The 72089-nt window shown below is 49.7% G+C and overlaps 1 long non-coding RNA gene across 1 annotated transcript; it reads right to left on the reverse strand.

Annotated features, from left to right (window-relative positions):
* Nucleotides 1–32038: 32038 nt before the first annotated feature.
* On the reverse strand, nucleotides 32039–44846 carry LOC127691016 (uncharacterized). The gene is made up of 4 exons (XR_007979205.1): nucleotides 44644–44846; nucleotides 41920–42042; nucleotides 41119–41181; nucleotides 32039–32305 (listed from the first exon to the last, which is right to left on the reverse strand). It is a non-coding gene; the product is annotated as an uncharacterized LOC127691016 (long non-coding RNA).
* Nucleotides 44847–72089: the final 27243 nt, after the last annotated feature.

Here is a 72089-nt window from a genome sequence, read left to right on the forward strand (position 1 = left end):
GTGCAATCATTTTTCTTCAGTGACAGAGCTGCTGGTAGGTTGTCCAGACTCATGGATACAGCAATATTTGGACTCAATTAACTGAGTAGGAGGTAGGGGGAAAGGAGAAAGAGGAGAAGATGTGGGATTTGAAAGTATTGGGGGGGAGAATTAGGGGGGAGAAGTTGGATATAACCAAGCTATATCATATAAATGTATGAAACTGTATAGATCCAAATAAAAAAATATTTTCAAAGAAAGTAGAATGTGAGCTGATCATCCTACCCCATCACAACTAAGAAAGGGCTGAACACTAAGCACTGGTAAGCACGAAACATTATTTGCTCTCTTTTGAAAGTGCATGTCATATAACCTGCTGCTATGATTTTCTCACCATGATGGTCTGTGAGCTGAAACAAACCCTTCCTCCGTTGAGTTGCTTTTTTCAGAAAGTCTTATCACAGCAGTAGGAAAAGAAACTAAGACATTCAAATATCTTTTTATAGGACATTAAGGGAAGGGAAACAACAGGATATATAGGACAACATGTTAAAAGGTAAAACAACAGGATGTTGGTGGTGTGGAAACCTTCAGAGAAGTTCCTTAAGACAGGAAGCAAACAACTCAAATAGCTCCAGGAAGTCCCTGAAACTGACCAGATTCATTAGGCTCCTTCCTCCTCAAGAGTATATAAACATTAAGAACTGCTGAAGGTCACTCTAAAACAAGCTAAGCTTCTTAGAAGAGGCTCAGACGCAACAGCCTGAAAGGCCTGAGATCAGCCAAACTGCCTAGAAGAAACAAAGACAAACCAAGCTGTCTAGAAAGCTAGACCAATTAAGCCAAAAGGAGAGGACACTGTTTAACCTATTGAGTTTCTTGTAGGCTGTGTACTATGTGTGCTCCAGGTTCCCAGCTTTGTGAGCTATTATCTTTGCTGGAATAGGCTTTGGTGATGCATCTGTCTTTGAATTATTTCTGGTCCTGTAAGTAAACCCTCACCCATACTCTTCTAAGTACTTACAATAACATATTGGTTCACCAGGTTGGACTTTGGCAGTATCCATACCTGGTATGTTATGGGTTCCCTATCTGGGGTGAGTAGACATGCATTCACATCTCCTTAGGAAGAGGGTAACACAACAAAGCAGTGTGGCAAGCTGAGGAGAATCAGAACCCCAACTGAGGAACCTATCTAATTCAACACCTTCTGGGCAGCACAGAGTCACAGGATCAGGGGAGGAGGAGTTGGGGAAGGGCTTCAAGTTCTCACAGAGGCTGTGTCCAGTATCCTGAGAGACAATCTACAAGCATAGCCCTCCACTATATCTTTAGAGATCTGAAAGCAGCCCCTCTAGGACATTGGCTTATCTCAAGAAAAACTTGTCTTCACAGAGCCAGTAAACAAGACAACACAAGAAGCATTCTCTACTTTGGAGGCCAATGGTCTGAGGTTGAAACATCTTTAGTGTCATCCTAGGTTGGTGAGTGTAGGTTAGGAGGAGCTTGGTGCAAAGTACCATGTCAAATCTAATAAAATGCTTGTCTGAGATGGGTATTATAAATGACCATGGAGTGTAAGGTCTCCTCTATCTGAGCCTTGGTTCCTCTCCTATAAATTTGTCACTTCAGGGATATTTGTAAAAGATGGTGGGAACACAACCAATGACTTCAGGATTAATTATCCTTTGTGGGTAAAAGAAAGCAGTAGAAACCAAACAGTGCAAGAAAGTTAGCAAGTGATCAAAACATCTAGACCTGTATTTTCCAGTTTCTAGCCCATTACTTTCAAAGGCAACCCATGTCAATCATTTCTTCTGTTGGGTCCAGAACATCTGGGGTCAGTATTGCAGTCATCCCCAGGAGAAGGGGATCATAGAACATCGTAGAAGTGGGCCTGACAAAGGATATATCCCTGCCTCCCTGTCCAAGACCTACCACTCCAAGACATAGAACCTGAAGGCTGTGTTCTCTGGGACCACTCCTCTGGAGAGGACGGAAGTTGGGAGGATAGTGAACAGGTGTGTTCCAGGGGACAGGACAGGATAAAAACATGTGCCAGGTCTCTTCCTATCTCCGAAGATAATGGAGTGGCCTTTGGTGACTCCAGGCCCCTGTGGGTAATGACAGTGCACTATAGGAGTTGGGGGACAGGACCCTCCTATAAAATAAGGAGAGAGTGGCACAAGTCTGCAAGGCAGGTTAGGCCTAAAAGCCAGTTTCTGGCTTCAGCAGGACCTGAAGTAACAAGAAAGGAAACAGAAGATCCATCATGTGGCTCAAATCAAGGCAGCTCAGCCCAGCCAATAACTGCTCAAACTTGTGTTTGTAGGGCTGGTGTTCCTGAGGTGTCCCTGCCCCATTCAATCTAGAAAGGACTGTGCAGTCTGGGTCCAGTCAGGACTTCAGAAAAAAAGAAGCCATCACTTGTGTGTCCAAGCCCAGCCCAAGCTCTCCAGGCAGGGTCCTCTGTGTGAGCACAAAGAACATTGTTCCCTTTTGATACTGAACTCTGATTTCTCAAGCTGTGACTGCTGGGATGTCTTGAGTGAGGGCACCTGGCTTTCCTTATCTCTGCATGTTCCAAAGAAGCTAAAACAATTTAGAATGAAAAAAACCCGCAGGAAAAAACACCAGTGTCAAAATTAACCCAGCAACTAATGTCACCCAACTTAGGGATCCTGTCCCCATTTGTGACAAGGACCCTGACTAATATGTGACACACGTTGGCTGAGCTTCCCCTAAATGGAGCACTATGGGAATTTACACCAGGCTGACATATACTTGGCCTCTTCTGGGTGTCTGGCCCATTGGAAGTGTTGGATGGATAGTACTGGAATGTATTTGTTGCTGGGAAGACTCATTCCTTACTGAAGAGAATCAACATCTGAGTCCCTGAAGAACTGTATGGTTGTTTTTGAAAAGCAGGAATGGAAATTACTGACCTTCAAAGCAAATTTGAGCTGAGGGTGTGACTGAAACAAAACACACACACACACACACATACACACACAGAGAGAGAGAGAGATGGGGGCTGTAAAGAGAAATAAAGGCTTTCCAACTTTGGGGTTGCACCCAGGAGAACCTCTCCCAGAGCCAGGAGGAGGTGGAGTCAAAGCAGGCTTGGAAGCTCTTCCCCCTCAGGCCTCTTGGGGTGCTGCTAGGCGGTCAATCATCTTCTGACTGAAGCTGCCTTCCCCCAAGATGATTTCTCTGCTTGGGGAGCCTTGGAGTCCCACAGGGACAGAATATGAACTGGGCTCCAACCAGCCAGGCCAGCAAAATGGTACATGGTAGGTGGCTGGACAGCCACATTGATCCACAGGGGAAGAGGAGGAGAAGGCGGCCAGCCCGCTGCGCTCAGCAGGTACCTCATTCTCCCAAGGCCTTCAGGCCAAGCTGCCTATGCAGTCTTCAGAGGGTCTGTTTGCAATTACAGTTTGTTTTGATTATTAGATCAGAATTTCATCTCCATGGGCTTGTGATAAAAGGCCAGAGCATGAGGGGGTTTGTCATCCCAGACTTAACTCTCCCTCTCCGTGTGTGTGTGTGTGTGTGTGTGTGTGTGTGTGTGTGTGTGTGTTTATAGGAGGGAGGTAGCTATGAAGGGCAGCCCAGAATCTGTGAATGCAGTGACCTTGTAACACTAAGTGATTTGGAGGCCCTGGAGTCTCCTAGGAACCCCACCTAGGAGGTCACAGTAGGCTGTCTTTTGACTCATCTCTAAGCGAGCTTGCTGCCAAAGCAGAAGACAGATGAAGAAGGGGCAGGAATGGGGACAATCCTGCAAGCCTAAGCCTAGGCCTAGGAAGAAGCTTGGAAGTCAACTTCAGCAGCCTCAACCAGTACTCGGGCAAGTAATGCTCATTCCTCTGAGGATGGTGAGCTCACTATCTTTGCACGCCACTTGGCTCATCAGAAATCAATTGATTCTAGAAGGGAACACATCTTCTCTCAAATGGCAGTAAGCCTTGGGCCCCTAAGCCTTCTCCAGCAAACATCCCTGCTTCCTGAACACAGTGACTGGACTAAGGACTTTGTCTCTTATTCTCCTGAGTCACTATGGTGATCCCTGTGCAGTCCCCAGAGCAAACAGGATTCCTCCCTTCCCTCCCTGTTCACATACACCTCTCTTCATGAAGGCTTTGCTACTTCTAGAACTTTCTTTGAGTCCTGAAAAAGAAATGCTGTCACAAGTCATGTGTCCCCTTGAGCCACCTTCCCTTGCTCTCTCTCTCCAAAAAAGCTCCACTGACATTCCTAGGAACCCAAGACTCTCAACTGAAAGAAGAAGGGAGAGGAGGGAAGAAAGAGACTCATTGTAGTCCCTGTGTCTGATGACGGCTGCGGAACGGAAACAGACAAAGACGAAAGGACAGACAGTGAGAAGATGACAAGTGAGAGAGATGGACTCCAAGAAGGATAGTAAGAGAAAGTGAGAGAAGGAAAGGAGCCACAGAGACAGATGTTGATGGTAAGAGAAACAAGGAGACAGAGATAGAGTTTGAGAAAAGAGAGAGGAAGAGACAGACAGACAGACACTGGACAAGATGGAGGTTTCCTGTAGACCCCCCTCAAGGGTTCACCCATACAGATGTTCCTTGCCCACATCTGTATCACGCTGCTGGAAGACCCGTTCTGTTCTTATTGGTGATGGATGATCCCTTTGCAACACCACGAGACCACCAAGCCAATTAGAGTTAATGGCAGCTTGTTGGATGCCCAGCCTGGAAGTGGGCCAGCCCAGGGAACATGGAGGTGCAGATAATATCAGTGTTCGACCTACCGGGTCATTGTGATGGGAAGGAGCTATTTTTGTTCATACCAGCCACAGGTTCGAGGAACATCACTGACAATGGGGTATACGTTCTTCCTTCTACCCAGACTCCCAAGCTCCTGGGTGGCCTCAGGGAAACCCAGATTCACTGCTGACACTGAGCAGCTCTAAGGATGACATGAAGGTTATGCCCCTATTTGCACAGCCAACCCTTTTTTTTTCCTAGAGGAAGGCTGCTTTGTTCCTTCCCTGTTGACCTCACCGGGCCTGCATGTGCACGAGGAGCTGCGATTGGGGACAACTCTTGGAGACACAAACAGGGTCTCTCCCTGATGGTCTCCCTGTAGTCTCTGATGATGGCTCCATCCTCTCCGGCTGCTCCCATCTTATGTGCCAGGGCCTTGAGTCTGTCCTTCAGCTGAAGACCTGGTTTTCTTCTCCCCTTCATTTTGGCTCAGAGCTAAGGTCTCAGTTCTGCATCCCTAAAATCTCTAAGTAGCCGAACTGCTCATCTCTGGCTAACCAGAGCCTTGTGCCAGTCCCCATTCTACACTGGGCTATACGGGATCCTCATACCAGCAGTGCATAACCATCACACAGTATCCAGCAGGTACCTATCCACACAGTATCCAGCAGGTACCCAATGCACACAATATCCAGCAGGTACCCATCCACACAGTATCCAGCAGGTACCTATCACACAGTATCCAGCAGGTACCTATCCACACAGTATCCAGCAGGTACCCATCCACACAGTATCCAGCAGGTACCTATGTACACAGTATCCAGCAGGTATCTACCCACACAGTATCCAGCAGGTACCCATCCACACAGTATCCAGCAGGTACCTATGTACACAGTATCCAGCAGGTACCTACCCACACAGTATCCAGCAGGTACTTATCACACAGTATCCAGCAGGTACCCATCCATACAGTATCCAGCAGGTACCCATCCACACAGTATCCAGAAGGTACCTATCCACACAGTATCCAGCAGGTACCCATCCACACAGTATCCAGCAGGTACCCATGCACACAGTATCCAGCAGGTACCCATGCACACAGTATCCAGCAGGTACCCATCCACACAGTATCCAGCAGGTACCCATCCACACAGTATCCAGCAGGTACCCATCCACACAGTATCCAGCAGGTACCTACCCACACAGTATCCAGCAGGTACCTATCACACAGTATCCAGCAGGTACCTATCACACAGTATCCAGCAGGTACCCATCCACACAGTATCCAGCAGGTACCTATCCACACAGTATCCAGCAGGCGCCTATCCACACAGTATCCAGCAGGTACCTATCTACACAGTGTGATTTGAATGTTCAGAACCACAGTTGCATCCTGGCAAGAAACACGCCTGTCCCCTGCTCTTTATGACAAGGCCACAGCTAGGCTCACTCAGGTAATTCCTGGCCATTTTTACCCACCACAGGCCCAGCGTGGAGCTGGCTTCTGTCTGCTCAGAGCCTGGAGCAAGAAACAGCTCTCCAGAAGCTAGCCGAGGCTCAGCCTGGAAATTTGGCTTCCTTCTCTCCCAGTTGTTCTGAAAGATTGGATTGATTTAATAGGAATGCTTCCTAACGCGTGAACAATTATTATTGTTTTAAATTAGGAAGAATAAAATTCCACCATCTTTCTCCCTAAAGCTACTTCAAGAGAGGCCACACTGTAAATTCACAGTGCCCATGAGGAGCTAGACAAACAGCCAAAGCCACAGTAAGAGGGGTGGGGGTGGGGGTGGGGGACTCTCCTTTCCATATTTTTTTCCTTAAGGAGAGAGGAGAGAATTAAGAACAGGGAGAGATTTTTTTCTTTCTTTTTCTTTTAAAACAGAATCTCATAATCCTTTCCTGTCCCTCCTTCTAGCTGCACAAGAGACGCTTGAGGTGGAACATGTTAAGCTGTGAGAAGGAAAGAGGAGGTAAATCAGGCTACGCACGCTGCTGCAGTGGAGAGAGCAAGATTAGGAGCGGTGTGTGGTTCTGCAGCCTGGATCCCACTCCCTCCCTGGCCTCCCCTCACCGTGGCAGGCTCCCCCTGCTGTTTCTAGCTATGGTGGGGGGATAGCCAGTAAATTCCAGCCATAGCCCACCTACTCAGTGAGCACAGTCACTGCTGTGGCCCTATCTCTTTCTCTACCTGAGTCCTAGACATGGGGTTCTCAGGGGATTGTTCTCTCTCTCTCTCTCTCTCTCTCTCTCTCTCTCTCTCTCTCCTCCCTTCTTCCCTCCCTCCCTCCCTTCTTCCCTCCCTCTTTCCCTCCCTCTCTCTCCCTTTCTTCCTCCCCCCTCTTTCCCTCCCTCTGCAATGTCATGACATTAAGATGACCCCTTCAGATTCCCAGAGTTAACTGGGACAGAGCAAGGCCAGAGAGAGACCCCAAGCCAACTAATGTCATTGTCACCAGAGGCCTTGTTTGCTTACATACCCCTGGGCCATGTGTCCGCACAGCAAGTGGATAGGGCCGATGGACAGCTGCACCGGAGCCCTGATGTGTGCTGGGATGGGGTGCTACAGTGCTTACTATCTGGTTACCATGGCAGGTCCCCTCCTCAGAGGATACTTCTCCCACTCCCAGGTGACCAGACTCCATCTGTCACATATATGTACATTAGATTCTACAGGATACTTTCCAAGGTGGAGTCAGAGTGTCACATGCAACGAAGTCTACCCCATGCTATGTGATAAGCAAGTGGCAGGCATGGGAATGTGACCTAGCTCCTAGACGACATGGTGACAGATGCTAGTGTGGAGGTAGCTTCAAGGTATGAGCAAGGAGAGGTAGCTCCTATCTGAGTCTGGACCTCATCTCAGAAGGGGTCTGCAAGGACTCAGGGGAGTCTGTCAGTTTGGTGCTGGAAGATCAATCACTTGGTTTGTTTTTTTGTCTGTCTGTCTGTTTTTATTTTTGTTTGTTTGGAGCTGTTTCAAGACAAGGTTTCTCTGTATAGCCCTGGCTGTCCTGAAACTCACTCTGTAGACTAGGTTGGTCTCAAACTCCAAGATCTGCCTGCTTCTGCTTCCCGAGGACTGGGAGTAAAGATGTGCATTACTGTCTGGCTCCTTGTTCTTGACAGAGGGAACTGGAGTCAGGCATTGTGAGGATTTCCTTTCATGAGAAAAGGCTGGAACCACAGAAGGGTGGTGAGTAGAGGTATTACCTAGGTGACTCTGGGAAAGGCTTTTAACTGAGGCCTTTACTACTTGCATGTTAAGGAGGACTAGACAGAGCTTGTACCTTGAAGAGGGACTGAGGCAAAGGGATGTTGGTCACTGACTGTCAATGTTTATTGAATCTAAATTACTCCCTGACTTCCTGCCTCTAGGAGGCATCAAGTGCACACATGCACGTGTGAGTGTGTATGTGTGTTTGTGTGCACTGTATATATGTGTGTGTACTATATGTGTGTGTGTGTGTGTGTGTGTGTGTGTGTGTATGCATATGTACACAGACACATGTGGCTGCAGTCCCATATCTTCTCAGCTTCAGCCAGGCCACTCCTGGTAATGTTTTCCTAGCTTAGGGAAGGGTCTCAGTGCTGTGACTACTCCATTGCAGCCTGGCCACACCCTTTCTTCCTGGCCAGGGCACTGAGAACTCTGACCTGGGTTGACAAGGTGGTCTGCTTGGATACATGTTGGGCTAAATAGACAGTGCAGCTGTGGTTTCTTCACTGGGCATCCTCAGGAATAGGAAGTGGGCGCTGAGTATCTGAAGCCATTGGGCTAGACAGGGTGAGAAAGAAAGTGCTTTGGAATAATACACATCCTGTGTACGACCCAGTCCTCTGTTTGGAATGAGGATGGCGTTAGGAAAGATTCCTCAAATCAAGGAGGAGTTTAGGAAAGAAACTACCAGGGACTAAAGAGCCCTTCTGCAGGGGAAGAGAGGCAAACTCCTGCCAAGCCTTGGCCCCTGCTCTGTACACTGTACCCAAGGTCAGGAGGAAATCTGCAAACAAAGCCCATCAGGTCAGCATGTTCCTAGGGGTGCTGGGATTGCAAGGATGAGGGAGGGTTGAGAGGCTTCTGCTTCTAACTAACTTCTTACAGAATCAACCCTCAGTACTTCAGACCAGTACCTTTCAGAGCCCAGAGGCAGGAGGCAGACACTATGTGTTGTTGCAAATGCGGAGGGAAACAGTGGGTGGGGATGACAGCACAGAGTGGGATGGGAAACAAAGGAAAACTGGTCCCCAACTGGTCTCTGAGAAATATGGGAAGTAAATCTTATCTCTGCTGCATGAGGGAGGGGCTTGGAGCCCAGAGACAGGCAATGAAGGGCTCAAAGATTTAGGAAGCAGTGGGCTTAGCTCTTTTCCCTTCCATCCTCTCATTAATTTTTCAGACCCAGGAGGTCCTATCCAGAAGACAGAAGGGCTCCTTAGCACAGAAAAGCCCCTGAAGAGAGCCAGCCAGTGGAATCCTGGGCCCTGGATGTCTATCTTCACAGCTGGCCCCTGCTAGCCAAGACATGGTCACAGTGAACCCGGGAGCTTTGTTTATAAAACCTTTCCATATGCAGTTAATGATCCTGATTAGGACCTGAGAAAGCGGTCATTTGTGTCCCGTCCACAGCTTTAAGGAGCGTTTTATTATTACACACCATTCCACAAGTTAATGAGAGAAGCTGTAGTCCATTTGTCGGCAGGACTAATGCTCGCCTGGGAAGCAAGCAGTGGGGCCTTTGTCCTGTGCCTTGGAATCTAATTTCCTTGCTCCACCTGTCTGCCCTGCTGCCTCCATCTTCCCACCACCAGATGCCACCATGAAAGATGTCACCTTGAGGGTATCATGACCCCAGATCACTGTGCCTGGGGACTTACTCAGACCAGACTGGGCTGTCTGCTCTCCAGAGGCTGTGTATGTATGTGTGTGTGTGGGGGGGGGGTGTCCCGTGCCTGGGAAGCTTTGAGAGATGGATGCCTGGGCCCCACTTGTGACTCTGGATTCTTCAGCAAGGCCCAGTCCATCTGCAGAAGCATCTATGGAAGAACCTGAAACATTAGCCTGCATGCCAATCTTGTCTCTGCCCCAGCCATGTGACCTTGGGCATGTGGCATTAGTTTTATTCAGCATCACCATTTATGCGATACGTGTATCACTTCTCCCTCGGGGTGAGGGACTGATTGTGAGCAAATGTGTGTCAGGACACACACAAAACACTTCCCCTGGGGAACGTCGAGTTTAGACGAGGAAACTTCAGCTTCTCGTGGGAAACAGGCAATGAGGCTGGACAGAGCACAGTCCCACAACTGCTCATCCATCGGTGTGCCTGGATGGCTTGTTTCATTTTATGTGAACTTAACCTAGATTTTAAAATATCAGGGAGATGATTTCATGGATAAAGCATTTTCTGTGTAAGTTTAAGGACCTGCGTTTGATTCCTCAGCACCCACATAAAAGTCTGGCATGCATAGTGACCAACCTATGATCCCCAGGGCTCTAAACACAGAACAGGCTATCAGGAAGAGACAGGCCCAGGTTCGGCGAACATGCACACTCCATACCTGCACAGAGGTGCGCCCACACGTGCATGCACACCCTATACCTGCACACAAGTGCACCCACACGTGCATGCACACCACATACCTGCACACAGGTACACCCACACATGCATGCACACCCTATACCTGCACACAAGTGCACCTACATGTACATGCAGACAGGAAACATGTACACACACAAAAATTTAAAATTTAACTAAATCTTTTTTTAAAAAAAGAAATCAAGTTCTTTACCACCATGGATGTGACTGCCTTCCTCCCTCTGAGCCTGTGACAAGGCCATCCCCCTGCCTGCTAACCACTAGCCCCATTTCAGGGTCCATCTTAAAAAGCATGTCTCCTCAATGGCAACTCTAACATACCTCCAGGGAAAGCCTAAGTTTGCTGTTTCCTCTCTCCAGGAAGAGACAATAGACAGACTGTTCGGTGTTTGTTCGCCTGCACCGTCACTGAATAATAAACTGACTGGTGGCAGGTCCGAGCTACAGCAGAACACACAGTAGGTACTTGATATTTACTCACTGGAGAGTTAATTCTAACCAAGAATTAGTTTATGAGTCATTAGCTAACCTGCCCCAGGCACACAGTCAGTCTACAGTCAGCAGAAGACCCAGTACCAAGCTCTTCCCTGGAAGAGCTCCCCCACCATTGCCTCTCCTATGAGCAGCTCCCCCAGGGCAGAAGCCTAACATAGCCAAAGAGTCTCTCCTTCCCAACCATCAGCTAATCTGTCCTCAGCTAGTGTGTCAGGGCCTCTGTCCACACTTCTGCTTCCCCAGAACACTGTTGTTCGTATTGTCAAAGGCTTGTCACAAACAGATGACAACAATCTGGTCCTAAGGAACCTTGGCCCCAGAAACACCTAACAGAGCTTTGGCTCCTTGGATCTTTGGACTCTAAACTCTTCAGCTAGAAGCTGCTCACATGCAAGGCCTTGGTTTCCCTCTCCCTGAATAAGCAAGTGAGCAACTATTTACTGACTGAACACAATTGTAGAAGGAAGTAGCTAAGTATTCAACTTACTTGTCTGAATCCAGTTTTGGCATCCTGTACCTCAATTCCTCTCTATAAAGTGAGGGGCCTCCACTCCTACTTTATAGGCAGGCCCGTGGGTACTTGCAATGCTTAGTACTAAGCACTGTGAGTACTTAGGAAGATGAACTCAACTTTTCTCACAATCAGTGGCTTGGAGCCATGCCCTCCCTCCCTTGACACAGTGGAGGACAGAAACATGTCATGTTCATGATGGATGACGTCAGCCCCTGGCTGGCACTGGCCTCCAGAATGTCATGACACCACAGACCACACACGGGGAAGGCCTTGGACTCTGGCTGTGACATCTTCGGGCTGCAATGACCTTGGGCTACATCATGAAAACAGAAAAGACCCAGATCAAGCTGGCATTGACCCTGCTTCTACCCTTCCAGCAATATAATCTGCAAATAGAGAAGAGAAAACAGGCTGAAGAAAGGTGGGCTCCAGGCTCTGCCTGAGGGGTCTGAACCAGTCACTATCCAGCTGGTCATGTTAAACCTAACCCTCAGGAGAAAGGCAGAGAACCAGCTGTGTGCTATACTAACCTATTCAACAGTGGCCAGTAGTCCTGGGACACATGCCCAGAGTGGTGCTGTCACAATCTCCCTGAGACAACTACGTAATTCACCTGATTAGTAGCTCCACTTGGCTGTCTCATAGCTGGTTCAAAATCAGTGGGGTCAGGGTCAACTCACCCTTCCCACCCAGTCCCAAGTCAGTCCTTTCCTGATGTCTACCACTCTCCGCTAGACCAGAGTCTCACTTTATATGCCTGTTCCTCTCCCCTCCTTCCTTGCTTGACCACCTCCATCTCTTCTTCTAGCAGATCCATCAACTCCACCTTAGAGACATATCCCAGGCCCCCTCTCTCCATCACTGCTGCCCATAACCAGGGCCAAGCTGCAGCCACCTGGAATTGAACTGTACCGAGCCACCTGGCTCCCCTCCAACTTCAACTCAGGATCTCCTACTTTCAATTAATTTGGAAAGTAATTGGAGCCCATCAATTGTCTGTTTAAAACCCTCTGAAGTCTCCTCATCTGGTTGGAATAAAACTTGAGCCCCTTTCCTGCCTCGCAAAGCCATATGCAATCCGACTGCTGGCCCAGGGCCACCACTCTCCCTCCACAGCGAGCAAAAAAGCAGCCTTGAACAAGCTAAGGTCCTTCACTTCTACAAGGTCCAGTGTCCCCTCCTGCAATGGTTTAAGTGTGGTTTATATGGTAAAACTCTGGTCCTTGAGATGTGCTGTTTTGAAGGGTGGTAGGCCTTTGAGAGGTGACATCTAGCAGGAGGGAGGGAGGTCACTGGGACACTGCCTTGTAGTGGTATTAAGGTAACTCTCCTGGGACCTCACTTCATTCCTGTAGAGTCAGTTCTCTTTAAAGAACCAGTCCCACTAAAAATAGCTGGCTTCCTGATTTGTCTTGTCACTCACACCCCCACTACGATGCCATCTGTGCTGTGATATGGTAAGGGCTTTCACCAGAGACATCACCAGATTCAGAATGTCAGCCTCGGAAACTAAGCTAAATAAATCTATTACTCAGCCTCTGGTGTTTTGTTACAGGAACCGAAAGCTGACTAGTCTACCTTGGAGATACTCTCTGACCACCTTACTTATGAGTCAACAGCCCATCCAGCTCCCTACACAGCCTTCTGATGCTCTTTCTCACATCCCTTAATGCTAAGAGCAAGAAGTGTCTCTTGGTGACTCAGCTTTGTTCAGCACAAGTGCAGAGTCCAGCACATGGTAGGTGTCAGGGAAATATCTGCTGGCTTTATGGAGGAAGAAGGCATGGATGAATGAGACAGAGTTTCAAGGGCCTGCAATGAGTGTAAAGGGTCACCTATCGAAGGAAACGGGATGCCTTTGACGGGTACTTTCTGAGCAAGGGAGTAGGGACAAAGGGCTTCCCACCAGCAGCCTCCATTGTGCTGTTCTTCTGCCAAGAATGACCTGCTCCCATTTCCCCTCCCGCCACTCTTTTCCTTCCATGTATATACACAGAACCTCATTCTTACCACCAGGCCAAACCTTCATCTGTCTGTTAATGCACTGCTCTTTAAGAGCTAGGACCAAGTCTCCATCACTCCCAGGTACCCACCACAGAGCCCCAAGGTTTGGCTATTGCCAGCAGCACAGAACATTACCCATGATCCATGCAGCCAACCCTCAAAGATCCTGCCTGGCATGGCAGAAAGTTATACACAGATGAACACTTTGCCATCAAAGAACTGGTGACTCAAATGAAGAGAAAAAGGATCCCATGGAAAAGCACACAATTGTACTTTTATGAAAATACATGTCATAGTTAGGGTTGCTATTGCTATAATGAAAGCAACTTGCAGGGAGAAAAGGGCTTATTTGGTTCAGACTTTCATATCATTGTTCATCATTAAAGGAAGTGAGGACAGGAACTCAAAGAGTAGGAACCTGGAAGCAAGAGCTGATGCAGAGGCCATGGAGGGGTGTTGCTTACTGGCTTGCTAGTCATGGCTTACTTGGCCTACTTTCTTATAGAACTCATAACTACTACCCAGGGATGGCACCACCTGTAATGGTTTTGCACTCCCTCATCAATCACTAATTAAGAAAACTCCCTAGAGGGAATAGAGAGATGGCTCAGTGATTAAGAACATTGACTGCTCTTCCAGAGTTCCTGAGTTCAATTCCCAGTACCCACATCGTGGCTCACAACCATCTGTAATGGGATCTGATGTTTTCTGGTACCTGTGAAAACAGAGCACTCATATATATATATATATATATATATATATATATATATATATATATATATGAATATTTAAAAAATTCTTACAGGCTTGCCTACAGCCCAATCTTATGGAGTCATTTTCTTAATTAAAGTTCCCTCCTCTCTGATGAGTCCAACTTGTATCAAGTTCCCATGAAACCATGAAACCAGTGCAATAGACATAAAAAATACAATGGAATTATAAGAATGAATGAAAACAAACCAAGTTATGAAGAGACAGATGCAGCAGGAAAAGCAATTATACAAAAGTTTAAAAACCTGAAAAAATATTCTTTGTTGCTTTTGAACACAAACACACATGATTTAAAAACATAAAGACATGTATGGAAATGAGAAACACCATCTCTCGGGAGGAAGACAAAGGGTTGTAACTACAGAGCCAACACATGGGGCCATAAAACTATGTTTTAAAAAGAAAATTTTCAAGTACAGATGGTATAATATTAATAAAATATATAGATCAGTGGGTGGTCCATAGCTGTTTGCTGCAATATGTCAATAGTCTCTACAAGTTTGAAATAGACAAAGATCATTTGAAATGAAATACAACAGGATTACAGCAAAAGTGTCAGATCTGTTGTGTCTGATAAGTGAATGGACAAGAGAGATATGAGGCAGGTAGACAGACAAGTGTGTTCATGGGTGGAAGGATGAACAAGGGGGTCTATGAGAAAGGATGGATGGATGGTGATGGAAAGATATGAATGGATGGACAACATAGATGGGTGGGTGGATGGATGATGGATGGATGGATGGATGGATGGATGGATGGATGGATGGATGGATGGATGGATGGTGATGGAAAGATATGAATGGATGGGCAACATAGATGTGTGGGTGGATGGATGATGGATGGATGGATGGATGGATGGATGGATGGATGGTGATGGAAAGATATGAATGGATGGGCAACATAGATGTGTGGGTGGATGGATGATGGATGATGGATGGATGATAGATGGATGGATGGATGGATGGTGATGGAAAGATATGAATGGATGGACAGCATAGATGGGTGGGAGGGTGGATGGTGGGTGGATGTATGGATGGATTGATGGTGATAGAAAGATATGAATGGCTAGACAACATAGATGGGTGTGTGGGAGGATGATGAGTGGATGCATGGATGGTAATAGAAAGACATGAACGGATGGACAACATAGATGGGTGGGTGGGTGGATGGTGGGTGGATGCATGGTTGGATAGATGGATGGATGGTGATGGGAAGATATGAATGTATGGACAACATAAATGAATGGGTGAGTGGATGGATGGAGAGACATATATAGGTTGGAGATGGATAAGTGGGCCAGTGGTTGGGTGAGTGAGTGAATGAATGATGAATGAGTAGATGCAGCAGCACTAGAGATTGTCACAGGTTTCCAGTCTGTCCACTTGGCATTTGTTGAGCACCAAGACACATCCCAAACCTGATGAAGCTCAGCCCTAGCCTGGTCCATACAAAGTTTTGACATATGTCTTTCCTCCTCCCTCAGGAGGTCTAAGCTGATGACCAGATAGATGCAGGTCTTGGTGAGGAGACATAATGCAGTGCACTGGGCTTAGATATGTGTCCACTATGCTCAAGGGTCACAGAGAATGGACAGACAGACTCCCACTAGGATCCTGGGAGTGGGGGTTGGAAAAGAGCTTGGTATTCCAGGAAGAATGATGTGGAAGGTAGTCAGAGACGAATTCTGGGAAGGGCTACTAGCAGAAGAAACCACTGGCAGAATGATAACATCAGCAAGCAGACCTGTGGCCTGCCATGGAGGGTCTGAACTGTTACTTCTCTGGGAGTTGAAAGTTTGCTCCCAGGACACAGATGCACAAATCTAGCCAGTTCTCCAAGTCATCTCACTAGCCTGTAAAGGGAGTAGGCCCAGAAATCGAATGGATCAAAATCTGTGCTCTCTGTCCACCAGTGACCCTCACTTCACCCCACTTTGGTTCCTGGAAGAACCAACCACAAATGATTTAGCTGCGGCCTGGTCCCTGCACGTCCCCCCTCCATGTTGGGTTTTATGGCCCCAGTGCTGGGTGTGGGCTGGGCTGGGGCCCATGTGCCTGTCTGCACACTGGCCCTGATGGCAGCACGCTCTCATCTCACCAAACAGTTCTCCGATGGGCATCTTTACTGCTCACTGCCGTCTCTCAGCTAACTAGGAAAGGGTTTTTCTAATTACATTTCCCTTGAAATCCACCCGGGTTTGAGTTAACACCTCTTCAGTCTGCCAAAACCTAAGTCATTTTAAAATTAGTTCTGGAGGTTTTAAAACACACACACACACACACACACACACACACACACACACACATCCCACTGGGATACAGAATTTTCACGTTGTGTATGGAATAGTCTCCCCAGAAGTCCAGTGTGGCTTTCCCCGGCGACCATGTGGAAGAGGCCTCAAGGGGAGGAGGGGGCCCACATCCTGGCTCACTGGGCCTCGTTCCCCTCAAATCTGGAGTGCAGCCTTCCACAATGCTGTTGGATCGATGGAATCATAAATGCATTTTGCCCTGAGCAGTCTCTCTGATACTTTTTAAAACTGTGGATGGGAGGGAAATGTGATCCATATGGTTTTGAGTCATTAACACTTAAATCATCAAAATAGAGGGATTTTTTTTCTTTATTTATTTTTTTTCTAGAGAAATTTCATATCCCAGGCGCCTTGAGCAGCTCTTTAATAAACTATTTAAAATTCTGTTGTTCCTCCTAAAACATGCAAGTGCACTCCCACATATGCAGCACACGTATACACACACCCAGCCTCAGAAAGGACAGCAATAGGAAACAGCCCATGTGGGGCCATCCAGCTCTAAGACAGTGGAAAGAGCTTGCACGGTATCTGTTGAGCACATTGAAGATGGGGGAGGTAAGTGACCTATGCTCAGCCCAGTTGTCCAGGCTTAAAGCCCATCTGGAGGTGACCCCCTGATGATACAGATGAGAGAGACAAGGCACCAAAGAGCCTCGAATGCTTAGAGACTTGGGAGAAGACAGAGGATGTTTTAGAATGAGATAACAATATAACCATGTCTGGCACTTTTGCATCACAGGGCTGAATGGTAAGGCTTGAGACAGGGATCCAAGAAAGAGAGAGGGGCTAGCGTCTGACCCTGTGGCACATCCATGGTTCCTTATAGCATAGAGGCTTCAGCGTCCTGCTTCAGCCTGCAAGCCAAGGGTACCTAGGAAGGGACTATTTTCCCATAGCACACAAGACTTAGACTTGGCAACAATGGAAGCTGTGGGGTGATTTGCTGAAATATCACTGCAAATACTCTAGGGAGGAAGGATTCCAATGACACAGGCTTGGGTATAGAAGGAGTAAACCTGAGGGGCATTTGATAGGACTGGAGATCAAATGAACGCAGTATCCAGGGAGCAGCATCAAGGCTGTATTTATTTCCTGTATAACACTGACACAGCTTAGTAACTTAAAACACACAAGCATGTCTGCTTATAGTTCAGCAGGAGGTCAACAACCCAACAGGCTAAGAGGCAGTTGCTGTCGGGAGTGGCTTCTTTGGCATGTTCCAGAGGGGAGCTTTGTTCTTCCAGCTTTGGGTGGCCATCACAAGTTCTGGACTTGAGGCAAGATCTCACTAACCTCTGGCTTCTATTTTCACACTTCCCAGAGGCCACTCTGACCTTCTGCCTCCCTCTCAGAAAGACCCTTGTGGTTTCCAGGCTCATCCAAAACATCCTCATCTCAATATCCTAAATGTTATCCCATCAGTAACTTCCTTTCTGCCACATAGGATGCATTTACAGGTCCTGGGAGTTTGGAGGCCAGGAAGTTTGGAGGGAAGGGAATTTGGAGGTCATGGGGGAAATAGGAAATTGTCCAGCCTGCCACAAGTAGGGAATTCAGATTTATTCCTTTGTTTCTTTCTCCTTACTTTTTGTTACATGTATGTATCTTCACGTGTATGTGTGTATATGTCTATGTGTCATGGTGCATGCATGAATACCATCTTATGGGGGTGAGTTCTCTCCTTCCTTCCACCATGTTAAGCCCACGAATTAAACAACTTATGTCTTCAGGCTGGGTAGTAAGTGACTTTACCTGCTGATCCATCTCCCTGCCAAACCTTAGATCTCTGACTTTGGTGGCCAAGTGATACTTGGAACCAAGAGAGGAGATCAGTGGCTAGGCTAGCCTTGGTTTCCTTGCTCAGACAGATGCCTGCAAGAAGCAGTGTAGAAGGAGGATGATTTATTATGGACATCAGGTTTCTATCAGAGCAGGACATGCAAGCCTAGAAACATGGCCAGAAGGCAGAGAAGAGGGTGACAGGACAAGATACGACCACCAAGGATGTGCCCCAGTGTCCTACTTCTCCCACAGAGTAGAACCCACCAAAGAATCAGTCCATTGAGAGGGTTAGAGTGTTTCCCAAAGCCTACCAGTTTGCAGCCAAGGTTCAATACAGGAGCCTTGGGGAGGCAGAGCACGCTCCATCTGAACCTTAAAGATGATGCTCTGGATGTAGGAGATGGTCCTTCTAACCAGAAGCTCAGAACATACGCAGGAAGGACATTCTGATCACTGGAACAGGGGACCTGTGTGACCTAAAAATGTGGCACAGTTTTAGGTCTCCAGCGACAGAGACCAAAGTAGCCACAGGAATAAATGAAGCTTCTGATTTCATGTTCATTTCAGGGGGAGGCAGCAAGGCTAGGAAGCAGGGGGGGATCCCATTTTGGACAGGAGACAAAGAAGGAGGCATGGTCAGAGCCCAAAGCTTAACATGGTGGAAAGAGGAAGCTCACTTCCATTAGATGTCCTCTGATACCCACGCATGCGCATTTACACTCATACACATAAAAATACATCAAACATCCAGGAAAGGGGACTAAAGAGATAACAGGGTCAGAGGAGGGCACAGGGAAGAACTACAAGGTCATGTGGAGAATGGAACCAAATGGGATAAGACAAAGGTCTGCCCACTCCCTGGTGACCCCAAAGCCATTTCGAACAGAGTGGAACAAGATGAACCCAAGTGTCTTGGTGTAATGTTCTCGAGGATATTGAGACAGGGAGCTTACTGTGCCAAGGGCAGGGTGGAGATAGAGGAATGCTTTGAAAGGAAGGCTCAGCAGGGTGGGACACCACAGAAGAAAGGAAGAGGGCTTGTTTTGTGGGTCCTCCCCCACCCAAGCCTAGAGATTTAAAAAAAAAAAGAGGCGGGAGGAGGCACCAGACATTGATGGCTTGGGACTAAGACGGTGGAGCTTCCCAGGATCTGCTGAGAAGCTAAACCCAGCACAGCCTCAGCCTTACCTTCTCCCTTGACCCTTGGCCAATGATTTCAGCTTCAAAAGCAGTAGCTGATTACACATGAGAGCGGGAAGAGAGGCAAGACCTGAGACTAGCCACGTGTGAGAGTCAACCTGAGCTTTAACCAGAATCCCTTCCTCTTTCTTCCCCTTGCCCCTGGGCCTCTATCTCAGCTTCCTTCCCTCCCTCCCATGTGTCCCAAACAAGGTCTCAGTGCTCTGTGTGGCCGCTGCCAATTCACTCACATCTGTGGGCCTCTTGATGAAATGAGCCACTTGGCTGCAATGGCCGCCAACGGTCTTCCCAGCCCTCGTGGCCTGCGAAGCACAGCCTTGGACATGGACGAGCTGTCTAAGTTGCCGCAGGAGCTCCAGCCTCTTTGGAGACCGGCCCAGGGCTCTGTCACTTGGTAAACATGATGCAGGCCTGTTCGGGGCCTCATAGCTGTGGTTTTCTGTTTTGCTCAGCAGTAGCCTCAAGGCCAGGGTTGCAGCTGAGCCAGCCCAGCAGGAAGGGAGTGGGTAGAAGGGAGAACAGCTTCTCCACACCAACCCCTCTGCTTAGCTCAGAAAGCTTACAAAGGGAAGAAACTCACTTGCCTGCTAGGTTCTTCCTCTACCTCACCCCACCTATCCCAAAGCAGTTTCTAATTCTTTTTGCAAAAGACAAGACCTACTCCCAAGCTGTCCAGACTCAGTTTGGGGGAGCAGACACTCAGTTCACAGTGCTAGGGAACTTGGAAGGAAGGAGGCCACGTCCAGAGCTGAGATGTAGGTGACTGTAGACCCTCACCCAAAGCAATAGCCAGCCCTTTGGGGACCAGTCTTGTTATTTGGAAACAGTTCAGTTTGCCTAGACCCTCCAGGACCTGGCACACAGGAGTCCTGTGTAATCCTGGCTTAACGAGCCAAGTAGAGATCAATCCAGGAAAAGACAAGATTACTCTTGGAAAGAAACAATGACATTGGCCGCAGAGGGTGTGACTGATAGGATTGGCACCCCTGGGTTCCCTCGCCCATCTATGAAACGTCTCCCAGATGCTAGGGACAGGGTGGGCTGCATACCCTGTGCTGCTTCTAGCCCTGCTAAGAGGACCAGTCTGATCTGGAGATGTCTGAGATCGTGCCATGTCCCCAAGGTCAGTCCCCACCTCATCCATGATGTTCATGCCAGTGTAACTCCAAACTACTAGACCTCTCTGAGATAGTTTGCACGCCCAAGCAACCCACGTGGAGAGGCAGAGACTGTGCTTCCTGTCTGTTTAGCTTCTCTGGCTCCGTGAGCCTACTCTCTGGATGCCTTGCTGGAGACCCTGGAGACCACTCTCCATAGCCCACTTGTGCAGGAATCTGTGTTTTAGCTTCTATTTCTAGTGAACCTGACTGATCCAAGATGACAGAGAGCACCTTACAGGCAAGTCCGGCTCTAGACAGCCTCTGCTCTCTAAGCTAAGGAGTTGCCAAGCTGCCTGCCCACCAGCAGGGGAGAACAGAGGGCATGTGGACAGCTGGCATTTTGCAAGGCCAGAGTTCATCAGTGCAGCTCTGCACATCTGGGGACTGTGGGGTGGGGGCAGGGGGTGTTTGGACTACAGCAGTAGCAGAGAGGCACAGAGCACACTACAGCTTCTGGGAGCCTCTGAGGCTACTGAGGTTGCAGGATGCCAAGACTCACCCCAGCTCGAGAACTGTGGACCAGTTTGTTCTTGTCAGCTGGCAGCACAGAAAAATGAGCATGGCAGAACCTGCAGACAGTGAAAACCAGGCAATCTCAAGGCAAAAATGATCTAGGGCCCAGGATAGATCAGGAGAGCCCTGAACTCCTGCTAGCTGAGAACTTTACAAATATCATGAAGTCCTTACCTAGGGGGCACCAGAGGTAACTAAAACATAAAACAGTTTTGACACTGCACAACAAAGACAAGAACAATGGTAGTAGAAATTAGGATCTGGAATATACCACAGGCTAACGTGGGGCTGAAGACCCTACTAGCTCACTGCACACCATTCCTTCATTTAATCCCACTGGATCCGTTGTCGCCATGGTGTGCATGCTCATGTGTACTTACATGTAACCAGAAAAACATGGCATTAGCCTCTCCTTACCCACAAGAATATGTCCTAAGACCCTTTCTATCCAAAGACAAGAATAATGCCTTATTCACACTGCTTTGTTTAATACACAATCCATAATAAAAAATTTTTATTTTAAAGTTAGACATAATAAGAGATCTATTTATTTGTAGATCCATGCATGCATGCATACATACATGCATAGCTGCAATAACAATATAAAAAGAGGAGAGCCCATGGTCACTTGGCCTTCCCTGGCACACTAGGAATTGCCCCCAGTACCCAGAGCACAGACAGCCTTCTGCCCAGAGCTGTCCCCCTCTGGGGCAGCAGCCTCTTTGACTCCCATGAGGGACTGAGTTGGGTGCTAAAGGTTACATCATGGAGCTGCCTCAGAAATGGGGCCTGGCTGTAAGTTCGCAATCCTTATCCTGTTGGGAGAAATGTGGCTAATGGCAGTAACTTCTGGCTTTCTATGAGGTCAGTATTGGGTGTATTAGACTTTGCGGTCTCAAATGTCCCTAAGAACAACAGACACATTCAGGACCCTCCACAGTTGCCTCCAAGCTGTGACTCCAGGCTTGATCACAGACCTATAACATTATCCTCTCATGTCAAAGGTCCCTAGAGGTATGCACTGGGCCCCATGAAACTTCTAGAGCATTTGACCTTAGCTCAAAGCTCTCAGGATCAAGGCGCCGAGTTTGGAGGCAAGGGAGCGCAGTTCATATAGTTCTTGTCTCTGTGGGAGTAACCCACAATACCCTGGCTCCCCATTTACAGCTCTGGGGACCCCTAAACTGTTCCTCAAAAAACAAGCCTCAGCCTCCTCTTCTTCAAAACTCAGCATTGTAGACTATGCCCTATAACAAATAGTGCCCCCTCTGGCACTATGATTTTGCATGTGTCCCCCAAAAGTTCGTGCATTAGAAACACAATTCCTAAATTCACATGTTCAACATATTTGGAGAAAAGGTCTTTGAGGGGCAATTAAAATTAGATGAAGGCAAAAGACAGGAACTCCATAACGTAGTAGCTTTGTAACAGGAAGAAGAGAGTCCCAGGCCACAGAGCCTGCTCTGTCTGACCACATCGCCCTCTGTCACATTGTGATGCAGCCAACAGCCCTCCTTTGCCAGATGCCCAGCCCTGGAGAAGGAAGAGGGGGAGAAGACGGTAAAGAAGAAATAAGATGGGGAGGGGAGAAGAGGAGTTGTTTCCTCTTCTCTGAGCCACACTTACAAGACTCATCCTACCTAAATCCCAATCCTAGAGAACATACTAAAATACTGCAAAGATTTACAGATTCACCTAGAAGATTCCAGAATACTAACTCAATGCTTTACCTAGAGCTTAGCTTCTCTGTAGGTGTTGAAAATGCTCAGCTTCCCCAAGGACACTGGGAGAGCAAGCAGAAGGACTTAGCTACTGTGGGCTGCATCCCCCACCTCCATTTCATTCCTACAGATCTATTTAGAAATCTCCACAGCCTCCTTCCCTCCCAGTCTAACATGCCATCCCACATCACAATAAACACATCAAAATGCTTCCATATCCTGTTTCAAATATCATTTACATATAACTTCAGAGGAGCTGGGGTGAGCTCCATTTAACAAGTTGACATGGTATTACATTATGCACATATTCAATTAAACATCAATTAACTTTGATTTGCAGTCATTTTGGGAAGTTGATCATTTTTTTTTCCCTCTGTCATCAAATACCCTTGGAAAGACTGTAATCTGTAGTCCATGAGTTGGAGGCGCTCCGTCCTTCCTGAAGGCTCCATTGCTGGGTGACCCATCTATCTGTGCAAGCCCCAGCAGCTGTCCTTTTCTTTAGGACAGCTTCACCCTCTTCTTTCCCCAGATGAGAATACTGAGAGCACAGGAGAATCTGGGTGACCACGGAGGCTGTTAGGTCCAGAAGGGGGGAGGCAGCCATAGATTCAGAAGAGGAAGGGCAGTCCTTGCTGCACAAGAAGAAGCCTCTTAACCAACATCACAGACCCACGTGTGAGTTACAGTCTACAAAATCCCTTCTTTCTCAATCTTCTCTGGATCCCCATCTGATATCTGTGAGGTTGGTACCATCACCCCCACTTTCCAGATGAGCCAACTGAGGCTCAGGGACATGTAAGAGAATGTCCCCGATGGAAGAGCTCTGGCTTCACCTTCCTGGCCACCCACTAAGGGCAGGTGACTTGATATGTTGTTTTCTCTTGTACATATCTCTGTGAATTCTTTCATGGCCTGTCGGGATCCAAGGGAGGCAAGGGGTGCCAGGCAGGGGAGTGGACCACAGTCCCAGCCCTGAAGCTGGTAGGGAAGGCACAAAGCCAAAGAGTTGGGTAAGTAGTGCTGCTGAGCGTCAGAACGTGTCAGGTCTCGCCCCAGCAGGCTGCTCCCTGGGATTAGCAGATACAATCCTGGAGCCATGGAGCCATCTCCTTGAAACAGCTGTGTAGGGCAAGACAGGGCGGGGAGGAGAGAGCCACTCATGGGCGGAAAGAGTTTCGAATGGCCTGATGCCAGGGCATCTGGGGTCATAGTGCGGTCCCCAAGTCCTTTCCCAAGCCAGGACATCACTAGCTGTCTGAGTTTGATAGCACCACTGAATCTGCAACTCGAGACAGCCTGCTGAACCTGCCCGTCATCCCACAATCCACAGTTATCTGAGGAAGCTTTGTGGAGAAGCAAAGCAAAACCTGTGGAGATGGTGCTCTTCTCCTCCCTTTCTTTCCCCTCCTCCCTCTCCTCCTACTCCCAGTTCCCTTAGCTGCCCCCACCCCCCAACATCACAAGCCAGAGTGAGCTTCCCATTCTAGCTAGGCCCAGCAGCTCCCAAGTGAGAAACAGACGTCTACAATGTGCCAAGATCCCCACCAGGTTCTTCTCAGGTGGGCTCTTATAGCTCACAGAAACTCAACAATGCAAGAAGCATCATCGTTTTGTGTGTGGAGGAGAGGAAATGGACAGAGAGAAGTTCATTCATTTGCCCAAGGCCACCAAAGTAGAAGGCAGCAGAGTTGGATTCCAGACCAGGTGTGCTTGTCTCCGTGATCTTCTGAAAGTAAACATCTCACATTGTTTTCTCCATGTTTGTCCTGCTCCTCCAGGCCGTGAGGACCATGGGACAAAAGACAAGAGCCTTGCTGAGCATTCGAGGCCCTCCACAGTCTCCCAACCCCGGTTCACCTCAGCCTTGTGACTGCAGTGCTGCATTTCCAGCCGCCCTCTAACCATGCTATCTATGTGTTTGCGAAGATCTGCCCTGGCAAGCCTGAGTCCATCTGCCAGAAGTGGCCTTCACCATCTCCTCCTCTGTCAAATCCACACTCTGCAGAGTGAAATCAGAGACAGTGACTTCAAAAAGGGGCCACTTAGGTTGGAGTCAGTTAATCCTTTGGAGTCGTGAAACAACTTTCACATTCACTACGACGTGATATGGCTGAAGAGACACGGGTGTTTATTCAAATATCATGTCACCAGACCTGGAATACTTTTAGGGCAGGCCTGGTGAACTGTTTGTGTCTGAATCCTAGCAACTGGCATGGGGTTCTGGCTCAGAGCAAGTACTCCCTGCAATGATGATGGATGGATGGACAGACGGATAGACACAAAGATGGATGGACACTTGGATGGATGCTCAGATAGAGTAGGGGGTGACTGGACGATGAGGTAGATGGATGGGTAGATGGATGGGTGGATGGATGGACAGATGGGAGGTTGGTTGGATAACTTGATTGCAAGATGAATAAATTAATAGAAGGATGGAAGAAAAATAAATGAGCAAATTACTCATGTCAATAAAGCACAAAACTACTTGGCCCTGGGAGACTGCAAGAGCCTTCCCTGTTTGTGGTCCTTACAACCTTTTCTTGCAGGCCAATAAAGATCTGGTAGGCCCCATTTGGGCAAAGAACCAAGACTGTCTCAGCAGGAGAGGGGAAAGGACCCCAGTCTAGAGCTCTGAACTTACATCCTGGAATCCATGGCTGCACTCGAGGAAGAGGAGGCCCTGCCCTGTCCCTAGAGAGGAGCCAAGCAGGGAGGAGTCCACAGTTCCATCTTTCCATTAGCTAAGAAACTCTTCCAAGCCTGGCCTCTCCCAGCTCCCAGATTCCACTGCTCAGGATAATCGGAGCCTGGGCCTGAGCCCAGTGTTGCTCCAACTCCAAAACCAAAACCACACTGGCTTGAGTATGAGAGGCCTGGGGAGTCAGGATCCAGGAGGGCAGGGGCAGGAAGAAACTTGACCAACCTCTGGAGACTGCTGCAGGCAGCTTGACCTCCGGCCAACAATGATGTGATCAGGGATTGAAGCCCCTCTCCCAGAGCACTCAGGCTCCTTCTGACACGGGCTTCATGCTGGGTCCCACCACACCCTCAGCCCCCCTCAGTTCCCACCCAGCATCCTCACATCTGCAGCAAGGCTCTGCCAAGTTAACAGCTGCAGCCTATTCTCCAAATCTCCCCCAAACCCTGCACTCCCTACATCACTAAAGCCATATTCCCTTCTGACCCCAGAGCAGGGCCCTCAGGAGATAAAGGCTCATGAATCCTTGGGAATCTGCTCCTGGGCAGCAGTGAAGACAGGCTGGGGAGCCTGGAGCTTGGACAAAGCTCCTGCAAGGTCTTTAGGGCAACCAGGGCTCCCATGACCATCCAGCACAAAGTTTATCAGCCACTGGCCTTGCTTTCCAGCTCTCCCAAAAGCTAGCAGGCCTGGCTGTGGGCTGGAAATAATATGAGGAAGGGAGAGGGTCTCTCCACAATTGCACCTGCCTTCTCCTGCTCAAGAAGGCTCCAGAAAAAGCTACTGTGGTCAAGAGAATGGAATACTGGCTCTTTGGACGCTCTCCAGTTTCTGCAAGTTGAAAAAGGGCCCTTGGCTCTGCCCGCATACCATCCTAGAAACTGTTGCACTGGGGTGGGCAGGAGGGATTCTTATGGAGGCACAAACCGACTGTTCCTAAATCCACCCAAGAAAGCACGAGCCAAGTCCTTGGCTACATCTGAATCACCAGTGAACAGCCCTTATTGAGCCAGCTCATAGCTTTCACGCCATACATTTGCAAGCCTTCCAGTGGGATGTGCAGCCTTCCTTGAGACACACCCATCTCCAGCACTCATCACTTGAAACCCACCTGTCACCATGGCCCGATGCAGGTTACCAGGTCCTCTGCCTCTTATTCAATGAACTGAATGAAATGAAGCCTCACACAGATTGCAAAACCAGCAAGGGGATTCTAAAGCAATGCAGTAGTAAAGAATCAGAAAGAAGTTATGTTGTCAAGAATGACAGTAGGCCACGTGAGCGAGGGTACTCAAGGGCTCCAATTATTATTTGGGGCTTCTCTTAATGGGGTTCAAGAGAAGAAGGTATATGGCTGTTAAGGGACATAACACTGGTAGTTCTCCGTTTTGATTGACAGACTTGAATGAGGATTACACAATTACATAAACCTATGCTCATAGCACATGTCCCTTCCTGCAATGCATCTGATTTTAATCATACGCCTGCCCAATTATACATAGGCATAAGATGGTAAATAGGGGATTCTCCCTAAGGGTTCACTCAGAAGACACAGTTTGCCTTATTCTGCAGACATCCGAAACCAGTCTTGGCCGGATGAGCCTATTGCCAGGAGTTCCCAGGTTTGTTCCAGTATGTGTTTGAATGGAAACAATGCATTATCAAGAGGTTGCTACGGGGAGTAACTTACTTCCATTTATTAAAGCAGATACACGGCGCAGCTCAATACATTTCCCAACTATTAGGAAACGGGCTGTGCATACTTGGTTTACCAAATCAAGTAAAAGTCTCGGGCTGGGAAGCTATTCCCCGTGCTTGCCCACCTCACGTCATACTGAAGCTACTCACATGGCCCCTGGAACCAGTCAGCATGGGGGAGGTTTTGCTGGCAGGATCAACCAGCCCCTTGCCCTACATCAGTGGTTTAACAAAACACAAATCCATGTCTGGTTTACAGTCCATATCTATCCACCTACTCAAGCCAAGCCCACGTTCTGATCTTCACTCATTCCTCTGACCAACAATGCCTCAGGAAGCATAGTCCCATTTTGTAGCAGCTGAGACCTCCACGTCCCACAAGGAAATTCTTCTCTATGACCACAAAAACACTTGGGCCACTAGGCTAACAAAGGTCAACAGATGCCTGATCACACTGTGTGGCCTTGCCGGTGTTCCTTAGCCTGTCTGAGACTCATCATGATTCATGGGAAGGAGAGAGAGGGGTTCCCAAGATTCTTGGCATCTTAGGATAAACCATGCCCAATCTCCAAGTCTGATCAAGATCTGGGGCTTCTAAAATTCTTCTCTCTAGTGACCCACTAAGGGCATGAGGACTGGCTAGTTAGGGCTTATTATTAAGCACAGTTCCTCCTCTTCCAGAAATCCTCCACTGTTTGGACAGTTATACCCGCAGCAGGCCTTAAGCATGATTACATGCTACCAGTGACAGAGTATTCAGGGTCCCTGAGTAGATGCTGCCCTGTTCTTGATTGTTCTTGGTTTCGAAAGCAACATAATTAGGCATGTGGAGGGATCACACTGAACGGGTGAAAACACTAGGGTGTTCTCCAGAGCCCCACCCAATTCAGCCTTAGCCCCTCAGCTTCTAGACTGCCAAGCTTGCCTCTCAGGTTGGACCATTACTCGTTTCTCCTTTAGTCCGGCTGGAGAATTAGCTGATCTGATCCTCAAGACGTTGATTTTCCAAGCATGGACTGTTCAGAATCCCATAGGATGCCCCCTAAGAAGCTTCGTTCAGTCTGTGATTTTGCACCAAGTGTCCCAGCTTCCAGATCTCAGCCTTACACAGCCTTCAGATGGAGGATGGATCTCTATAAATGTTATCTTCCAGCTAGCTAAGAACCCCACCTATCCTGCCATCTTCCGGACCTAAGGAAAGCAACAGAGAAGGCAGCGGGGCTCCTAGTGAAGGTGGAGGAGATACAAGAGCAGACCCCAGGCTGGCCCCATGCCCATTTTGTCACTGTCTGCTTTGTCTGGAGCTCACAGCAAGCAGGTGAGTTCATTTTCCATTAAGGACAATTAGCTCTTCATTTGCATATGCTAAATGCGACATTTAAGGGAACAGTTCCTCCCCACCCAAACAGGATGAAAGTCCAACGACAGGCAGGCAACCTGCAGTTTGGGGCAGAGGTGTAATTGGCTCTTATTAAGGGAGATGTGGGAGATACAGGTTTTGAAATGCAAATGATTGCATCAGTCCTTCTGCCAGGCCAGCACAGGGAATGAAAGGAGGAAGCTGGGCCTCTTTTCTGCTCCAGGTCTGCACAGGGCAGCCCTCCTTCCTGACCCACAGCAAGACAGTCAGAGAAGCTTTGCAGAAAGGATTCATAATCTGCTAGGGAGAGCAGAGAGTAGGACAGAATCACCTTCCAGCAGCCCCATCCCTTGCCCAGGCCTGCACTGTCTGAGCCAACCTCTTCCTACTCCCTAAAGCAAGGTCTAGTAGCTTGTTCCACCTGAGCCCAACACTCCCAACTCCTTCATCATGGCTTCTCCCTCGTCATACAGTCAGGAGGCCCTAAAGACACAGACACACACACACACACACACACACACACAGAATTTGCCACTCCCCTGCCAAGAAGTCTCTCCGCTCCCACCCCGCCCGACCATCTCATTCTTGTCTCAAGCTAGCTTAGAGGATGTTTCATCTACCTTACGAGCCCAGACTGAAGCCATGGTGGCATCCTTATACCCTGGGTCTGAGACTTACTAAAAGCAGAAGAATCTGCCTCATGAGAGTCACATCATAGAAAACAACAGAAATAAGTAGATAAAGGAAAGATAGACAGAAAGAAGGATGGATGGATGGATGGATGGATGGATGGATGGATGGATGGATGGATAAAAGAATGGATAGATGGATGGATGCATGGATGCATGGACGCATGGATGATGCATGGATGCATGGATGGATGGATGATGCATGGATACATGGATGGATGGATGATGCATGGATGCATGGATGGATGGGTACATGGATAGATGGGTGCATGGATGGATGCATGGATGGATGCATGGATAGGAGAGATGGATTTATGGATGGATAGGGTATGGATGGTACGTGGGTGGCTACATCAGTGGATGCCTTTTTGTACTCTATGAACCGCCCCTCTGCCCTTGCTTTAACATATAGCACTTCTCATTTTGTAGATGAAGAAAAAGCAAGGCTGCGTGAGATAAACACCACATTCTGCAACTCAGTAAGGAAATCCAGAGATGGAGGGCCTGGGTCGTGCCTCAGGAAACCCCTCTCAAATTTGATGGCAATAACTTGGCCTCAAAGTTCTCTGCTGTGATGGAAGACTTATACCTAGCTACCTCTCCCATGTGATGGTCACAGGTCTTTACCCAGCCCTAACCACCTGGGCCTCTTCAGATCCAGAAGCAAAGGATAACTATGCAGGCGCATGTTTCGTGTTCCTCTCTGTCTTTCTGTGTCTCTGTCTCTCTGTGTGAATGTGTCTCTATTCTGTCTCTGTGTTTCTCTCTCTCTGTCTCTGAATTTCTCTGTCTCTTTGAGTGTCTCTGGCTCTCTATGTCTCTCTCTATGAGTTTCCCTCTCCCTCTCCCCCTTTCTTTTTCTCTTTCCTTTTTCATAGATCATAGACTCCCAGCTGGCCACTCCAGAAGGAAAAAAGTAGTCACAGAGCCTTCCTCAGTCTGGCTTTTCAGGTTCCCTCCCAAGACATGTAGGACCTCCCCATCGGAGGTGCCCCAGATATCTAGAATTAAAGGCCCTGAGATAGGAGAAGTGGAGAGGCAGGGACAGGGCTGGGGGACAGAGAGAGAAAGATCAGAAAGATGCCTGGATCCATGGATCCACACCTTAGAAGGAAGATAGTAAGCAGTCTAGGCAGCTACGAGGACCATGAGGGTTTGATGCTGACCTGTAACTGGGTAGTGAGGAAATGACAGAATGCTGTAGGGCTGGAAAAGACTTACCCAGAAGCTCTCATGCCTGACCCCACATGAGATTCACCTAGGACCACTTCCCCCTTCTAACAGCTGGCCACCCTAGACCTCTTAAATCGGAACACCTGGAGAAGAAGGCAGACATGTGTATGTTTTAGGATCCCTGGGAGATTCCTGCATGATTCAAAGTTTGGCAGCCACTGGACTACACTGCAGGAGTGGAACTCTGAGCTACCACACCCATTGTACAGGCTAGAAAAGCCATGCCTGGGAGGTCTCCACACTCTGAGACATCGGGATTCAAACAGGTCTGCAGAGCAGGCTCTGCCCTCCTCTCCCACACTGAACCCTAGAGATAACCACAAAGAGACCAGGATCCTGACTCCAAGGAGCTCCAGATCTGCAGAGGTTTCCTGAAAGTGGTTCTAAGTCTGGGGGAGGGAGTGGGTGTCAGCAGGCAGGAAGGGTCCCAAAGACAACATGGTGGGGCGTGAGTGTTGCAAGCTAGGTGCAGGTCTATGAACTGGCCAACTCACGCATTTCTCATAAAATCCAAATAGTCCTTGGCTGCGGCCCAGGAGCCTCTCCCGTCTGACTTCATTCTCTGGCATGTGGGGGGGGGGGGATCTGTTCCTGGATTGTGGGGCCCAGACTCTGTCTGCGTCTTTCCTGACATTGCTCTAAAGGCGGTGGCTGAAAGATAGCTTCCAAGGAATTTGGGCTTCTTCCTCCAGGTCTATGCTGGAAACACAGATGGCCACGTGAAGCCCAGGCTACAGTTGTCCAAGAAACCAGAAGGGCTCATGACAGTTCCCTGTCCCCAGTCCCCAACCTATCTATTCCAAGGAACTGAGACCAGTCAAGTTTTAAGCATGGGACAGCCTACTGCCTCACAGCCCTCCAGAGCAGCCCTGGGAACCCCGGTTCAGCTGCACCCACATATTGGGTGACCTTGAGGAAGCTGCTTTACCCCTTTGAGTCTGGACCTAATGACAATAATGATCCTCGTCACTCAGACATTATGAAGTTGGGGGTTATACGGCACATGAAGACAGTGGTGCCTTGGACACATTATTTTATTTCTATTGCCTCAGCTAGCCTATCTTTAAAATGGGAACAATTATACTTAAGAAGGATAAAGTGAGGATTAAATTCATTAAAATGAGTCAGTCTACACAAAGTGCTTAAAACAACATCCAGTCTATCTGCCGAGCCAGATGAGACTCTAAACGTGGGGCTGGCACAGAGAGGCTCAGGAAAACGCCTGCCTCCTTTCTGCCTTCAAGGCACTTTGAAGATACAGGCAGGTCAGGCCTTCTTTGACAGCTAGTGGCTGGCTCTGAGCCAGCTCTGTAAAACCCTGGAAATGGTCCTTACTTTCTCTTCTCCCTTTCCACAAAGAGATTGAAAAACAGAAGCTTGGACTTTGGGCAACCTTGTACTGCTGTGTGATCCAAAGACAAACACTGGAAATTACTAGGGGATAGCTGGGCACGCCACCACGCCTGTCCCACAACAGCCACTCTAACTGGCTCTTCTGCTGCCCAGGGCCTGAGCAGCCCCCGCCCGTTCTTCTCCTTGCCCTGGGTGCCCTAGAATAGTGGAGAATAATAGACCCGAGGGTTGTTTTGTTTGTTCTGTTTGTTTGGAAGGGTTTTGGTACAGGACAAAAAGAAGCATAGACACCAGGCTAGCCAGCGTTCCCACCAATGTCCAGGTCACATGGGGCCAGCTCCCACGGAGACGCTGAGGGTCAAAAATGTTTGTGTCTTGCCATTGGCCCCGGACATGCGGAAGAGTGTGAATTTGACCAGTCTTTCACCAAGCCACATTCTTCAGGAATCATCTGGAAGTTTCTGCAGAAGTACCTAGCTCTGAAAGGGACAGGGAACAGGGAAGTCATTGCCAAGCTATTTCAGGTCAGGATAAACTACCATGCTGCCAAACATGAGAGTGAGAGAGGCTGCCGGGGGTGTGAGCAGACATGCAGATACAGACCACAGACATAGGCGCGCACGCGCGCGCACGCACACACACACACACACACCACAGACACATACACACATACCACAGACACAGATACCACAGACACAAACAAACACACACATACACCACTGACACACAAACACACATTCCACAGACACACATACCACAGACACAAACACAAACACACACACATACACACACACATACACACACACCACAGACACACATGCACCACAGACACACAAACATACCACACACCACAGATATAGACACACATACCACAAACATATACACACACACCACAGACATACACACACATTCATATCACAGATACACACATACACCACAGACATACACACACACACACACACAAGACATACACACGTACACATCACAGATACACACACACACACCACATACATACATACACACCACAGACATACATGCACATCACAGACACACAGCACTCCACAGACATACATACACAGACATGCCACACCACACACATAAACACACACTACACACACACACCACACACACACACCACACATGCATACACACAACATCACACACATACACCACACAACACAACATATACACATACCACACCTCACCCCCAAACACACACACACACAAACACACACACATACACACATACACACACACACACACACACACAACCTCTTTCTGTGTCCCCAGGAAGCTTCTGGGAGTACAGAGAAGTTTCCAGGACTCAGTGAAGAAAAGGGTCTGATCACTACCAACTGTGGGTCTATAGCATCGAATAGTCCCCTCACCCCCAAGGCTGCTCCTTCAGCACCTCTGAGCTCTGAGTGCTAAGTAAGGAGGACAGAAAATGTCCTTGAGTCCTAGTGTTTACATTCTAGTCCGAAGAGTGTAGGAAATAGACACCAAAGACTGTAAAACTGAGAGATACATTGGGGGAAGGAGAAAGGCCACACCTATCGTCCCAGCATCTGGGAGGCTATGTCAGAAGGATGAAGAGTTCAAGTCCAGCCTTCCAGCTTGGGATAGCCTGGGAGATACACACATACACGTATATATACGCACATATATATGTGTGTTCATATATCTGAGGAGGAAAGGGAAGGAAGGAAGGAAAGAAGGAAAGAAGGAAGGAACAAAGGAAGGAAGGAAGGAAGGAGGGAGACCAAGACTGAGAGAAGGTTAGGCAGATGACATTCTGATTTCAGAGCCCATGTAAAGCAAAGTGCAGTGCAAGTTTGTAATCTCAGCACTCTGACAGCAAGATGGAAGACAGAGACAGAGGATCCACAAAACCTGAAGCCTACGCTGAAAAACCTGAAGGTGACAAACGCTGATCTGGTCTCAAACCAAGTGGAAGGTGAGGGCCAGCACCTGAAGTTACCCTCTGGCTTCCATGAACATGCTGGGGCGCTTGGGCACCCGTGCTCCTGTGTGCACACAGTAGGGGTGGTGCGGTGCTTGGGCATCCGTGCTCCTGTGTGCACACAGTAGGGGTGGCACTTGGGCACCCGTGCTCCTGTGTGCACACAGTGGAAGTGACACTCAGGCACCCGTACTCCTGCATGCACACAGTAGGGGTGGCGCTTGGGCACCCGTGCTCCTCTGTGCACACAGTAGGAATGGTGTTTGGGCACCTGTGCTCCTCTGTGCACACAGTAGGAGTGGCGCCTGGGCACCTGTGCTCCTGTGTTCACACAGTTGCAAGAGAAGTAAGCCTGAGTCCAGATGAAATGGAGCTGGCCACATGGTGGCCTGGGAAGGAGAATCACCTGCTGTACAAATACAGAGAGGTGGATGCCACCAGGTGAGGTCACGGTGAGAAAGAAAGGCAGGGACACTGAGGCACAGTGGACAGGGAAGGAGAGGAGAGGTGACAGACTAAAGATGGCTAGGCCTGCTCTCAAGACTAAAGGTCAGCCCAGGATGTATGGCCTAGGCGAAGACCCTGATACAATTTTGTTTGTGTATCTTCTTCTTCTATGTAAACACAAGGAACACCAGTAGAAACAGGGATCCCTCGTAGGACAGAAGAGGAGAATGTGGCCAGGAGGAACAGTAGATGTAATGAGGTGTGGAGAGATTAAGATAGACCAAGGCAGTCAGTAGCTTTGGTTGTTAGCAGAGGAACAGGAAGGACCCAAGCAGTGATGGAGACATTCAAAGGCTGGCCTGAATGAGAGAGAAATGGGGAAGCCACCTTCATCTGGATGGAGCACCTTCTACAGGCCTATGAGAAAGCAAGGAGAAAAAGATCCTGGCTCTATTCCCTTCTAGCGGCTGGAAGGTGACTCTAGGGGGCAGGGCTTGTGGGGTCTTTGGCTCAAGCCTGCCCGTGACCTTCTCCAGAAAAGAAAGCAAAGGACTCAACTATGCCCAGCAACTTGGACTCTAGCTCCTAAGTGACTGCATTGTGTGTGGCCTGGAAGTCCCCAACACAGAATGATGGAGTATCCAGGGCCTGCCTGGCGACACCCAAACTCTCCTAGAACCAGAAGCATGGAAGGCCACAAATGAGCTGTTCAGAACAGCCCATGGCCTTCCACCCAGAGAAGGAAGATTCTTCAGGACATCTCCCAAGCTCACCGTAGGGAAACTTGGGAGCTAGAGAGCATATTGCCCCTTGGACAGGCGCATGTGACTTCAGATGACCTGTCTGGGGCTTCCTCCATAAGGCCAGAGGAAAGTCACTTGTGTGTTCATAACATGTTTCTATCATGCTCTGGTATCAGAGGGCTCTCTGCATGCCTTCTGGCCAACACACTGGGCAAACAGTGACTTCAACCTCACAAGACAGATATGAAGACCAACAACCTGGTTCTTCTCCATTTTTCCTTCATGCCCCAGCCTTTCAGAGGCTTTCCCTGGCTCCAGTGCTAGGCTGTGTTTCTTGTTAAGGCACCCCATCCTAAGTGTGGCAGTGGTGATGGCCTTTAATCCCAGCACTCAGGAGACAGAGACAGATTAGATCCCTGAGTTCAAGAGCAGACTGGTCTACAGAGTGAGGTCCAGGACAGCTAGGGATACACAGAGAAACCCTGTCTGGAAAAACAAACCAACAAAAGACACTTTACTCTAGAGTTTATGATGCTGGCATACCAGGATTATCCTTACTTTGGCTACCAAGGAGCCCTAGCTTCTGAAATTTGATGGTATGGATAGATAACTCTATATTACTGTCATTGTTAGGGTTTTACTGTTGTGAACAGACACCATGACCAAGGCAACTCTCATAAAGAACAACATTTAATTGGGGCTGGCCTACAGGTTAAGAGGTTCAGTCCATTATCATCAAGGTGGGAGCATGGCTGCATCCAGGCAGGCATCATGCAGGAAAAGCTGAGAGTTCTACATCTTCATCTGAAGGCTGCTAGGAGAAGACTGGCTCCCAGGCATCTAGGACAAGAGTCTTAAGCTCACACCCACACTGACACACCTACTGCAACAAGGCCACACCTCCTAATAGTGCTACTCCCAGGGCCAAGCATATACAAATCATCACTATTACCATGCAAAGAGCCCTTCCCTGGACCTGGGTACATGCGACTTATTGAGGATATAGATAATTTATACCTGGCCCCGGGTGATCATGGGGACATTTCTCTTTCCCTTAGGTCCACTATATTCTCCCCAGTCAGACTCTAGGCCTTCAGGCAGCATTAACTGGACAAAACATCTGGACACAGGAGCCTGGATTGTGCACAGTGTGAACTGAAAGCTTGAAGCCAGGAGAGTGCCACGACTTTGCTCCCTTCACACTGACAGGTAGGACAGCTGGACTTCGGGGCAGGAAACTAAGATGAACCTCCTCAGGGCAGCCAGAGAAGGGTGGTAAGTAGTGGGGGAGGCGGAGGAGGGAGCTGCTTTGCCCAAGCCACCCTGCTGCTTCTCGGAAACAGGCAATGCCAAGCAGGCAGATGGCCGGCAGGTCCCCTCAGAGCCCTGGGACCCAGATGGTCATGCCGGCATTAGGTAAGGCATCACAGCAGCAGCGAGAGAGAACTTACTGCCAGTCAAAGCCGCCGAAGCCCCCATTCTAGCCAGGGGCCTCCCTGTGTTCCCTCCTGAAGCCTAGCTATTGCTGTGGCTGGGGTTTGGAAGCTACAGTTCAAAGTGGCCACATTCAAGAGGCCATAGCCCGGAACAGGAATGTCCTCCCAGAGAAAGCCTCCCCCATTCCTGTTGCCGGTCTGTCAGGCCAAAGAAACTGTCTTCTCCTCAGTCTTACAACCAGGCTGTGAGCCCAAGTCACCTCCAGACCTCTGCATCTCCCTTGGGGTTTCTTGGGCTCAGAAAAAGCACTAATAATAGACTCTAATACTCCTTAAGTGCCTGCTAGAGACAGCCAGGAGTTCTCAGAACTTCATGGGTAAAAACCAATCCCTGTAATGGGTAAAAAAAAAAAAAAAAAACCCTGAGGAAAGTGTGTTGAGATCCCCACAGAAAATGGAGACCCAGAGAAGATGCAAAGATCCTAAGTCCATCATATTTCCCCCCCAGTCAGATTCAAAGCTTTCAGGCAGGTTTGACTGGGCAAAACATCTGGGACACAAGAGCCTAGATGGTGCACAGTACCAGGAAATGAGGAAGCCAGAAGTCAACCAGGCAGACTGGCTCTGGAGCCCATGTTCTAAGAAATATCCATCTGGCCCAAACTACAATGAGTCCCATACTGCACTATGTCAGGGAGCCGAGACATGTTATCTTGGGCTCAGGCATGACATATCAAGGAGTGAACTGTCCATCACAGTCATACAGCTGCCTTGGTGGAACTGTCTAGGCAGTGGGTAAGGACCAACCTAGGTCACCTCTGTGTCAGATGAACCGAATAGACAAAGGTCCTTGAGGCCAGGCCTTGGGGGTCTTGGAGGAAGTGTGGGGACCTTAGAGAAACACGCATTCTGACACAAGTTCATTCAATCACCTACTTATGAATATGTGTCCACTTGATCACATGCACATGTGTGAGTTTGTACATATGTGTCCCTGGACACAGTAGTTATTCTGGTGAACAAAGGACATTACTAAGTCCTGGTAGGCATGGATGCCTCCTGACTACAGGACGTGTATTCCCTCTTAACATGTGCCTGGAGGACAGACTGACACACATCCTTCCCTCTTCTCAGCCTCACTTTCCCCACTGCTTGAGGAAGGGGTTGCCTGAGGTCATCTCCAAGGTCTTGGGCTCCTCGCCGCCTGGCCAGTCACCTGCAACTCTCTGTCCCCAGAGCTGGCAGGAGCTGTGACTCAGCAGCAAGAAGCAGCATCAGGAGCTGCCCACTGCCCCCTTCCCCCAACACACACACACAAAGGGCATCTTGTTACCACAGCCTGCCAGCAGGCAGGGAGAGCTGGGAGGTAAGGGGCCAGGATGCCTGTGTCAGCAGGACTGGGGGCAGGGCTCAGTTGGAGGCTCTGCCAGGGCCATTGGCTGGCTGGCCACAGGATCTACAGCAGTGGGCAAGGCCTTGGGCAGGCGGGCAGCCCTGAAGAGGAATCTCAGGAAATAGCCGGCCCCCAGACTTCTGTATGCAACTGTTTGTCAAGCTCCTTTTTGGTATCATTACTTTTCATTTGGATTCTAAATGAACCTTGTGCACCCAGCAGCAGCCTCAGGCCTGGAATTTCCCAGCTGTGTGGGCTGAAACCGCAGCCCCAGGCTCAGAGCTTACCAGATGTGAGACTGGGGTACAGTCGATTTTCCAATCTGCAAAATGGGAGTGCTAAGTAGAGAAGATGCTTAAATCACACTCCCCAGTGGGGCAGACGCCACCTCTCAGGGGATCCCCAACACAGGTCAGGACATCCTGGTACCTTTGTAGTTTCTACTGGCTCTGTCACTTTCTTGCTTCAGATCTTAGGCAAAGCACTTATCCTTCCTCACCTCCATCCTCTAGCCAGTAAAATGAGGATGGCTGAAAGACAGCAGAAACTAAATAGAAGACTCTTTCTGGACATTGCCTGGCATCATATTCTGACACTGAACAAAGGACAAGCCAGGAAACAGAGTCTGTTCTAGTAAGTAAATCAGTCTGCAGTACTGTTCCCATGAGTGTGTGCATGGCGTGCATATATATGTGCACATTGCATGCATGAGCGGACAGGCAGGTATGCCCCCAGGCCAGTTACTTGAGCATTGAGGCTATTACGTGAGCAGAACAGGGTCCAAAGCAGAGGCTCTTTAAGATCCTCGTTCTCCTTAGGACCACTGGACTCTTGGAGATAGTTTGTGATGTTCAGTTAGCCACATCCTTGCAGAGCAAACTCATGGCTGCAGATGCTGCATCCTCCAAGCACTGGGTAGATCTAGTTACCAGCGTCCCCCTACACCATGCATTACAGTCCCAGGAAACACTACAGGCACATAAATGCTCCCCCAGAGTTGTCCTCCCAACATTTTCCATAAATTTCTATGTGTGGGCATCTCATCTGATCAGCATCTGTGGGTCTCTTATACCCCAGAGAAGGGATTCTGCATTCTGTCAGGAACATCTAACTAACAGGCTTTCAAAAACTAATGGGTAATGGGTACTGGTTAGTCTATCAGATCCTCCAAATACTACCAAGCTTCCAATGTTCTTTGTCCCACTTGTCACATTAAAGTGAGGCCCAAATAGGTGAAGACCTTGAGATGGGCCAAGTGAGTCAGGCCCATGTGGTCAGAAAATGAAAAAGCTAGGCACAGATTTGGGGCTGAAGGTATGAAGGATCATGAGCCAGAAACCTAGGCAGAACATAGCTACCACCTACCTTGCTGAGCATAGATGCTCCCCTTAGTTGTGGGCTTGTCGGATAGCTATGAACCGTTCAGGTGAGAAAACCAGCCAGCATGGGTAAAGACTCCCTTCCACCATCCTCCACTCCTGGGGAAGATCCTAAGACTTCTTGGCATACAGAGTTTCCTTTTGGGCAGTGCCCAGATGGGACATAGGCCTCAGGCACAGATTACCTGGCCTCTTCCTCCCCTGGTTGCATCAGTGACTGAGTGCCAGAGGCCCTTCTCAGAAAGGTAGACCCTCCCAGGCTGAGCAGAGCCTCCTGACATAACATCTACTGGCATCCAGAAAGGAGGAGGCTCGGTGGCCCCAAGGACCACATCACATAGGAAGGACTGCAGTTCATTGGGTTCCCATTGCACAGGAGGCAGTTCAAATTCACCATCTATTTAGCAAATATTCACTGAATACCTTTGAAGTACCAGGGCCCCTAGGCTAAGTATAGGAACCCGGGGGGGGGGGGGGGGGGGAAACAGGGAGGGCCTGAGGGCTCATGGAACTCACGGTCCAATGAGAGATGAACACAAATGAGTTCCAGGAAAAAAAGAAGAAGGTCCCATGGTGGAGACACTTGCCTGGCACTGCTAACAAGGCAAGACTTCCTGAAGGAGGTAACACTGAGTGGGATCTCCTGAAGGGTGAACAGGGGCTGTGTAGACCAAGAGAAGGTGAATAATGTTAAGGGCTGAGAGATATCCAGGCAGGTAGAAGCAAGTATCCACAACTTTCACAAGAACCTTAGAACACGAGGACAAGTGCTCCACTCTACAATGGAGGAATCTGGGACTCCTGAGTGACTGAGTCAGGCAGAAGAAAGTGAGGCTCATCTAGCCGGCCAGCTGGCTCTGACCCTATACCACACACTGACATCTCCAATGAGCCCGGAAGTTAAGACACACCGTGCAAGGAAGAGGCTGAGTCTGTTTACCTTGCAGCTTATGTGTATGAAAGAAAAGGGGTTCCCATAGCAGCCAAGACTCTCTTTCACCAAAAGCTTGAGAGGTCCCCATGTAGGCTCTGACAAGATGCTCTCCAGAGCCACCAGGAGAGGGAGAGCACTTGAGAGCCAGAGTTCAGTGGCAAACAGATAGAGTCTCCAGGCCTTGGGGATGGGCTTGGGGCAGAGTGAGGCTATGGCATCTGAGGATTGGAAAGCAGTGCCCAACAGCTGGAATATTTTAAATTTCCCCAGGGTCACCCAGGCCCAGCCCCAGAGCTTCCCAAGACCCTCCATGTCCCAACCAGATCTCAGCAGAGTTCAGAAGAGGCAGTAAGAGATGAGGTCTTCCCTGGGTTAGTGTGACCCCGTTATATGCAAGGGGTGCTGCTACTCTTGGCATCTAGCTGAGAGACCTCAGCCTCTCCCTGCCTTCAGGAAGCTTACAATGGAGCAGAGAGGACAGACAGAAGATAAGCAAGCAGAAGACCTTTTAGAAAGAGAAGTCTTGTTGATTCAGCTCATCAATATCCCTTCAAGAGCCAAATCGGAATGGAACAGTGAACCAGACAGACACCGTGAGGACTGCTGGTGGATGGGAGTGTCCCCACCCAGCTTATGATCTGCAGTCACTTCTTCCCCATGCCTACCCCAAAGTTGGGACACTGACCAGAAGAAGAGAGACAGCCAATAGGGGTGTCGGGGTCAGCAAAGTAGGCAGTGATATTCTTCTGTCCTGCTGATTTTCACTCTAGGAGTCTAGAACCCCAGACTTAGTGTCTGCCCACAACCCAGACCTCTGTGGAGAGTAGGCCACAGATGTCTAGGCAGCAATTCCATTAGGACTCTGACCCCATCTGGACCATCTACAGCCATCAGTATCCCTATGCCTTCCCCAAGGGACCACAGCTCCGTCAGATGCACCACTGTTCTGACAATTTGACACCCACTGTTAATTTCCAGAAAAGCTTCTTTGACTTACAGAAGGGGATCCTCCAAAGTCTCCTCTGCCTTTGCTTGTCACTGGGAGTAAGAGTGTTCCAGCCTTTGGGGAGAGAACAACTTTTCATCCACAGGAAGGAAGGTAAGAGGAGGGGGCTAAGCCCACCAGGAGACTCAGCCCCTCAGGCCTATGCTTTGTGGGTCTTCACTGATGTCTCCAAGTCTATGAATCCTTCTTCAGAAGAATGCCCTGCCCACAACCTGCCACTCCCCCAAGCTCTCCTCTCATTGGCTGCCAGCTCCTATAGCCCTGCTTCAAATCCCACCTAGGTCCATATGTTTCTCACGTACTCAAAAGTCCAGCCAGTATTCACATATCTGACTTCTTCCTAAGACAAGGATGGCTAATCCATTTCAGTCCATTAGCCAACCCTGACTCGTCAGCATCACCCTCTGTAAGGATTGAATGCTTTGAGCGGCTTCTGATGCTACATGCAAGCTCTGTGGGAAAATGTCATGATAGTATAGCAGGTTTTGTCCATTTTTGGTGTTTGTGTGTATGTGTGTGTGTATGTGTACACTTTGTACACTTCTGAGATAGATGAAATGCAGATCCTTGTGCAGCATGATAGGCAAGCCATTCTATAACTAAGCTACAGCCCCAGCCTATGATTGATTGATTAGTAATGTCTGCTGTGGGCATAATAGTGGAAGCCTTTATCACTAGTTCACCATAACCAGGCGAATGCCTTCAGGCATCTGGGAAGATGTAAGTCCCTGTCCCTTTCCCTATTTTGTGCTCAGCGGTCGTTGCTCTCAGTAACAAGGGCGAAATTCTTACCTTTTGACTCATGTTGTTGTGTAGACAGATTAACTGGGAAGTCTGGGCCACCCACGGAAAGCACTAGATCGATTTCCTCATCTGTACATGAGTAGGAGCAAAGGGTCCTGGAGGCTCTGAGTTCTAGAAAAACAAAGTAATTCTCCAGCCCATGGACATAAGGGGTTAGCGTGAAGAACAGAATACCAACTCAGGGTCCTGAGCTGGAGACTGGGGAAACAGAGACCAAAGGAGAATGGCGGGTCTCAGACCAAGATTGCTGTCTGAGTGTGGTGCATGATGGGCTGGTACTGAAAGGTTTGCACTGTGATTAGCGATAGCAAAGCCAGGGAAGGAACATTGGAATCAAGAATGGCGGCCAAGACCTCTGACTTTTCACATACCTCCATTGATAAAGTTGGCCCGGAATCCCCTTTGCTTCTCAGCACCATCCCCCATGGGCAAGGACCTCAGAGAAGCTTCCCAGGCCATGCAGATTTAAGGAGGTCCCTCTGCACCCTATGAGTCTCCCTGCCAGCCCCCCAGTGTCCTGCAGTTCTGGTTCCTTCTGGTACATTTCGGTTCTTTCTTCCGTCCGCTTGTCTCGACAGTCCATGAGCCTCATGGGGATGGAGACGAGATCTGTCTCACACCCTGGGGCTCACCTCCTGACTCAGATCACTGTTGTCCAAACAGTGCACTGGCTAGAGACCGCAGGGATCAGGGCCTCAAGTGCCTGGCAATTTGTGCAGATAAAGTAAATGAGGGGAGGCATGCCCTGTTAAACCCAGAGCAGTAGCAGCCTCGTGGGCACGTTCCTCCCCGTGTTCTGGGCAGGCTGCACCGGGGCATCTTGACTGTGTTTATTTGACATATATGCAAATTATGCATATATAAACACCATGGGGGGTGGAAACTATTTCCCAAAACATACACCCTTTTCTGCCACCTCCTTCTCTGGACAGGACATGGCAAAGGCTACCAGCCAATGTCAGAGTGCTGACCCCTGCAAACAGGCACTAGTGAAGACTGTGAAAGGCAGAGATGTCAGGAGAGGGAAGCTAGCCCATGCTTGGCTTCAGCTCTAGAGAGTCTCTTCCTGCATGGAAGCTCTAACCCCAAGCTAGGGAGTTTCCAGAGCTGGGGTCAGCCTGGAGAGAGAGCAGAGCCCATGGTTGAAGGTTCTAGACTCGGCCAAGAACACTGAGTCCTCCTTCCTTGCCTCGGCCTCCACACCCTTCTTCCTTCACGCCCAGCCATAGTACTGGGCCTCCATGGTCCAGGTAAGTATGGGTGGTTGTCAGAGATTCTGAGAAAAGTGACTTAGTCCTGTCCCCCTCCCCCACTGCTGACCCCATGTGGTCACAGCTCCCAGAAGAGCAGGGCTGGCCAAGGTCCTGCCCTCCCACAGGAGCTCTCACAGACAGAACACAAGCTAGCATTCTCTCACGGCCAATAGGGGGGGGGGGGCTGACCCAGGAGGCCCTGTTAGACCCCTCAGGTATGAATCAGCACCATCAGTCTGCATGCGACCACAACTGGCTGGACTGGATGCTGAAGTCAGCCTGGCCGGGCCCTGGAGGTCTGCTGGGCCCTGAGGACTCACTAAATGGGCCCCAAATGACCCACGGGAGCACATAAGCGAGAAGGAAAAAGACAAAATAAAGACATGCTAAACAAGTGAATTCAGAGCCAGGAAATGGTCACACACGCGCGTGCGCGCGCGCGCGCGCACACACACACACACACACACGCACACACACATACGCACGCACGCGCACACACACACACACACACACACACACACAGGCGTGCGCACACACATGCACACGCACACACACATATACACTCACTCACACGCACGCACACACACACACACACACACACGCACGCACGCACTTGTGTTTCCATATGTTCACTTCCTTATGTCCCAGTATCCGTGTAACACAAAGTCTGTATAACCCTCTGCACATTCTGCATGCATGAACCCTCCCTCCCTTTCTCCCTCCCTCCCTCTCTCTCTCTCTCTCTCTCCCTCCTTCCCATTCCCTTCCTCCCTCCCTCCCCCCCTTTCTCTCTCCTCCCTCTGAGCACGAGTCCAACATTAGCAGCGCAAACCCTGAGTTGACTGATTGCATCGCTTTTGTCAAATGTCAGGGCAGAACGTTTACAACCTGGCTTCCTCCACCATACAAGGACACCATGTCCCACTCGGGCTAACGCAAAATGTTTGTGATGACTGTGGCTAAGATCAAGCCTGAGAATCGAGGTCCTGGGCACCCCACCCGGGATTGGGGGGGTGGAAGGGGGACAAATCCGGGTTGTGCGATGCGCTCTGCGCAGCCGCAGCCTGGCTGACTTCTGGGCCCCGCCAGGAGGTCGCCTAGCCTAGCGCAGCCAGGAAGTCAGCTCGGAGTGACAGCTCCCCCCCTACGCTGTTTGTTTATTCATGACTCATTCGCCTCCACAGACTGGCTCTTCTTTCTTCTAGAAGGAGGGAGGACAGAAGCGGGCGGGCGGGCGGGCGAGGACGGGAAGGGGAGAGGCCGGCTCCACAATAAACAATGAGGCAGCTGAGGCCCGGCGGGAGCAGCAGCCCAGGCACCCAGGCCCGCCTGCCCGAGGCTCTCTGTCCCCTATCCCGCCGCCACCTCCGGGCGACCCGGCGGGAGCAGCCGTAATTGGATCTCCATCGTCTCCTCCCCTCCCCGCCCCTCATCGGGGAGCCGGTTAAAGGCCAGTTACCTCGGCACCAACGGCGGATCCCAACCTGTGATTTGGCTGCCGGGCTTCCCCGGGGCGGCTCGGCGACACCATGCAGGCCGGGCCCTCCCCCACCGCTGGCCCTGCGTAGGTCTCGGGGTCCCCTCCGCGCAGCCTCCCTCGCCTGCTCCGGGATAACAGGAGGAAGCGAGGATCCCAGGCTTCAAGGGCCTCATTGTTCTGCCTCGAGGGGCACATTGAAAACGCCCCAGGATTCGCTTCCTGTGAAAACACTCCAGGAGGGGGTGGAGGGGGGGGATCCACTGTGGAACGCTTTACCCCAACCCTGAGAGCTACCCAGATTAGACAGGGAGAAGGACATTGTTTTGATTGTTGATGGCTCTTTCTTTCCTTTCTTTCTTTTTCCTCCCCTCGATTGGGAACCCACCCCACACCTCCTTCCCTCCGAGGGGCCAGAGCTGAATCTTTCGGGCTGTTGAGCAAGTTGGAACTGTGGGCCGTTTTTCTGCATAAATAAGGCCGGTGAATGGCAGAGCCAGATATAAAGTCTGATTCAAAGATTCAAAAGAAAGCAGGGGCGATGAAGCGGGCATGCCGGAGGAGGCATTTCCTCAGCATGGCCCTCTGAGTCATGTCTTGCACCAGGAGGGGAAAAACAGACCACATCAGGCCACAATATGTCACATGCCTCCACCAGAGACATGGGCCAGCGCGGCACCGTGGGGGACCTAGCTACTTCCTCCCCAGCTGGGTCGGCAGAGCGAGAAGCAGCAGCAACGGGCAGAGGTGGGGGCTTCTGGTCCCAAGGCCTTCTCCCCACCCTTTCCTAATTGTCCTTGAATAAAGATGAGGCTAAGAGGGCGCAGTGCACAGCGCCTGCTAGGTGCTGAACCTGTAAGACAGGGTCTTTTATACCCCATATCCACATAAGGATGCTGGGCCTGGAGTCAAACAGTCCATGGGGGGAACGGGAAGGCAGCCCAGCAGGTCACCAACACTTCCAAGCCCTAGACTGAGACATCAGGACATGAGGACCGTGACAAATACCTGAGGGGCTCCATCCACGTAAGATCTTTCACCTCCTCGGCCTTTTATGTTTGCCCCAGCCTCAGCACACATCGAGTGCCCTTCTTATCATGCTTGGCATTTTGTCTGCCTGCCCCCTTACAAGTCATCAGGATTGCAGGCTCCACGAGTATGGGATGCTGGTTTGTTCACGCATGAATGAATGGATCCTACACGCAAAAAACATTTGTGCCACAGAAACTCTCTGAGTCATGGATGGATGGATGGTGGGTGGGTGGGTGGGTGGGTGGATGGGTGGGTGTCTGGGTGGATGGATGGGTGGATGGATGGATGGTGGGTAGATGGATGGATGGATTGGTGGATAGGTAGGTGGTGGATGGATGGAGGGATGGATGGATGGATGGATGGATGGATGGGTGGGTGGGTGGATAGGTGGGTGGGTGAGTGGATAGGTGGGTGTCTGGGTGGATGGGTGGGTAGATGGATGGATGGATGGGTGTCTGGGTGGAGGGATGGATGGATGGATGGTGGTTGGATGGATGGGTGGATAGGTGGATGGGTGGGTGTCTGGGTGGGTGGGTGGATAGGTGGGTGTCTGGGTGGGTGGGTGGGTGGATGGATGGAGGGATGGATGGATAGATGGGTGGGTGGATGGATGGGTAGATGGATGGATGGGTGGGTGGGTGTCTGGGTAGATGGATGGGTGGGTGACTGGGTGGATGGATGGGTGGGTGGGTGTCTGGGTGGGTGGATGGATGGAGGGATGGATGGATGGGTGTCTGGGTGGATGGGAGGGTGGGTGGGTGAATGAGCAAGTTTCCCCCTGTTGACCATTCCTCCTGTCTTTGTGCATGTGGTAACTGCTCCTGGGACCTGGCCATGCTTCCCACTCCTGTGCCTTCCTCTCGTCACCTTTTCCTCATTGTTCTTCATCCCTCCAGGCCTGACCGACCCTCCCTTCCTTACCTCCCACTGACCCTTCTAGATCCCTACATCCTCTGTCCTGTGAGCCTCCCAATTGATCCCATGCCTCTTTAACCTCCTGGATGGGTTTCTGGACCATGATACCATTAGTTCCATAGGATGGGGGTTCCCCTCAAGCCCGGTGTCACCTGTCACATTTCCCAGTGCCTCTCCTCTCCCTGACCACAGTCTCAACTCACTGACCTTTACTCAAAGCCTGATGTCACCTGCTGGTTTTAGCATCCTCATAGCCCACCTGATACATGGAGTCGCTAGACCGTTAGCGCCCATCTCCAGGATCCTTCTTCCCTAATGTCCACTGTGGACCAGGCTACCCCCTCACACCTGCTTCTCCCATTTCAATCTCAATCATTTGCTCTTTGGTCTCATTTTCCAACTGACCCAATAGTTTAGTCATCTGAAGAACACTCTCCGGCACTCCAGAATCCTCACTACACCATTTTCTCTTCACTCATCTGGCTGTGCTTTTTGCAGACTACACCAACCACATCCCTCCCAGCCATAAGCCCAGGCTAGCCTGAACAGTGATTCTGGGCCACGTCAACATGGAGGCTCTCCAGGCTGGGCTGGACCCACCCATATATAACCTGAGCACAGTGTCCACTGACTGCCTCCTTCCTATATCCCTATGAGTTCTTTGCCTCCCTGACCATTTTTCATTACCTCTGGACTGTCCATTCCTGGAGATGCTCAACTCCATCAAAACTGTGAAGTCCTGCTTCTGCGCCCTATTGCCTCTCAACACACGCTGTTGCTCTTCAGAAATATTGGCTAACAGAAACTCCTTTGGCCACAGATATCCTGACATCTGTCTCATCCTGAGTCCCAGAGCCTCTTCCCACTCTCCCCATGCTTAACCACTACCACTGAGTTCTCCCTCCCAATGCCCTCCATGCCTCCATCCACCATGTACCAATACACTCATGCAGTCACTTTCTCTCACTCCCTGTCCTTGTGGGGCTGCTGGGATAGATGTGCTATTCTTTGTGCCTGGGCCTCTACCCCCGCCTCTCCAGTCATCCCTAATCTCCTGTAGAACTGTTCTCTCCTCTAAAGGTCAGGGTTAGAGGAGGCTGATCTCCCTCTGTGCGGCCGTCTTGTCTCCTCCAGGAGTTATGGTGTCCACCCTGTCTTGCCCCACACCTCTGTTGGACGCTGTGCTCTGGATCATGTCTTCTGACTGCCACATGCTGGCACTGCTACTTTCCCCTGGTATTCTTCCCACTACGCAGCCCATGACTCGGCACAGGTGAGATCAGCCCTGAGTCTGAAACTTGCCCCAACCTCCCCCCCCCCCCATATCTCCTGCTGGCCTCAGCCGGGAGAAACTGGCCTGGACGCCAGCTTATCCCGGGCATCCGGTGACTCGGTCTTGCCACCTGACCTCTGCAGGGTTTATCAATTCATTCTTGCCCAAGCTATTGCAACCATCTCCCCTCCTCATGCCCTTGCTTACTGTGAGTCAGCTCCTTCAAGACTGTCTCAACAGACTCAAACAAGTCTCTTGCCAGTTCTAAAGCCTGCATCGGTGAACTTCAACTACTAAGAGTGCAGGCCAACCTGGTCTCAGAGAGACCCCCAGAACCCAATCCCACCCCCAATTCATGGGTAAAGCAGGTATCACTCCACCCAGCTTCAGGCTGAGCTAACCTGAGCTAACTGCACTCAGCGCCCTGCCTGAGTTTACTCAATTCTTTCTTGCCTTTCCAGACACTATCTCAGGCCTCTCTCCTGGGAAGTCTTCCTGACTCCCTGCTCTCCCCAGAATGCTTTGCTCTGTGATCAAATTCCAAGGCCAAGGGGCCTACTGAAGAGGCCATCTTCTCCAAACATCACAGGACTCTTTCCTGACGCCTGTAGACTCTGCACCCAGCACAAATTAGGTGCTTAGCAGAGGCAGGGAGGAGGTACCCTTCTTATGCCCAGCTGCCCCCTTCAAGTGCTGCCCCAAGTACAGACCAAGGCTATCTCAGCCCACTACTTAGAATACTTAAAATGCAGGGTTACTTTCTTGGACTGGACACACTTCTGGTGGCTAAGAGGTGAGGTTAGCAACTTTTGAAGCAATCAGGTCCAGGACCATTAATTTCCCTATGCAGAATCAGTCTGGTTCTGCTGCTAACCACGGTGGCCTCTGAGCTGGTTTTCTCTGGCTCTGGGCCTCAACTTCCCCCTCATAAAGGATGGAGACAGAGGAGTCTTTGAAGCTTTTCCCACCTATACAGGAACCCTGAAGACCAGGCTCCCCTCCGTGCTCTCTCTGTGTCTTGTACTTCATCTTGACCCCCATACAACTCTAGTTGTCAAAAATAAAAGCAGAGCAGTGAGCTCAGGCTGTGTATAGCTAAGTTGCTTGAGTGCTTGCCTAGGATGCACAAAGCCCTGGGTTGGGTTTATTCTTAGCACAAAATAAATGAGGCAATGCTGGTACACATCCCAGCCCTCAGACGTAGAGGCAGGGGGACCACCATTCCAAGACCATATTTGGCTACATAGTAAGTTTGAGCTAGCCTGAGCAGCATGAGAAAGAGTATTAGAAAAAGAGGAAGAGGAGGAGGAGGAGGAAGAAGAGGAGGAGGAGGAAGAGGAGGAGGAGACCAACCAAAGCTGCCAGCTTGCAGAAAAGGAGGGGCTGGTTTTGTGGTCGTCAGTAGGCCAAAATCTAATCCAGCAAGATCACAGGGAGACATGGCTTGACCTTTCCGAGCTGGTCTGACCCAGAGATACAGGTCAGTCCTTGCTGCGGTGGCATTTAATATCTCTCGTCAGCACCACCGTGTCACGGTTCGGGGACTCAGTCTAGGCATGCTCAGGTCATCTGTGAGATTTGGTGGAAGACATGAAATGCTCAGTCAGCACTGGGCTGCTAGGCCAGCATGAGGGAGGGACAGGTGGGATGTGCCTCCCACAGAGCCTTGGCTGTGCCTTGAGTTGGGGGCCGCTCTGCACATTTGGCCAACGCTCCGAAAAAGAGGTAGGGTTTCAAGAGAGAGCAGAGAGGCAGAGCCAAGGCACAATTGTGACCTTGTCACTACTAATAAAAAACCTTCTTTGGCTCCTGACTGTCAAGTGGACAAAATCCAGACCCCTCAGGGTGGCATGCGAAGTCCTTCTCACACTGACCCCAGCATGACTTCTCCTCCCTCCGGCAGCCCTGGGCTCAGGGCCCCATCCCATCCTCCCTTACCTCCCAGCCGGATGACCAGACATGCAAAGTTTTCTCCATCCCAGTGACTTTCCACAGGCTGCAACCAGCGACTGCTACGCCCTCCTGCCCTTCCCCCAGCCTGGTCTTTATCTCATCTCCATAGAATGTTCCTTCTTGTTCTTTCCAATCCACCTCCAATGTCCTATTCTCCACAAAACCTACTCCAGTCAACCCCTCCCCCCGCACCCAGAGCTGTGCTGAACAGTTTGTCCCGCCGCTCTACAGAGCCATGCTTTCTGTGCCAGACAAATAAACAAATAAACAGGGCTATGTTCTAACCGATACCGAAAGAAGCCCTGTTGAGTAGGAGACAAGCCTACGCCTCCAATCACTTTCTTCTCTAAGATAGCAAGATGGCAGCACTGGTCGCTGTGCAAAGTGAGGGCCCCGAGCCTCCGAATCTATCGGTGACTTGTCCATGGCCTCTTGCTCATTTACCAACACTGGCTCTAGATTCTACACTGCAAGGGTTATACGCCCAATCGTAATGGTTTTCTCACCTTCTCACCACCTTTGCCCAGATCTGAGATGGACCCCCTCAGAGCTTGAGGGCAAGCTTTCTCCTACCCCCATCCAAGTGACAAGGTGTTCACCGCACAGTGTGTGTGACAGTCACCTGGAAGCAGGGGTGGACTCACATCAGCCTCAAGTGAGGCAGCAGAAAGATGTTCAAGGAACCGGAGCAAAAGCACTGCTTACCCAGGAGACAGTCCTCAGAGGATATAAAGCCAGCATTCCTTTGAAGCCCCAGAGAAAAGTCATCTTGTACAGGGACTTCACAGCTCAGGCCTGAACCTAAGACTTCCCTGCAATCTCAGATGAGTAAGACATCTCCCCAGGGAAGAGACCTTAACAGCCATTAAGAAGAGCCGATATCTATATGTGTTCACCATGGGGTCCACTTTTCCTGAAGAGAAGTTTGGCAGAAACATCAAAGGCAGAGCAGCTCCCTGGATATGCCCTTCTCGTGGGCTCCCTGCAGGCTAGGAAAGCCCCAGCTACCTCCGACCTGGGAACATAAGATCATCAAAGCCCAGAGGAAGAAAGTGTGAATGTCCCATCACAGTAGCCCCTAATGGAGTAGGGCCAGCTGAGTACTGCCTTGGGCCAGTCTTTCCAGTTCCACACCAGAAGCCTGCTCCCCAGACCAAGGCTCTGTGTCAGTGTCTCTGGAGAGAGGAGGCATCTGGATTGCCCACAACAGGTGATAGCATCTTTGAGGACAGCCAATCAGTGAGAAGATGGCTCAGAGGGGTCCAGTTAGACAAAACCCAGGCACCCAGCCCAGCTGCACCAGGAGCCACATTCTTTGCATGGTGCAGCAAGGAGCATCAGAGACAGACGAGAACCTGTGTCTGCATCTCCTAATGCCATACGGAGACTGGGGCTCCAGCAAAGGGCTCCAGACCTGGCTGATGCCGAGGTACCGGGTAAGAGAACATGTCCCAGCTCCAGGATGGATTTTTAACATGCCAGGCCTGACATGCCTGCCTGTCAATGTCCAGGCCTCTTACTTCCTAGTCCCCAGGCTAGTGTCTTCCTCTGCTCTGGGTCCTTTCACAGTTCAGACGCTACCAGGAATTAGAGGGACAGAAAGAGTCCTGGTACTCAGTCAAATCCGAATGCCAGAGTATCGGTGACTGTCCGTTAAAGTCCATCCCACACAACATTTGGGAGATACTTCTACTGAAACGTACTGTTTATCAGAAGTGATGTCAGGGTCCTGTACTTCTATTCACTAGGTCTGGCCGTGCTAGATGAGATGTCTCAGCCACGCAACCCCAGTTGCCTTCTTCACACACACCTATGGCTCCCACACTGCTCCTGTTACCTAGCTAGGTAATACGCTACCCTGAAACTTAAAAGTTTTAAGCCAGAAACTATTTCCTGTTATCTTGGATTTTGTTGACTTGGAATTCAGGCAAGGTTCAGTCCAGCAAGTCTTCTAGTCTGTCTAGGGTTGATGGAGTTTGCTCTGTTAATGTTGTAGTAGTAGAAGATGGGACCATCTGAAACCTCCACGTTAGCATCATCTGTGCCTGATACCTTCGCAGGGATACCTGGAAGGCAGAATGAGCAGGACTTATCCCTAGACTTCTCCATATGGCCTCTGTAACTTGGTGGCCATGCAATACCTCAAGGCACCTATATACAGTGCTGGGGGCCCAGGTCATCTGTTTGCTTTTTTACAAAGCCACTTCTAAAGTCCCAAATGTCACTTCTGTCATAGTCTGTCTGTCTATAGATAAATTCTAGACTCAAACATTAGACTGTTCACGTTGATGACATAGCAGTGACACACAGCCATCATCATCCCTCCAGGGTGGACATGTGGCCTCTCCGTGTCCTCTCCACACCTCCCTGGCTGGACTCCTGTGCCTGGCTGACACCCTTCTTAGCCGCCTTCTGACCACTTGCTCTGCCTCTGCCTCCTGATCTATTCTCTGCTTACCCATTTTTCCCACTAGGGTGTGCCCAGCACTTAACACAGAGCCTGATACACAGCGAGAGCTAGGGAAACAACGGAACAAAGATCTGAGTACGTGAGCTGTGCCGCAGCATCCAGAATCTATAGCCTGGTCCACGCAACCTTTGACAGTGCCCCCACCAGTCCATCTTAGCACCTTGTATGCAGCCCTGTAGTTCTTTACAACATCCCTCAAACATGAGGTCTTCCCTCAACAACTTCTTACTGGCTACCCTTTTAGCATAGGCTGTCTTTTTCCTGCCCCATGAATTCTCTTATGTACACTCCAAAGCCTTACCCAGGTATCACCTCCTATTGGAAGCCTCCCAGGCTATTCCTGTCCTGGTTCTCATGGAAATGTTCAAATGGAAACATACAACACAATCATGGGGTTTAGCACCTCAGATATATGGAAGGGGTGAAAGGTTTCCTCAGTCCAGGGGCATCCTCTCACAAGATCAAGCACATGGGCCAACATTTATGGAAAGCAGTCGGATGTATCTCCCACCTCTGCTTATATCACATCTTGGTCTCACCTCTTATCACAAAATTTCCTGACCCATCCCCCACCTCCCCTAAAGGCCTCCTGTGGCATTTGGGCCCTGACTTCCGCTGCACTTGGCCTGCACTCATTTAACCTTTACTGAACATTGGCAGGCACCAGCCACACCTGCATTCATTTCACTAATACCCCTGTTGGGGAGAAATGCCTATACCTGGTGCCAGAGATACAGCCCCATTGCACAGAGTCCCAGGGTGAGGAGGAAATAAACAAGCAAGTTGTGACAGCTCAGAGCCTGAGGAACAATTAGGAGGGTGATATTCCATGCATGGGTTGGGTTAGCTTGAACTCTGAAGCCAATTGCCCCCTAAGGGGAATACAATGCCTAAAGACCTGGAGCTGGGACACCAGCTCAGGAGGGGCATTGAAGATCACAGTGCCTGGCTGGCCCTTAAGCAAAGAGTAGGAGGATTGAAAAGAGAAAACTCCAGGCCAGGGCTGAAGAACCTTCCAGGTTGAACAAGACCTTGAGATTTGACCAAGAATACCTATTAATGTTAGCTAATATTAATGGAGTCCACCTGGACTGCATGGACTGTGCTCCACGTACTTCGCCTTTGTTAAGTTTCACTGAGCCCTGGGACTGCGTGCAGGTGGAGGACCTGGCATATCTCTGTACAAGATGGAGTTAGTACAGTGGATGGAGCACAGTCCCATTATCACATTCACAACAGTGACGGATGGCTAATCTAACTTGTCAACATGACAACATCTGGAATCAGCTCAAATCCAAGCGGTGGGTATAAGGGAGTGTAAGGGGTTTTCTTAATCAGACTATTTGAAGCAAGAATGCCCACCCCAAATCTGGGTCACACCTTCTGGTGGCAACCCACATAAAAGGACATGGAAGGAGGAAACTTTGCTTTTGGCCTGTTTGCCCTCAGTCATACTGGCAAGCTCTTTTACCCTATAGCTGTTCCTTATTGAATCTAACTTCTTCAGGAGTCCATCAAGATCTCTAGAAAGCATCCTCATTCCAGCACCAGACTTGGACTGCAGAGACATCCAGCCTCCTGGATGGATTCTCATGTGACAGCCATTGTTAGACTAATTGGACTGTGTCCTGGAAGTCAAGCTAATAAGTAACCCCTATTGAGGGTGGACAGGCTTGAGATAGGGTCTCACTATGTATTCCTGGCTATTCTGGAACTCTATATATAGACCAGACTGACCTTAAAAGTCACAGAAATCTGCCTGCCTCTGACTCCCAATTTTAATATATTTTATTTTTCATTTTATTAGTTCTTTTCCTTGAGAGGACTCTTAACTGATATGACAACTTCCATCTGGGTAGTATGCAGCATTTTCACATCCAAAGAGTCTGAAGCACCTCAGGAAGCATTCTGTTTCTGTTGGGGAGCCTCGGGTTGTCCATCCACAAAATGACAAGGCAGAACCTCTTGATTTGACATCAGTGTAGAGACTGTTCCAACTCCCCCTTCCCTGCACCTGTCAGTTCCCTCTCTAAACTTTTCTTTCCCCTGTCTCCCTCAAGAACATCTAGGATAGGGGCAGAACCCTGCAGAGACCCAAGGATGTTTAGCCTAACTGTATTGTGACACTAAGTCACCATCTCCACATCTCTACTCCTCAGCGTCTCTTGGCAAGCAGACTCTGTCCCTTTCCCCTGGAGACTAGGCAAAGCTGAAGAACATGAACCTTATGTTCCTAGAGTCTAGAATGACCCACCAGCAGGGCACTGTGACACTGGCACAGGGTGCACACCAGTGTCTGTGATAAAGCCCAGTGCCTAGTCTAGAAGCCCTGACACAAGAAGGAAGGACTACTTCATGACACACAGCAAATCAGTAAGTGGTTAGGGACTGCACAGGACAGCAGGCCCTCCGCACTGACCAAGGCTCCCTGGCCATCCTGACAGGCACTGACACTGTCACTCCAGCTCTATGGAGCAGGCACCAGGAGCTTAGCCTCAATTCTGTCTGTCAACGGCTCCACTACCCTGAGAGAGGGTAAGGCTGAAGTATCCCAGGGCTCCTCTGTGATGTGGGAGCTGATCTGAGCACATTGCAGGGAGGGGGCACACGCGGATCTCTTACTCTATAACCCTTCAATCCTCTTCCATCCTTCGAGACCTCAGAGGGGACTCTCCAAATTCCTGCTCCTCAGTGTTTGTGACTGTGGGCTGGCAGCAGTGGAGATGGGGTCCTTATTTAATATAGGAACTGTGCCAAGAAGAGTGGAGTTCACTCCATTCCCTGAGCCATCGCAGTCCCACACGTTCAGTTCTCCTGTGGATGCAGTTAAAAGGTGGATTCTGCCGCATCAACCGGGGAAGCTGAGAAGAGGCCAGAATGGTTCCCATGAAGATGAAGTCAGGTGGCAACGCTTTATGCTGATCACTCTCTGAAATGGGGAGTGACTGGGAATGGGGACAGGGTTTCTTTGAGGAGTGATAAGAATGTTCTGAAATTAGACTGTAGGCACTGAGGCTGTAGCTTAGTAGACCGCTTGCCTAGCAAGCATGGGGCCCTGGGTTCATTCACCATACCATAAAGCAGGAGGGGCAGGCAGTGCATTGGCGATAGCGATTCAACTCTTTAGATGTACTAGGAGGCACCGAAATACACATTTTAAAGTAAAACTTAAAAAATATATAAGACCAGAAAATGTAACTTCCTCTTTCTAATCTTCTGAAGGAAAAAAAAATAACAACAGAGCATATGTAAAATGATCACCCCTGGAATTTCCACAAGAAATCCCCTTTTCCCTAAAAGTTTGGATCTTTGTAGACTACTTTTCCATACATGCTCAAAGCTAAAAGCCCAGCATGACCTTGGATTTCACAGCCCAGGGCCTTATGGGTTTGAGGGGGAGGCTCCAGTGAAAGCTGACAAAGGAAGACTCGGGCCGTGGAGGGACCACAGAAATGGTGCCCAGTCCTGAGCCTGGTTGTTTAGGGCCTGAGTAGGCATGGCCCTAGCACAGAGCCTGAGCCTTTAGCCTCCCTTCTCTCCCCTTCATTCTAGAAATGGAATCCAAGCAAGGCCAGGGCTCAGAGGACCCAGGTAGGCATCCTAAGCTCATCCTGGAAAGTCTTCAATTACCCAGAGTTCCCTCTGTCCCCAGTCCCGGAAGAGCCCTCCCCTCTTGCTCCAAAGCAGTCAGGCTCAGTCCTGAGCCCTTGTTTGGTTCCTGCTCACACCTCCTTCCTCACAGTCCCCAGCAGGGTGCTTAGGAGGGCTCTCTGCTTCTCCTCTAAGCTCGGTCCACACGCCCCACCCTGCCCAGGTGCAGGGTGGAAACCCCAAGGGACCCTCTACTCCAAGCACAGCAGACAGCTGGAGAGCTGCCTTCCTTCAGATAAATGGAGGGTCCTCAGAGGACATAGGGTTTCTGCTTAAGTCTGGCAGAAAGTATCTAGTGACCCTGATAGGCACGGCTGGGGAGAATGATCTACATGAGAGGGAAGGAGGGCCCATCACACACACACACACACACACACACACACACACAAAGAGTCTGTGGTCAGGCCATGATGTTCAACTCAGACAATCAAAACAAGGGTCTATCACAGTGTAAACACACAAGTCATCCCCCCTCCCTTCCTTTCTCCCCCTTCCTCTTTTCCTTCCTCCCCTCTCCCTCCCTCCTCCTTTCCTCCCTCTCTCCTGATTCCTTTCCTTCCTCCCTTCCCTTTCCCTCTCCCCCTTCCTCTCTTCCTCCTCCCTTCCCTCCATTCCTTTTCCCCTCTCCCTCTCTCCCTTCCTTTCTTCCCCATCAAGTTTGTTAACCACAGAGGGCAGATGTTCCTTCTAATGTCTCTGACTTTCAAGAAACAAATCACCCAGAAAAAAAAAAAAACAAAAACAAACCAAAAAAAAAAAAAAAAACCAGAACAAACACAATGATGTGATCAGTCACAGTTTTGTTTTGTTTTGTTTTTTGGTAGGGGGAGTTGGGGGGGGGGGTTGTTGTTTTTGTTGTTTTTGCTTTTTTTTTCTTTTTGGCTTTGCTCACTCATCAAGCCCTGACGGTAAAGCCAGAGTAGACCCAGCTGAAGCTGCTCAGTCAGCCACTGCAGAGCCTCTCCCAGGATAGCTCACTCAAAGGCTGGTGCTGGGCTGCACTGGCTGGGGCTGGGTTCCTCCCCACAGACACCTCTGATGGGCTGTGCTGTGAACCCCTTGGACTTCTGGAGGCTGAATTTCAGTTCCAGTGCGGAGTCCCACAGCCAGGATACAGAAACTGCTAACTCCTAAACACCTGGACTGGGCCTAGAGACCCACACAACATTGTCTGCCACATTTTACTGGGTAAGAACTTCCAATAGCCTACTCCCATTGTATGCAAAAGAGGGCTCATTAAGAAACCACCAGAGTGACCCACCCATTACTGGGGGAAGATTTATTAAGAGAGAGAGAGAGAGAGAGAGAGAGAGAGAGAGAGAGAGAGAGAGAGAGAGAGAGAGAGAGAACCATCCAGAGGCATCTGGAAGAGTCCAAAGCACAGAGAAAAAGAAGCAGACTGGACTGGCCAGGGCTAGGGAAGCCAGGTGTGGAGGGCAGTAGCTGGGGGAGGGAAGCCTGTGAGTTGGAGCAGACCTGGGGGTTTAGAGCCTGGGTTTTAGTGTGAAGGCTTTGAGATGTATGACAGGTACTTGTGAATGGGGACTGTAGGAGCCTGGAGAACAGCACAGCTTTGATAGAAAGCTACAGGTGTATGTCAGTGGGGCGGCCACATGTCCCCTCTGCTAAAGGCAAGAAAAATGGCTCCTTTTGGCAGACAGAAACCATTCACAAGTTACTGAGGAATGCTGGCTTTTATCTAACTGCCAGAAATCCTTCTAGAGCTCAGCTTGAATTGAGCTAAGACTGTGATTTCTGGACATGCACACTTCCCTGAGACCTAACATTTCTGAGAGGTATATTCAAGGCACTAAGTAGTTTGTCTGTTTATTTGCTGAGACAGGGTTTCTCTGTGTAGCTCTGGCTGTCCTAGAACTCACTTTGTAGACAAGGCTGACAGATCCACCTGCCTTTGTCTCCTGAGTGCTGGGACTAAAGGCATGCATGGCCACCGCTGCCGAAGGCATTTAGTTTTGAGACTTCCACAGAATAAAGGATCTGGATACAAAAATCAATTGTATTTCTATTAAGTAGTAATGAACAGCTAGAAAATAAAATTAAGAAAATAACCTATTCATGCCACAAAACAGAATAAAATATTTAGAAGTAAACTAACAAAAGAAACAATTACACCCAGAAGAAGAAAATATTAGTAAAAGGAATGAAAGGACAGGCAAATAAATGGAAATCTAAGTGAGGGTTCACAAATCGGAAAGCACTGTGATGAAGACAGAAATCCCCCGCCACAAAAAAAAGTACCATCAAAATTTCTATCAACTCTGCATCAAAATCTCAACAGGCTGTACTTGCAAATGTCACCAAGCTGATCCTACGATTTATGTGGGGATGAGGCAGGGTAGAAGGACTCATACCAGCCGGACAATCCAGGGCCAAGTGGAAGGGTCTGTACTAGAGAGTCTATTGCAGAGTCATGGCAGGACCGGACTGGTGCAGAGACAGACAGGAGATCATCACTGCAGAGTGCTGTCAGGAGATGGGCACACACACACACACACACACACACACATGCATACGCATATATATACACACATACATATATATACACACGAATATACACACTCATACACACACAAGCATACACACACATACACACATGCATACACACATGCATATACATTCATACACATACACGCATACACACACACATCCACACATACATCCACATACACATATCCACACATGCATACACAGTCATACACACACACATACACACACGCATACACACATGCATACACACTCACACACATACATGTGAGTGCGCTCAGTCATCTTGCAGCAGACTATCAACTACATCTAAGGAGAAAAGCAGAGAATCTTCAATAAGTTACCTAATGCCCCAACAATTGAATAATTACCTGTCAAAAAGAAAATATCAACTCAGATTTTCTTTTTACTCGACAGTGTACATAAAATTATTCAAACTGGATCCATGCACTTAAAGTAAAAACTAAAACTATACAGTAACTGGGAGGGAAAAAATGCAGGAAAACTATTTGTGACTTCGAATTAGGTAAATATTTCTCTGGGGTGGCAAGAAAACACAATCTACAATTTTTAAAAAACGATGCTAGACTTCACCAAAGTGACGAACTTTGACACCACATCCAGGGGAAATGGGTTAAGAAAATGAAAGGGGACATCAAGGAGGGAACATGGCAGCATCTAGGCAGGCATGGTGCAGGAGAAGCTGAGAGTAAACCCTTTTGTTCAGAGGGCAGTCAGGAGAAGACTGGCTTCCAGGCAGCTAGGGAAAGGGTCTTAAAGCCACACCCACAGTGACACACCCACTCCAACAAGGCCACACCCACTCCAAGGCCACACCCATGCCAACAAGGCCACACCTCCTAATAGTGCCACTCTTTGGACCAAGCATATACAAACCTTGGAACACACTCTTACCCCAGAGCCCAAAACAAACATATTTGTTTTGAAAAGGAAGTGAAAAGACGACTACAAACAGGAAGAAAATGCTTACAAATAAAAACTAATAATGATGGAGCCATATTGAGACTATATAAAGAAAATCTACAACTCAATGAAACAAACCGCTAGACCAGGGCAGGGTTAGCTCAGTGGTGGAGCCCACGTGTGACATTCCGGGGCTTGGAGCTCAACCCAAAGGAATAGAAGGAAGGAGGGAAGAAGAGAGAGGGGGAGGAGAGGGGGGAGAGAGAGGAAGAGGGAAAGAGGGAGGGAGAGAGAGAGAGAGAGAGAGAGAGAGAGAGAGAGAAGAGAGAGAAATAAGCTTGCCACCAAAGAGACACAAATGAACCATCAGTCCATGAAAAGCAGCTCACTGTCATTAATCATGAGGGAAATATGGAAATATGAACACAAGGAGACACCCCTGTGTACTTCATAAGAATGGTTCTAATTAAAATAATTAAAAAGCAGGAAGCAACAAGCATTAGAGAGAAGGTGGAGACACTGAAACCTTCACCCACTGATCGTTAGCAGGTAAAACTATGGACATATTATTGTTTTGCTTTGTCTTGTTTTGTCTTGTGAGATGGGGGTCTCACTGTGTAACTGGAGCTGGCCTTGAACCCTCGAGCCTTCTGCCTCAATCTCTGGAATGCTGGGATTCCAGTGTGTGCCACCACATCAGGCTGCAACCGCCATTTTGGAGGAAAACTGGACAATTCTTAAACAGTGTCCATTGACCATATATATATATATATGGTCATATATATGGTTTATATATATAAACTCTGGAGTATAAGTCCAGGAAAAAGAGAAAATACACAACGACACGAAAGGATAACCCATAAATGTTCGACATAGGATTGTTTGGAGTCCTCACACCTTGGAAGCAATACAAACATTTGTAAGACTGAAAATATAGCATAGCCCCTCACTAGAATACTCCTTATCGATGAGAAAGAAGTGTAGATAGGGAGCCATGCCTCCTGAAGCATTATACTCTGCTAAGTCAGACTCAAAGATGGACCACCCAGGGGGCTGAGGAGAGGGTGACCTGCTGGGGGTCCTCACTATGTGAGCATGCGGGCCTGAACTTGGCTTTCCAGCACTCACATAAACCTGAGTGTGGCTGTGCACACCGGAAACCTCAGTGCTGGAGGTGACGGGGCGTGAGAAGAGACACACAGCCCAGCAGAGATAGACAAGCTCGGGTTCAGAAACAAGACTCCCCAGAAAACGAAGTGGAAAGAGCAGTCGAGGAAGACACAGCCCACTGACCTCCGGTTTCCATATGCACACACACACATGCATATTCACTGGAACATACATGTGCACAGCCACACACATAAACATATGTGCACAAAAAAACCTCTCATAATGTTTTAAGTACATTAATGATTTTTGTATTGGGCTGCATTCCTATTATGGGACACATTGGCCTGAGGTAGTGATTCCCAGGCTTTCCGAGGCTGTGACTCTTTAATGAAGTTCCTCATGTTGTGGTGACTGAAAGGACTTTCCGCACCGGCTATTGCCAGGTAGGTGTGGGGTGGAGCTTAGACAAAACCTCAACAGTGACCCCCAACAAAATTATTTTTCTCTGCTACTTCTTAACTATAAGTTTGCTACCATTGGGGATCATAATGAAAATATTTTTGGAGAGAGAGGTTTGACAAAGGGATCACAGAGAGCCACAGCCTAAGGGCAGGCCTGGATGGTTATTAGGGGCTTGTTTAAGCCCCACCCCAGGGACACTAAACAGAAACAGACAAGGGTGACCACCATCGGTCGGAACAGCTTTTCAAGTGATTCAGATGTTCTTCCACACTGGAGTCCTCATACTCTCAGCCCACCCCAACCTGAGCTAGCAAACGCACTGAGCAGGACCATGGCCAGCAGTCCTAAAAGCCACCACTCTGCCTCTGCGCTCCCCACAGAACTCTTAAAAACACCAATAGGGGAGAGAGGGTTGGAAAGATGGCTCAGCAGTTAAGAGCACTGGCTGCTCTTTCAAAGGTCCTTTCAAAGCTCAATTCCCAGAAACCACGTGATGGCTCACAACCATCTGTAATGGGACCTAACGCCCTCTTCTGGCACGAAGGTGTACATGCAAATACAGCAGTCATATACATAAAATAAATAAATCTTAGAAGAGGAGGAGGAAGAGAGGGAAAGGAGAAAGAGGAAGTAGATAACATCAGTGGGGATGTTTCAAGTTCATTTCCATTTCCCTATAGGAAACTTTTACTAGAATGAATCAAAAGTTGAACCTGGAATTTCCCCCCATGAGTTGACAACCATACACACACACACACACACACACACACACACACACACACACACACACGTGTGAGAAGCTTTGGCTCCTCACCTGTCAGGCTTGGCTCTACCAAACCCAGGCACGGCCTGCCAAGGCAGCGATAGGTTGCTATTGTCTCTGTCCCTCCTTTGGCAGACAGAGCTCTGATACCGGAGCCTGACACCCTCTGAGACCTTTGTCTCCCAGGCATGGCCAGTGGCCATAATTGATATGGATGTCGGGGTTGCTGTCTTTGCCCAAGCTGGCAATTAGCACTGTGTTAGTGGCTGCCAGGGATTCCTGATGCTTCAGAGCAAAGGCTTGTCAGGTTTGCAGCCACAGCCACGTGGCTCATTATATCGGTTCACGTGGGCTCCCTGCCCCCACCCCCTCTGATCTCTCCAAAGCAGAGAGGGCAGCTGAGCCACCTTGTCACTTCCACCCTTTGTTCAAGACGGTAGAGCAGAGCTGATAGTGACAATCTGCCCATCTCCGTAGGCTCTGGATCCTACCCAGAGTGACCAGTGGGCAGGGCTGTGAGAGAGAACTACGGTATCGAGGGGCAGATGCCTGCAGGAGCTGGGCCTGCACAGCCTATAGAGTGACATGGCTGTGCTGGGTGGCGTTCATGCTAAAGTCCCATGTCAAAAATGTGAGCAGTGGGCGGGATCCAAAATCCTCTACACTGTGGGTCACACCTACTAGCAGCCCACAGAAGTAGTAGGAGACCACGGCGGCATCTCAAGGACCAAGAACAGGAGCTGGAAAGATAGTTCAGTGGTTAAGAGCATTTACTACTCAAACAGAGGACAGACATTGGGTTCCCAGCACCCACAGGGTGGCTCACAACCATTTGTAGCCCCAGTTCCTGGGGATCCAAAACTGCTTCTGACCTCCAAAGGCTCCTGCTTGCATGGCACACACACACACACACACACACACACACACACACACATTTAAAAATCAATAAAGATGGCTCACTAGATAAAAGCTAGCCAAGCCAGCATGGTGGCCACCTGTAATCCTACCACTCTAGAGGCAGAGATTGGGGGCGGGGAAGGGGGGTCCTCAGGACAAGCTGGATAACCAGAGCAGCTGGAACTGAAGAACTTTGGATTAAGTGAGAAGAGACCCAGGGCCAATAAATAAAGCAGGGTGCAATCAAGGAAGACGTTGAATGCCAACTTCAGCCCTCATATGCATGTGCACACAAACCCACACACATGCAAGCATACGCATGCACACGTGCACACAAACACACACAGAGACTAGAGTGGAATAAAAACTAGAAGATTAAAACAGAGTAAACTCACATGCGTTTCCTGCATTGAAAGCAAGTACAGTCTGCTAACTTTTTTGATCAATTATGCACATATAACATATAAATGAATGTTGTACAACACAAAAGGTTTCACTGGTTGTGGTTTCAGTGACACCCCACTAGACAAAGATGGGATGGGCTACTCCAACCATTCCAGGGATAGCTTGGTTTACGCGGAACTCTAGAGGAAGTTAAGGTAGAGGAAAGCTCAGGTGTCTTCAGGAAATTTCCAGATTCGTTGCAGTTAGAGGTAAGCACAACAGTCGCTCGGCGAGAGCTCCTACCTGCCCTTCCTGGCCCTGCCCTTGAAGCATTTGTGAACTGGGCTGTCTCAGCAGGAAATGAGGTGCCTTTGGCTGGCATCTTGGGTGCAGGCCTCCTTGCTCCCTGCTCCTGAGCCAAGCCACACTAAATGAGCGATGCTGGGATACTAGGACTCTGCTGGTTCTGTATCCATGCGCAGGAACAGACATCAGTGTACAATACTGCACTGAAGCACACAGCAGATTCTATCAGCATTGTGTTACACCTACATCCAACCCAGCAACAACAACAACAACAACAGCAACAAAAATCTACCCTGGTGTGGTGAGAATTGCAGAATCCCTTAACTTCCGGGGACCATTCACTGACCCCTGCCTCGCACTTGACAGTTTGCACAGCACTTTCCCCGTACATCTTATAAACTCCTCACCGGGAGTCCTAGCTCTCAAGTCACAGTTGAGGAAACTGAAGCCCAGAGATGCACTGCAGCCTGCTCAGAGACACTCAGCTAACAAGAAGATTAGCTAGGAGCCACTCAGCCTGCCAGAGCCCAGCTCCACCCACCTCCGCCCTATTTATTAAACCACGCCTTCCTGAACAGTTTGGGATCTGACTAGTGTAGTCATTTTGGAAAAAAAAAAAAAAATCCCTGCCAAGCCAAGTCAAATTTGACAAAGTTCAATAAAAGCTTTATGTTCTCTCTTTGCTATTAAATCATACTTTCTTTTAAAAAGCTTGAAGCTACACAATTCACTACAGAAGCAGCTTGTTCCAGCCGCTGGTAAGGTCAAGACTGGTTTCCACCCTCAAAGTGTGCCTGGCCCCACCCCCGCCCCGCCCCCTGCTACCCCAGTGCGGCTGTATGGGCCCTGAAGACAATTATCTGCCCTGAAAGCCGGCCCCTCTCCAGACAAAGGCACTCCCCCACTCACATTTATCAGTTTTATTCCCTTAATGATTCAAACTTGTGCCGCGATGTGCTGCTCAGAACGGAGGGTTTCATGGATTTAACAGTTTTATTAATTTAGGAGGTTTCCACTGAGCGCCAGAATGGCTCAGTGTGACAAAGAAGGTATCATAAATGAATTGATTTGTCACGTATCAGAATGTGATCCAGCAGAGATTTCATTATTGGAGTTATTTTCCTCCAATTATCTGCAAACTTAAAATGGTAAAGAGCACCCCCCCTCCGCCCCCACCCCCAGCAGCAGCCGGCCTGGATCATTTGAGCAGGAAATAAATGGAAATCAATGGCCCAAATTTGCTGCCACATGCAAAGGCTGCCCAGCCTCCCTCCTCCCTCTGTGTAGCCACTTGGGGAAAACAAAGCCAGGGCACAGAGGCCACAAAGGCCACCTGCAGCCTTGAGGCACGCTGTGTCTGTGGGACTGAGACTTCTCCCAGGACCCTGGCCCCAGATGACCAAAGAACACTAGGCAGCCAGCGCTGGCTACTAGGCATGGGGGGAGGGTGGGGGAGGTGACTATGGAATGAATGAGCGCCAAGCAGGGAGCCTGGATCATCCCAGACACTCTGAAACTGTCACACCACATCAAATGTGGGTTCACTTGCACTCCCAGGCCACCAGATGCTGTTAGCCTCAGCCTGGGGGATACCCACTCACCCCAGCTGCCTCCACCATCCAGTGTTCTCACTACAGGCTGCTCCCTCCTCCCCTTGGGTCCCTGCTTCCTCTCCGCCCCAGGTTCCAAGCCAGCCTTCCCTATTCCTGTCCACTGAGTCTCCTGTCTACCCCACACAGCACCTCCTCCCATGCCTCAGTTTCCTGATCACCAAGAGGATCATGGGAACAAACTCTAGCTTCCTTCTCAGGGCACTTGTATTCAACACACCAGTCCTTCTTTGCCACTGAATTTGGGGTTGCGCCAGGCACCCACGAAAGTCATGGAGAAAGGTGGATACCACTCGCCTTCTGGGAACAAGCCCCTTCTCATGACCTCACAGAGAGGAACTTGGGGCTCAAAGCCAAACGACATTCGGCCTAAACAACAGGACTAGGGGCTAGCTAACTGCAAGGGGAGACACAGAGCCAGTACCCCCAATGTGAGAATTCTTCTGCCTACTACTTTTGCAAAGACACCGAGCCTGTCATAACCTGCTCAGTGTCCAGGGGAGGAGAGCAAGAGCCAGTCACTGCATGTGACACCTGTTCTAGGGGCTGGGACAGGCTTGGGACCTTCCCATTTCTTCCTGATGAGATTTTTTGCAAACGAAAGGGGGAAAGGCCCAGAAAGAAGAACTGAGCTGTGTAAGGTCACACAGCCCAATCTAGCCATTCCCAACGTACATCCCAGTCAATGACAACTGTCATCCATCTGGTAGAGAATTCAAAGGCTGCAGAGAGGGGACAGAGCAGGGCCAGCCCGGTGAGGGGCAGGTAGGGTTACAGGCCAGGTCCCACTTGGTCCTTTGTTCCTGGAGTGTCTTCATCTGTCCCGAGAACAGAGGCTATGGCTGGACTCCCTCAGCATTACTGAGTCCGTGAAGGAGAAAGCACATGGAGGACTGAAAAGCTCCCTGTACAGGATGCTGTGGGGTGTGTATGTTGGGGAGGTATGGAGAGCTTTTTGGGGTGCCCTTGGCAGGAGTCTGACATGGCCAAGGACAAGGAAATGGGCTACTGGGCAGGAATCTGACATTAGGGTGTGACAAAGACGTAAGTCCAGGCAGACATCTGACACAAAGACGCAGGCTTCAGTCATGGTTCTGATTTTAGGCTAGGGCAAGGAAGTAGGCTCAGACATCCTCATCATCCTTAGAAACAGCCTTAGAATCACCGGAGTGATCTCGGGGCTTTATGTTTATTGTCTTATTTGTTCCTTGACTACTGTCTTGATTCCTCATTGTACTGCTCACCCTTAATACCTACATGTAATTAAAATGGTATAAAAGTGGATTGGAAAAAATAAATAGGCCTTCAGTCTAAGAATTGACCGAAGCCATGCTGCAGTTTTGTCTAATTGTCTCTTTCTTTTCGATCCTTGAATCCTGCACTGGAGACCCTGTTGACTGACTGAGCTGGCTTGGTCAGGGAGGCAGGGCAGGCCTTGGGTCACACGTGTTGCGCATTCAGGAAGAGCACTTGGGCCTCTTCGGCCCTGAGTGGGCCTCTACATCTAGGCCCTTCCAAGTTACTCACACCCCTGCAGGGAGAGGGACTGCCCACCCATGCTTGTCAGCAAACATCCTGACAGGGCTGAGCATACCCAGCTGCCCTCTACTAAGCCTTCCCCTCACAGAAGACCCTCAGAGAACCAGGGGCCTGGTTCCTGTGATGAGATATATCCTGCTCTATAGCAGAGCGCCCCACCTCCCCCCACCTTGATGGAAAGTTCCTTGCACACAGATGTTACACTCTGACACAGCCATGTGTGCACACTGGCCAGGCCCAGTGGCCACGCAGATCAGATCTCTCCTCCTCCCCATCTCCTCCTCTCTGTTTGCCATCCCAGAAAGCCCAAGAGCTCCTAAGGTCACGGGCAGCCGCATGACAGATGACGGGTAGCCACAGAAAGCCAGGGGAAATGAACAGGTCCCAGGTTTAGCAGGATGGCTCCCTTCTGCCTCTAGGACTTCATCACCTCCCTGACCTCCAACAGCCAGAAAAGGTGTTTAATTCGTGTCCTACTAAAAATAGCTTCCTAATGGAGTCCAAGGCTCTCTCTGAACCTTAGTGCTGTGACAAGGGACGTTGGTCTCCATTAGCCAATCCCCGGGCATAGAAATTCTCATTTTTTCCAGGATGGTCTAATGTTTCTGAAAGTCCCACTTCAGTAGGGACAAGGGACATACTGGAAGACACTAGAACTTGTCACTAGGCCACCACAGACAAACAACTGCCAACCAGTGGCTGGAGAGAAAGGCTTTGCCCCTACAAGCCCCAGGGGAATGTGTGACTTCCTTGCTTGAGACTCCATCTGAACCGCTAGCCTGTCTTGCCCTGGCCCAGAGCTGGCTGCTGTGTGCACAAGGGAAGCCTTTGAGGTCTCCTTTGACATATTCTCAGCTCTCCCTAAACCAAGGGTCATACTGGGTATTGAGGCAGACACAAAGAATAATGCCCAGCCCTGAGGCCAGTTAGCTGGGTCAAGGGCTGGACAAGGCAGACAGAAGCTGGGGACTCGAGGCCCCGTAAGCTGAAAGAAGTGGGGTCATATAAATGTATCGAGAGTAGAGCCCCCAAAAGTTATAACATTCTTGTCAGCTGGGGGCTGAGTTTGGGACAAACAGCCCTAAGGAGAAATCAGTTCACCTTGCACCACAAGTCAGATCCACCCTGGTTTTCTGAACAACTCGTAGGCACAATGTAACCCATTTTACAGCTACTCTTGAGTTCAGGCAAACCAGCTTCTCTGATACGGTATGTCCTCCACCTTTGAGGCTGGAGCACAAACCGCCCAAGGTCAGAGAGATGGGTTGACAGAAGGAAAAGATGAAAAGACTCTTTTCTCCTCTGTCCTCCTCTCTCCATGTGAGCCCAGTGCCAGAGTCTCTGTGTGTCCCCTGAAGAGGGCACACACGGGGCTTCCCTGCCTACTCCCTGCTATGGAACTTTGGAGATCCGCCCCCTGAAACCTCTTATCACCAGACTATTGGTGTTGGCTTCTGTCTATCTGGGCCTGTTCATCTCCAAAGGCCCACACCCAGGAGGCTGCAAGCTCAGCCTCGACTTCCTCTTTGGGTATTCCTAGGGCCCTTTATCAGAGCTCAGCAAATCCCATCGGGTGCGCCCTCTTCCTGTGTGGATGCTGCTGCCTGCCCACCCTCTGCCACGCCAAGGTACTTCCCAGAATGTCTTGTGCAGCACAGGAAGTGTGGCCCCGCAGCTCGGCTTCCTCTCAGAAATCCCATATGCGTAGAGGACAGCGAGGGTGGGGCCCTCTCAGGAAGGGCCGTAGCTACTGTTGTCCAACAGTGCCTTTCCTGTGAGCATATGGCCTTACTCTCAATTGTCCTTCAACCTAGCTGTCACTTCCTCCAGGAAGTCCTCTCTGATTACTACTGCTGCCTCTAGGCCAAGAACCCTGCTAATTCAAAGACAAGCTCCGAGATTGGGATGGCACCTGAGAGGCCATGGAAGAACCAGAAGCACATAACCACACTGTGCTTACAAAGACCCTGTGAACGTGAAGGGCAACTGTGCAGAGAAGCAACGAGAACCAGTGTCCTTGGTCCTCAGCAGACAAGAGGGGGTGGTAACTGGCAGGAGGCAAGGGACAGTGAGGTGGAGAGGATACAGACAAAACCAAAGGACATTAAGGACACAGACCTCAGGGTTGCAGATAAAATGAGGGGATCTGGGGGCAGTAAAAGCCCAGCAGACACCTGGGTAGTGGGGAGCCACTAACCTGGCATCCCCAGAAGGAGGTAAAGACAGCTAGCCATTGAGTCAGGCTGCAGTGCTCCTAGTATTTTTGTTAAAGATCCCTTCTGTGTGCACAGGGGAAGCAGAGGCAGTCAGATCTCAGAGTTTGAGGCCAGCTTGGTCTACAAAGTGAAATCTAAGGCAGCCAGGGCTACACAGAGAAACCCTGTCTCAGGGGGTGTGGGGTGGGTGTAGAGGGTGGGGGGTGGATCCCTGCATCCATCCCAGCCAGAGAACCCTGAGCCTACTAGTCCCTCTGACAACCGCCTTATCCAGTCAGAAGGAAGATGACCTCCCAGCCCTTGAGGCCTCTCCCTCTGCTTCTCCCAAGAGCACCCTGGAGTCAAAGCTTCAGAGAGACTGGGTCTTCACAATGCCTGTTCCTGCTCACTGCTTAGCCCCTCTGCAGGGGCCATCCTGCTGTCTAAAACCAGGACTGCAGAGCCAAGCTAAGTTGCTGTGGGTCATTTGTGACCATCTCTAGGACTCAGTTTCCCTACCTTTGGGAATAGTTGCCATCCCGTTAAGTGCTTTGGGGCTCAGAGAAGTGGCTACCAGGCTACAGTAATGGTTTGGCCCTGAGCCTGGCCTGAGAAGTTCGGGGCATAGCTGCAAGGCTTGCCTTATGTCTGAGATGTCCAGGGTGGCTCCTGGTCTGGAAGAGGACAGATACCAAGTCTCTAAGCCCTCCTCCCAGACCACCTGCTTGAGAATGGATTCTAAGGAGTTTATATTTGCTCTGCGGTCTCCATACCTGAACACCCACATCCATACCTGGGGCTTCTCAAGGTCGCTTCTCAGGGTCATTTAGGATCAGGGGCTTCCAGAGTCACTCATAGATAGGAATGAGCACAGTTGCCACATGTGAGTGTAACTCATTCACACAGTAAATCTACGCTGGGTGATATTGCAAAACTGTTTACAGAGAAGAAAAAAGAGACCTAGCCCTGTGCCCAGACCACCACGCTTGCAAGTCACAACAATAGGAGCTGAGGACACACTCTTTCCAATCAGTCTGGTTCCAAGGCCACCATTTTGCCATCTGAAAAGGATCTGCCTGGCCCTGCATAGGGCATACAGTGGGGGTCTGTGACAGACAGCCTTGGCGCTATCCACCTGCATCTGTACTTTTCCTAGATAAAAAGTTTTATTCTGCAAAACGGAGGAGGAGTCCCATATGTCCCCTGCATGGCAGACTCTGGGTCACACTGCTTTACCTGCTCTGCTAACCTGGCCAGGAAATAGGGTAACTCAGAAGCATATGGAAAGAATCTGGAAGAGGGGGCACCTTTCAAAGTGCAGGTGAACATAGGCTAACAGGAGGGTCACTCATGTGAGGAGACATGCCTAGGGCAAGAGGCCACCTCTGTCTAATCAGAGTGGCAGACGGACTGGCAAGATGGCTCAGTGGGTAGGAAACTCTTGCCAACTAGTGCTCAACAACTGAGCTCAGTCCTTAGAACAGAGCAGAAAAGAACTGACTCCCCAGAGCTGTTCTCTGACCTCCACATGTGAGCCCTAGGCATTCAAACTTGTGTGCATGCACACGCACACACACACATGCGCACACATGCACACACACATGCATGCATACACACACTCATGTGCATGCATATACACATGCTAACAATTAATAAAGCTTTAAAATGTTTAATGAAAGAGTGAACAGATGAGATGTGCTAACCCACAGGTGAATCACGGCAACCAACAGATGGAAGGGCTCTCAAGGCTTCTCATTCTAAAATGTCCCTCCATATTTGTTGGGGACAGAGTGACAGGGAACAGCCAGTGAAGACTTCAAGGCCATTTCTGACACACAAGTTTTAAAGAAGGACAGGAACAGCCAGCTCCTCCCACCCAGGGCCCAGGCCAGCCCTAGCTCTATCTTGGCAGAAAGCCTAGGCCATGCGCCTGGGCTCACACCAGCTTCCAGCCACCCGGGACCACACCTCTTAAATCATTGCTACTGGCAGTGGGGTTGGGACTCTCTGATGATGACCCTCCTTTGGGGTTGCCTGTCTGCAACACCATATCATGGTACTCTGAGGGTAATTAAGCAACAAGGGTGTTTGTCCTTCATTCAGTGCTGGTGTGAGTCTGAGTGGGAATCTATCCTGAGGACCAAGGACAGTATCTCCTCCCTTACAAGAGGAGAGATGGTGGCAGACCCTGCTTATCCTTAAAGCAGAGCAATATCGTCAATAAAGGCCCAGCCCAGTGCCTGGGCTCCCAAGCCATCTTCCCAACAGAGCCACTCTGAGTAACTTCTGATGCCTGACATATTTACCTCGGAATGTGCTGGACTTCTTCCAAAGGTCCATCCATTGTCATTCCCAACCCAACCTGTCCCTTCATGGTGTCTCCCTGACCCTTCTGTGAACAGAAGTCAGCCTGGGTCAGACTCAAACACTTACTGGTCAGTGAACATCTCAGTATACACAATGACCCCTTAGCCAGCTATTCCAAGGAAGAGCTAACTTAAAGTATGGAGACCTACTAAGATGATTTCTTAGGCTGTGACAGTATGTGGGTTAGCAGAGGCAGGTGTTGATCTAAGAAGGTGAGATAGCCTAACGGATGTGACGTCACGGGGAGGAGGCCAGGCAGGAACCTGGGGCTGGAGCCTGTGGGCTGCCCCCAGGTGAGCCCCACATTCCCTGACTTCCTGGGTGCAGTGAGAGCCTAGTAGATCATAAATTCACTGAGACATAAGCAAGCTCAGAGCGGAACAGTCAGGCCTGATGTCCGCTGACCAGGAACTGGATCTGGAAAGGGCAGGGTTAAGAAAGTCCCAAGGAAGCCTGCTGAGCCTCCTTCACAGACACTGACGCGCACCACCCTGTAGACCACCCACAGTCCACGATGGCTCATGGCCTCTCAACAAGGAGGTGAGACCCAGCCTAGTACTCTAGACCACTGGCTTCCTGACAAAGGCTTGGGCCTGGGTGGGTGGTCCAAGTCTCCCCAGCCTAAGCTGTCTCCCAGGATGGTAGCCAGTTTGATCTGTGTCATTCATAGATGGCTATCTAGTCCAAGCAGCCCATTACCACCTCTGAGAACATTTTCTGCTGTCTGAGGAATCACTCAGACCCAGGCAGGAGGCTGTTCTCTCTGTCCCCAGATTCCTGGGAGACCTCCCCAAGCAGCCTTGAGAGAATGAACAAGGCCAGGCCTGTACAGATGGAGCCAGGTCTGAAGCACCTATTCTCCTGAGGCCCTGGAGAACCTGGCCCTTCGACGGCCCATCACCCTGTCCCAGGCAGAGAGTATGTGAATACTTGTTAAGTCAGTTTTCTGTTGCTATAATCAACACTTGATGCAAATCAACTTACACGGCAGAATGTTTCATTTTAACTCAGAATCTCAGAGGCTCCAGTGCATGGTGACTTGGTCCTGCTATATTCAGAAAAACAGCATGTC

Source organism: Apodemus sylvaticus, chromosome 8 (genome assembly GCF_947179515.1).
Source record: "Apodemus sylvaticus chromosome 8, mApoSyl1.1, whole genome shotgun sequence".
NCBI lineage: Eukaryota > Metazoa > Chordata > Mammalia > Rodentia > Muridae > Apodemus > Apodemus sylvaticus.